Source organism: Ovis canadensis, chromosome 1 (assembly GCF_042477335.2).
Source record: "Ovis canadensis isolate MfBH-ARS-UI-01 breed Bighorn chromosome 1, ARS-UI_OviCan_v2, whole genome shotgun sequence".
NCBI classification, from domain to species: Eukaryota; Metazoa; Chordata; class Mammalia; order Artiodactyla; family Bovidae; genus Ovis; species Ovis canadensis.
The window spans coordinates 87496386-87566751 of NC_091245.1; the positions used below are offsets into that span (position 1 = coordinate 87496386).

The 70366-nt window shown below is 47.7% G+C and overlaps 2 protein-coding genes across 8 annotated transcripts; one reads left to right on the plus strand and one right to left on the minus strand.

Moving 5' to 3' along the window:
* Positions 1-320: 320 nt before the first annotated feature.
* GNAT2 (G protein subunit alpha transducin 2) lies at positions 321-8991 on the minus strand. Its single transcript, XM_069573680.1, has 8 exons — positions 8874-8991; positions 7135-7177; positions 6699-6840; positions 5594-5751; positions 3491-3619; positions 3129-3258; positions 1155-1308; positions 321-511 (listed from the first exon to the last, which is right to left on the minus strand). Exons 1-8 carry the CDS (start codon positions 8989-8991, stop codon positions 321-323), a joined length of 1065 nt encoding a protein of 354 aa, XP_069429781.1.
* Positions 8992-15910: 6919 nt separating this feature from the next.
* On the plus strand, positions 15911-27850 carry AMPD2 (adenosine monophosphate deaminase 2). 7 transcript variants are annotated; one of them, XM_069573683.1, is made up of 19 exons: positions 19971-20031; positions 20117-20177; positions 21207-21337; positions 21563-21693; positions 22185-22253; positions 22343-22454; positions 22692-22878; positions 23095-23236; positions 23364-23453; positions 23705-23834; positions 23974-24168; positions 24255-24386; positions 24553-24716; positions 24953-25079; positions 25168-25331; positions 25616-25736; positions 26005-26178; positions 26359-26469; positions 26794-27850. In XM_069573683.1, exons 3-19 carry the CDS (start codon positions 21308-21310, stop codon positions 27001-27003), a joined length of 2289 nt encoding a protein of 762 aa, XP_069429784.1. In that variant the 5' UTR covers positions 19971-20031; positions 20117-20177; positions 21207-21307; the 3' UTR covers positions 27004-27850. The 7 variants fall into 7 exon arrangements, 5 of the variants coding, with proteins under 5 accessions (XP_069429783.1, XP_069429786.1, XP_069429782.1 ...); XM_069573682.1 differs by lacking the exons at positions 19971-20031; positions 20117-20177 and adding an exon at positions 15911-16403; XM_069573681.1 differs by lacking the exons at positions 19971-20031; positions 20117-20177 and adding an exon at positions 17152-17345.
* Positions 27851-70366: the final 42516 nt, after the last annotated feature.

A 70366-nucleotide genomic window follows, 5' to 3' on the forward strand; every position in this document is an offset into this window, starting at 1 on the left:
AAGTAGTAGAGAAGTTACCTTCATTTTATAGATGAGGGACTCAAGGCTCAGACAAATGAAATATTTACATTTTTGCATCAATAGTAAGTTGCAGAGCCAATAATGGATCCTGGGTCTTCTGATTTCCTGGTCTTGCATTCTTTAAACTGTGCTAGCTATCTCGCTTTTAAAAGAACAAATGAGACAGTTGCAATCATACATACTCCATCTCCAAGGGAGAATGGATTCATTCTTTTCATAATATATTGACCTTAATTTTCTGCTTAAAATTAATGAAATTCGGAGCCTGTTTGTAGAACATACTTGAGGAATGGTGAGAACTAGAAGAGTCCGCAGTCCTTGAGATTTTCTTTGATGATAATATCTGTAACTGCATCAAATACAAATTTGACATTCTGTGTATCTGTAGCACAGGTCATGTGACTGTAGATTTCTTTGACATCTTTTCTCATGTTGAGGTCAAGGAATTGACTCTTGATATAATTTCCTGCATCCTCATAAGAGTTGTTCCCTGGTTTTCCAGAAAAATAGTGAAGAAGGGGGATAAATTAGGCCTTCTTAGTTGCTCACTTACTTTTTAAGTGACTGATTTGATCCTCAAAATGTGTTAGACAGTTGTGGTTGGGGGTTTAGTTTTGGAGGGTGGGTCGTCTCCTCTCTTGCACTCCAGTGTTTCACACTTGAGCAAAGGAATTGAGGAGAGGGAGTCTCTGTCTCTTTAGACACCTTTGATTTCTGGCAGGTATCATTTGAATAATCAGTGGCTCATCTGTATTTAATGTCTGCTCTATTCTAGAGATAGCTGAATTTAAACCTCTAACTGAATACTCAAGTTTCTCAGGTTAGACATCCAAATGTCTCTTGGACATCATAAAACTCATAAGACAATATTAAAGAGATAAGGGATCATCAACTCAGCAAAGCAAAGGAGTTGCACTTACTACTCCACATGGGTTTGGGTGAACTCCGGGAGTTGGTGATGGACAGGGATGCCTGGCATGCTGTGATTCATGGGGTCGCAAAGAGTTGGACACGACTGAGCGACTGAACTGAACTGAAAGACAAGTTCCTTAGAATAGGAACTTCTTGGTATAGGAAATGAGGCAATGCCTATCATTACTATGAAAGAATTGTCTCTAGCCTTTGACACTTACCATCATACTCTGGAAAGCAAATGCTGAGATGGACTTTCTTGATTTTTTCCTCAAAGAGATCCTTCTTGTTGAGAAAGAGGACAATGGAAGTGGCCGCAAAGAACTTGTGGTTACATATGCTGTTGAACAGGTGCAGTGACTCATGCATACGATTCTATTGAGAGGAAATCATGAGAAATATCAGATTGGGCTTATGGCATACCTGTTTGCTTCTTGTTGTTGCTCCCCTTGAAGAGACCTGTGTTCCAAATGTAAAAGGAAAGATAAGGAACAGCTTATCTCTGTTGAGTGTGGTAGAGTAGATCCAAAGAGATCTGACTTCCTTCTGATCTTTATATCAGCTGTATGATTTGGAGGAAATTAGTGAGCTTTTCTGAGTCTCTGTTTCCCTATTTCATAGGATTGTTATGAAAGTTAAATGAGACCGTGTGTTTGTAGTGTCCATGATGGTGATGATGTTTAGTCACTAAGTCACGTCTGACTCTTTGCAACCCGATTGATTGTAGGTAGCCCTGCACGCTCCTCTGTCCATGGGATTTCCCAGGTAAGAATACTGGAGTGGGTTGCCATTTCCTTTGCTAGGTGTCCATAATAGTAGCTGGCATATAGGTGTACAATAAATGTTTTGGAAATCTTTGGCAGCCAGGGCACAGGTAAGGACTCTGATGTCCTTAAAGGCTGCTGATTCAGGGTTGAAACTGGGTGCCAGTTAACATGTGTCCATTTCCATCTCCAGGACGATTTTGATAGGTTTCTGCTGGACAGTCCTAGATCTCAGTTTGGGTAGGAACATAAAAGGGATTATTTGGCCCTAGTGCCAAATGGTAAGTGCTAAAAAATTTTCAGTGCCACACCACAAGCACTTCTGCCTTGTTTCCTTTTCTGATTGCCCCTTGGAATGAGTGAGAAGTAGTGCTATAATCTGCGGAGTCCAGAGGTTACCCAGTGCCCCCAAAGCAGCCTTTTTTTAGGGAGCAGGCCTTTAGGGTCTTGGAATGTGCTCTTAGCTGACTTGGGCTCAGTCTTTTCACCTGTAAAACAAATTTAATTTGTAACCTTTGCTCATTGCTAACACTCCTACAGAATCCTTTAAGACCTTGTAAACTTTCAGGTTAAGGACAGAAGAGTTCTTGGAAAATGAATGGCTCTGTAAGACATTTTCGCTAGAGGATATTCAGAGTGCTGAAATGTGAACCTGAGGCACTAAGGAGAAGGCAGAAGAACTGGAGCAGGGGGTCGGAGGACAGGAGCTTTGTCTTCTGGCAGTTAACTGTGGGCCTCCATTTGTGGAGCAGATGTTTATGTGAATTTCGGGCTTTCCATGCCTTTGACATCCTCTGTCTAAAACTCGGATGCTACCTGGATGGGCTGACAGTATCCTACAGAGCTTCTGTCTTGTAAAACTCTACAGGCTCAGGAGAACCACCCTCAGGTAGTTCTCCAGCTGCCAATTTAAGTGGCATGTGAGAAACCTGGTTTGCCAGTCTTGCTGTAGTTCTGTTGACACTTGAGTATATATTTAGGCTTCAAGTGAGTTTACTAGTCCAACCCTTCTATCAGGCTGCATAAAGATGCGCATCATTCATTGTTCTGCTCTGTCATTTTCATCTCCTTTACTTCCAGAGGCAGCCTGGGAGAGTACTAAGTAACTCTTGTGCTTTGCGAAGTTAATGATCACTTATCTCTGTAATACTCAGTTTCTTTGATGGACTTTTTGATGTCCCAAGTAGTACTTGGATGTCCCATCTGAGACCAAGCTCTCAGTAAATCTGGAGCTCTAAAGTGCTAACCTAGAACCTGCAGAAGAAGAAGTATTTCTAGAATTATTTGCCTGAGACATTGATTGCTAAAAGACTGCTGACTATTAGTGTTAGCAGAGATCACCCAGGTTGGGCCATTGGAGTGACACAAAGCTTAGAGGAAGGGTCATGGGGGATCTGTTTATCAAAGCTGCTCGGTGCAGAAGTCACTCACCACTTCGTCATCTTCCACCAGCACCATATCATAGGCACTGAGGGCTGCACAGAAAATGATGCAGGTGACTCCCTCAAAGCAGTGGATCCACTTCTTTCTCTCTGATCTCTGCCCTCCCACATCAAACATCCTGAGAGAAAAAAACACCTGTTCTCAAACGTATACCCACCGTATGACCCACATGCACTTGGTGTTTACCCCAGAGAGTTGGCCATCTTGGGGCCAGTTAGCAGTAAGATGGGAAGTGGAGAGGAAAGCGGGGGAGGAGGAGTAGTTCACACTGGGCTTTAGGGAAGGCCAAGAAGCATTCCTACGCCCCCTTTCGGGGTATCTGACGTGTTCCGAGGGAACAATGTACTCACCTGAAGTTTAAGTCCTTGACAGAAAACTTAGTCTCAATGATGCCTGTGGTTTTGACTCTAGATCGTAGCACATCTTGCTCATTAGGGAGGTAGTCAGGGGCTGTAATTCGGTCTAATTGATTCAGGTAGCTGGAGAAAAGGGATTGGCAATTTAATTGATATTAAATTTTCCACAGCTGAAGTCAAGAAGGGTGAAGGGTGTTACCCAAAGGCATATAACTGTAATATGGTGATAGAGCCAGCACGAGAATCTGTATTGTTAAATCTAGGAGTGTTTACTTCAAACCCTCTTCATATATCCTTACAAAAGGAAGATAGGTTGTCAGATAACTTTTCCTCATGTTTCATCTGACTACAAAGTTTTCTAGACTCTTGAATGAGACTTGGTGGTTTAAATCAAGGGTCTCCAACCTCTGGGATCTAATGCCTGATGATCTGAGGTGGAGCTGGTGTAATAATTATAGAAATAAAGTACACAATAAATGTAATGTACTTGAATCATCCTGAAACCATCTTCCCCCAGTGCCCTGGGTCCATGGAAAAATTATCTCCCATGAAACTGGTCCTTGGGAGCTGCTGGTTTAAATGGGTGTCAAAAGTTCTATCAGGAAGCAGGAGTAGATTAAAAGGGATTTCAGAAACATATGAGACATGAACCAGTGCAATGCATAGACATTGTATATCAAGTTGAAGGAAAAACATTTGCAATAACTGAAGAAAGTTGAATGAACATTGACTTGGATAGTTGATGACATTAAGGACTTAATAAATATTTAGGTGTGATAATGATGTGACTATTTTTTTTAGGAGTATGTTTTTAGAGATACGTAATGAAATTTTAGGATGAAATGGTATATCTGAGTTTACTTCTAAGTAATCCAATGGGGAATGGATATAAAATGAAACGAGTCGGCATCAGTTGGTGACTGCTGAAGCCAAGTGATTGATTGTATTCTTTAGTATATGTTTGACAGTTACCATTAAAAGTTTAAAAAAAAAGGCAGATACGAAGTGAGATGACAGAGAAAAAAGTAAAGGACTTTTTTTTTTTATATGGCAGGGCTTTTCACATTTAAGTTCTCATGTAACCTCATAAACCTTCAGGTTTCATATCCCATTTTACAGATGAAGGGAAGATCCAGAAAAGTTAAATGACTGGTCCAGGACAAGAGGCATTGTGAGTGTATTATAAAAAACCTTCAACTCTGTGGTCAGATAGACCTAGATTTAAATCCTAGCCTCTGCCATTTATCTATGTGACTTTGGATAAGTTACTTCTCTGAACCTCAGTTTTTTCCTTTATAAATGGGACTGATAAAAACTACTGTCTACCATGAAGACATATTGTGCAGATTAAATGAGATGTACCTAATGCACTGAGCAGTGTCTAGGCCTGAGTGAGGGCTGCAGGGACAGTAAATGATAACTTTATTATTAGACCAGGTGATAGAACAGTGGCTAAATCGGGTCTTTTTGATGCTGAAGCTTATGCCTGTCTGTGAGACTGTGCTGTCTGAGTAGGATTGATACTCTCTCTAGCTTATATTTTGGAAAGCAGCTTTGCAAAGTTGGTGCTCTCTAACCCCTGACCTTTGGTTTGCCGTGGCAGTTTGGGTCCTTTGGCACCTTGACATAGGATACTAGGGGTGAAGAAGAGTTCAGGTTAGTGACTTAGGTAGAGCCTGTGTTGCACTGAAAGGGCCATCATGAATCATGCCTCCTAAAGGAGTATGTGGCAGAACTGTAGGGCTGTATTAGTATTCATGATTCTGAAAGAAGAGGCTCTGTGTTTGACTTAAGGCGGGGACTGAGGGCTGTTAACAGAGCATCTCTGTTTTGGATTTTGAGTCTTAAGCTTTGTAGGCTGCAGTGGACCAATGTTAGAGCAATAAATACAGAGTGAAGGGAACTGGGGCAGAGGTCTCAAAGGCATTAAATTCAGAGCATAGTAAAACACTGTTCAAAGCCTAACAAGACAGGTAGGTATACAGGCTGAATTCAGTCCTTAGTTCTCCATTTTTCAGGGCCAGAAAATTTCAACTGGCTGAGATTTCTCCCAGAATGTTGCTGACACCTCACCCCACCCTGCCCCCAGAGTCTTACTAAGATGCTGAGTCATTGAGCTGGTACTCTGCAGCTCTGTCAAAGCAGGCTTGCACCCCACCATCCTTCCACAACTTCCTGATAACCTCCACTAGCTCAGGAGGCATGGTGCCCTCTTCAATGGAGTCAGCCAGATTGTTGAGCTGCCGCCCATCATCCTGGAAGGCAGAAACCAGGATCAGAATTACATGGGAGTAATGACTTTCCAGGAGGCTTTTGGGAATTCTGAAAGGAAAGCATTTTGCATTCTGTCAAAGCCTCAGGTGGAGACGGTGTTTGACAAAGATTCTAAATAAACAAACTGATTACTTTCTGAGGGTGCTTCTGTGGTGTGGACCGTGGCAGTACACCCAGCCCTGGGATGTCTGGTGGATAGCAGAGATCCCAGGGGCTTCCTCTGAGGTGTTTTCATCTTCCATCCTTAGTCCGAATGTGAGGGTCCTGCCAGGAAATGTGGGTCCTCTTCTACAGGGAGATTGGTTTAAAGACCAGACTGGCCATGAATTGGACAAGATGGTGGACAGGAGCTCACCCTCCTTGTTTCTTCAATGATTCAAATCTAGGAAAAGGATAATACTGGAACTAGGGATTTAGCTTATGAAAGTTCCACACTCAAGGCACAGAACCTGAGGGGAGCAATTTACATGGTAAAATAAGACAAAAAGGCAGAGGAAGCTGAGAGCAGATTTTTTAATGAACACTTAACTAAGGTAAGAACTGCATGCTTTGCTAGGACTGAAGTAAAGATTTGAAGCTCAGCAAATGAGCTTCTCCAGTGGCTCAGATGGTAAAGAATCTGCCTGCCAATGCAGGAAACTGAGGTTTGATCCCTGGGTTGGGAAGATCTGGAGAAGGGAATGGCAACCCACTACAGTATTCTTGCCTGGAAAATCCCATGGAGAGAGAAGCCTGGTGGGCTATAGTCCATGGGGTTGCAAAGAGTTGGTCACGACTGAGGGACTAACACTTTGACGTTTTTCAAGTGGGATTTTTGTGACATGAACCTTTTACTGATGCATGTTTCCTCATAGCTTATTGGCCACTGTTCTGTTTCTTCTCCTCAGCCTTTCCTTCCACTCTTAACCATATACCATTAACCACGTACCACACAGCTCGCTTCAGCATAGTCAATGCCCAGTGTGGGCATGGCCCGGATGATAGCCAAGATGGATTGCAGCACATTGCCATAGATGATGGCCTTGTACTCCAGGCATTCTTCTGGCGAGTAGCCATCCTGATGAATGATCCTGCAAGGAGAAGACACCCAGGCATTAGTTGGACCTGAATTACCAGACCTAAGGGATTGTGAATCGGGGAGGATTTAAAGGATTATAAGAACCCAATCTCTCTCTCAATATTGCTGTCCCAGAGTGGAGAGTGAGGGACATGGGGCATGAAGATAAGGGACATTGGGAATAAGGTCCTTAATATTCTTTATATGTGGGTTCCTAAAGGCTAACGAGCCCTTTATCCTCGGCCTCTACTGACTCCACTGACTTCTTCACCCTACCTCAGTCCTGTGGGGCTTTGTTCCTACTCACTTCATCTGTTTGACGATAGTGCTCTTTCCTGACTCCCCAGCACCTGCAGGGAGAAATGCTTATGCTTCAGACTTCCACCAGTTCTCCCCAACCCTCCAGTAGTGGCCTGTGAGAAGTCTAAGCCACTCCTTACTTGGGAGCCTTTTTAGGGGAGAACATACAGGGATGCTGACTACCTCCGTGTGTACCAGCCTTGAGCTCAGGCCATTTGATCTGGAATTGGAGGAGAGTTTCTTAGCGTCTGCGTTGTTGACATTTTGAGTGGATGAGTTTTCTGTGGAGGGCTGTCCCGTGCCCCTACCAATACCCACTAGAGCCCACTAGCATTCCACTCCTGCAGTTGTAACCACCAGAAATGCTCTCGACATTTCCAGATGTCTTGCGGTGGGGGGGGGCAGGTGTGCAAAACCTTGTTGAGAACCACTGATAGATTCAGGGAAATTCCTTCAACACAGTTCTGCTCTGCCTGTTTTTACTCAGGAGTGATCTTGGAGCAGGATTGTGGAGAACTCAATCACTTCACTGAAACACTTTATTATCTTGCTGTTTCCCTTACTGATTAAAATGTTCTTATGTCCTCATTCACACTTTACTCTCCCTCCATCAAAAACTTGCATACCCTTGAACCCATTCCCCCAGTCTATACTATCCCTGATGCCTTAATACCCGCCCTGCCCCCACCCCCATCCCCACTCCACCACTTATCCTGTGCTTGGTTCCTCTAAGCTTCTTATCCTGAATGTAGAAGAAAGCTGCTTAGGCTTAAAAGCTCACTCAGTGGCCTTGCTGTCTCTTTTCCCTTGGTAGCCTCCTGGGCTCCTTGAGTCTGCTTAGAGAGGTGTGCTTTTCTCTGTGTCCTTAGAGCTGTGCCACAGATCAGCTGAGGAAAAGGAGATGCCTTAGCTTCGGGCTCTAGTTCCCAGGCACCTCATGGGCTTGGAGACCCAGCCAACCAGTCTTCTGCTATAAAGATCTTAGCTGCTCCAGCTTGCCTACCTCTGTACTACCACTGGGGTTTTTTCTAGGCCAGGTTTCCCAAACTCTATTGTCTTAGTTCTGTTTACAGCCACGATCAGTTTCTGACTGACTGAGGTGCTTTTCTTTTTTCAGCACAAACCTGTGATCTGCTTAGGAGCTCATCAAGCTGATGAGCCTCCCATCTGGCAGGGGCTTTAGAGGCAGCCACTGACTAGAAAGCCAGGAAAGGACTTCTGTAAAGACTCCATTCCTTCCCACTCAGGGCTCCCCACTTCTGACGTTTTTAAAGATTTCTTTTTTTACTGAAAGCAAGGAGAAGGAACTGGTAAAAATCATATTCCTGAGTCTAGATGACACTGACTATATGGTAGGATTTCTCTATCCTCTTGAGTTCATTGACTCAAGAGTTCTGTGACTGCAGACTTGGTTAAGTGTCTTTGAGCCCAGAGTTCATGGTAAGTTGCTAAGCTGTTAGGTGTTAGGTTTGGTAGATTTGGAGATGGGTGGGTCCACCCTGGCCCTTGTACTGTTCCTGGTTCAAGGAAGAGCAAAATGATTCCAGAGTAACTTTGGTAGAACATCTTGGGGTAGCTGTGCTCAGTCCTAGAGCTCCTGATCCCCTAGCCTGAGACTGCATGGGGGAAGGACAAATAACCTTCCATCCCTCCTCCCCACATGGCAGGCTAGAACCCACCTACCATCCAGGATAAGCGGGAAGGAGCAGTACCTTCTCCTCTGGCTCATCGTCCCATCTCGCTCACCCAGCAATAGCAGCTTGACGGTCTTGGCTTCCTTGTCAGCATCCTCCTGCAGCTTCTTCTCTAGCTCTTTGGACCTCTTGGCCAGTTCTTTGTCCTCAGCACTGGCTCCACTCCCCATCTTTCATCCGTCTCCTCCTCGGCGGCTTCCTTCAGCCCTTAAGATTCTCCTCCAGGGTTTCCTATCCGAGAGATGGGAAGATAAGGAAAAATAAATTGGGATCGAGTATCAGTTTCTTAGTCCTAAAAAGCCAGTCTGTAGGGAGCTGGGTGAAAGAGCAGGTGCTATGTTCTTGCACCCTGCCTGTCTTGCCTGAGACTATCCCAGCCGCAGACCTACTTAAGTCTAAGGATTGTAGCCTTTATATCTAGCTGTGTGATGGGCTAAACCAATTAAGAGCTCAGTGTGACAAAGGGCAAAGACTCAAGTGTTTCTGTAACTAGGGAAATTATGTGCTGGATTCTGACACAGGAGGTTAGGATGCAGATACTGGAAATCTGGAGTAAGATAATGGTTGGCTTCATACTTTGGAGGGGCTGATCTCCTAAAAGGCTCTTCCAGATACACTTGCATACAGCTAGAGATTAGAGGTGCAGAGGAAGCTCTCCCCATGTTGTGACTCCAGAGTTCATGGTTTCAAGGCATCAAAGCACTGCTCCCATCAGAGCAGGCCGGTTCTTGGCAAGGAATCTTTGTTTAGGGTTTGCCCTTCTTTGAAAAGATTAGAAATGTTCCCTCCAGCTCCTCCAGTGGCTGCTGCACTAGGAAGCTATTAGCGTTCCTTTTTGTTGGCTTGTCTCTTTTTACATCTTCCTGTTATTACCACTTAATCACTTCGTTATCATTGGTTTTACAAATGGGTTTCCCCAGACCGAATTCCTCCCCTTGGAGGTCAGGTACCAAATCTGATTCATCTTTGAATCCTTGAGATCTTGTGGTTTATTTGTGGATCCTCTGTGATGGTTTGATGGATGAAAGAAGGAAGGAAAATGAGTATATGGTAGAGAGAATGGGGATGGTGGTGGTTTAGTCGCCAAGTTGTGTCTGACTTGTGACCTCATGGACTGTAGCCTGACAGGGTCCTCTGTCCACTGGATTCTCTAGGCAAGAATATTGGAGTGGGTTGCCATTTCCTTCTCCAGGGGCTCTTCCCAACCCAGGAATTGAACCAGGGTCTCCTGCATTGCAGGCAGATTCTTTACCAACTGAGCTATGAGGGAAGCAAGCTTACTTAAATGAGTTGCTGTGGAAGCTCCTCAGAGGGACATACTGTAGAATATCGCTACCCAAAGTGTGCAAGGCCCCGCACACATCACCTGGGAGCTTCTTACAAATGCAGAATCTTAGGGCTTAGCGCAGACCTTCCAATCCAGAACTTGAATTTTAACAGGATCACAGGTGACTAAGGATACTAAAGATTGGAAAGCTCTGTCCTCGGGAGTACTAGAGAGCTGTTTTTCCCCCTCAGACTGGCTAAATCATAAGGATTACCTGAGATGTTTGTTTTCTGTATTTCATCAAATCTTAGATGGCACTGATTGGAAGATCATTCTGATTTCAGAGATGTTAATACATGTTTTGAAAAGAGTGTGTTTTTGAATCAATAAGTTCCAGTTGTTGTTGTTTAGTTGCTAAGTTGTGTCTGACTCTCTTGCGTCCCCATGGACTGTAGCCCGCCAGCTCCTCTCTCCTTGGAATTTTCCAGGCAAGAATACTGGAGTGGGTTGCCATTTCCTTTTCCAGCAGATCTTCCTGATTCCGGGATTGAACTCGCGTCTCCTGCGTTGGCGGAGAGGGTTCTTTGCCACTGAGCCACCAGGGAAGCCCTGTGTTCCGGTAGTAATACCAATCCCAGAGCCTGAGAAACCATATTCTAAGTTAACAGAGTTTGAAAAATCCTGATCTAGAACAGTGGTCTCAGCTTTTGGTGTAGATTGGAATTTACCCAGAAAGCCTTTTAAAAAATACTGATTTAATGAGTCTAGAGTGCAGTCCAGGCATGAAGAGTTTAAAAATTTCCCAGGTGATCCTAACGTACGGCCAATGTGGAGAGCCACTGACCTTGAAGGATTTAACTTGCTTATTCCTCTTAGAGTGGAATTGTGAAGCAGTGTGGCCAGGTAGACTGAGAAAGTGGGGGGTAGGATCTAGGTCTCCTTGCCTGCCAGGAACTCTAAGCCATCCTTAATCATCATCTTCCTTTCTACTGCTGCTGGCCTGCATATCTGGGTATCTGGCTAAGAAGCCCTGGGCCTTGGGCCCAGACTCAGGGCTGATGAAGAAGGCAGCCGCCAAGGTGCCTTCCACAGTGATCATCTTTTCCCAATCAGATATTGGCAAGTGCTTACTGAGGGAAAACAGGAGAGTCTTTGAAATTGTTACCAGCTTGGAATCTTGGCTATAAAGTTTCAGTAATTTTATCTCACCAGCCCTGCCTAACCTACCCACAATATCGGCAACGTATACCCCGGGCGGAGCTGTGCTGCAGCCTGCACTGTTCAGAGCAAGGGACTGCTGGGAACTGGGCTAGACAGTTTACATGGTTCATCTCAGTTAACCCATGCTAACTTCGAGGTAAGTGCTCTTGTCCCCAAATTACAGAACAGATAACTGCGACGTGAGGGTTAAGTATCAATAACTTGTTCAAGGTCAGATAGCTTAGTAAACAGACCAGGCGATCTTTCTTTCCACTGCCCCATAAAAGCAGCCACTGAAAGAATGTTGGGCAAAAAAGACAGGCAAATGCATGAGCTCAATAACAGCTGCACTTGTGTTGTTAAAGGGACCTCTGATTTGTTTCACAAGTGGGGAAAATATACTTGTTCCTTTTTCATCTGGGTTTCCCTGGTGGCTCAGATGGTAAAGAATCTGTCTGCAATGCAGGATACCTGGGTTCAATCCTCGGGTTGGGAAAACCCCCTGGAGACAAGAAATGCTACCCACTCCAGGATTCTTGCCTGAAAAATCCCATGGACAGAGGAGCCTGGGGGCTACAGTCTGTGGGGTTGCAAAGGGTCAGACATGACTGAGTGACTTAACACTTTCGCTTTCTTTCTCATCTACCACCTCTGCAAACTGCTCCTGCTTGTTTCCTAGCTTGCTGGGCTCTCAATTTCCACTACTAACCTGAGGACGGGCACTCCTGGCCCTCGCCTGACCTCTTAATTGTGTAGACCTGCTGCTGTGCATGGACCACCATGATGCCTCCTGTCTCCTGTCTTCAGCTCCTGTGCCTTTCCTGTGGCTGTTCTCCTTTATTTAGGTTTAATGTCCTGATGGAGTCAGTAAAGCATGTAGGTGCTATTCCCATTTTAGAGGTAGTGAATTGAAGCTTGGAAAGGTGATCCTCATGTTAATAAACAAGTTAGAGTCAGCCAGAGCTCAGGTGTCCTAGTTCATAGCCCTTATATCCGAAACAAAATTTTTATCTTCTTTAGCAACAGACTTTACTGTTTGAATATTCGCATAACCAAATTATTCTAAATGAAAGAAAAAAAAATCACAATTTCCACTTAAGTCCTGCTTTCTGAGTTAAGAGGAAATCTTAATATCTGTCTTATACCCAGTGGTAGGGATTGTGGGTAAAGCCTTATCACCCAGCTGGAGTTTGGGGGTGGGGCCATGAAGAAGGAGGAACTTCCTTCAGGACCTTACAGTCCAAAGGAAGAGATGGTGTAAATTCACAGAGAAACAACATAGTCAAAGGAACACTCCAGCTAGTGCTGGAGAATTCAGAGCTGTTTAAAACCTAGCCTCGACTCCTGGTAGGAAAGACAATTATACACACATCTCACTGGCAGATGGATCAATTCTATAGTAGAAGAAGGGAGGAAAATTATAAAACAAACAGACTTTCAACAGAAAAGCAGAACAACAGAAAAGGAGGATAGGCACTTGGAGGAGAGAAAGAGCATGAGAAAAAGCACGGAGGCAGGAGGTACAAAGTGTGCTTGGAGAAGACTGGCAAGTTTGGTGTGATGGGACGGGAGTAAAAGTGAAAAGTACATGGAGGGAAGGGCTGGGAGATGAAATCAAGGAAAAGTGAAGGGCCTTGAATGACAAAGGTTTGGCTAAAGCTCATTGAAGACTTACAAACAAATATGGTTGGATACTGCTGCATGTTGCCATAAACAATGCTGGGTGGCTGGGTAGGGGGCTGGCTTCTAATAGAAGCTGAGAAAAAGCTGAACAGCTTGATTCTGAAAGGGTCTAGGCATAAGGTATGGCTTGGGAAAGCGTCAGGTCCAGTGATCTCTTTGAGGCTGCCGGTGTTCTCTCCCAGGCTTACCATCTGCTGAGAGTGCTCTGGCCTCGGTAGGAGGCTGACATCACAAGTGAGCATCGGGCAAGAAGATAAGAGAAGCAGTTCTTCAGAGATGAGTGCATTGTCAGTGAGGCCTGGGGCTCAGGGAGAGCCATTCAAGAAACCATCTTGGTTACAGGCTAGGAGGTAAGGAAGCTTGTTTCAAGCTAAGGAAGATCTCAGAGGCTCAAAGGCAACATTCAGTCCCCAACATGAAAACAGCTAGAGGTTGGAGAGAATGACTCACTGCTTCATTTCCCAAACTGTTCTAGATAGACAGTGAAATCCCACCAAGATTCTTGCTGATAATGTGTAGGTGGGGAGAATGCTGCTCAACTGTAATCAGTGCAGACTTCCTAGCAGGGACAGCATATCAAAAGGCCTAGAAATAGGGAGGATTACAGGGTGAAGGGTGTGCTGCAGATAGGCTAGGGAGGGACAGGAAGGGACTAGTGAACTGGTTTGCCTTGCCACCTACGGGCTGGTTAGGTAGGTAGATCTGGATTAAGGGGGAGTCCTAAAAAGACCTGGTCCAATGCGAGATACCTCCCCATAAAACTATGTCAAAATTTGCATTGTATCAATATAGATGATTTCCCAGGTGGCGGTAGTGGTAAAGAACCCACCTGCCAATGCAGGAGATATGAGACATGGGTTTGATCCCTGGGTTGGGAAGATCCCCTGAGGAGGGGCATGGCAACCCACTCCAGTATTCTTGCCTGGAGAATTCCATGGACAGAGGAGCCTGGCGGGCTATAGTTCATGGGGTCGCAAAGAGTCGGACACAACAGAAGTGATTTAGTGCAAGCACAATATAGATGACATTCTGCATGGTTTACCTGGTCCTTGATTTTAAAATTTTTTTTTTAGATTTATCTTGTTCATTGTTGAGAGCACAGCAGCCTCAAAATTCTTAAAGGCCACCAAACCAATTTAGTCTGGAGTTAAAACACAGAAGAGTATTAAGTGGGTAGGGTATAGAGGCTATTACAGATTTTCATAGACTTCTGTTGCTTTCTATTTCCTTGATTATAAAAATAATGGATATGTATGGTAGACAGTTTTTAAAATGCAAGTAAGCATAAAGAAGAAAATAAATATAACCCATAATTCCACCACTCACAGATAATCATTTGTTAAATTTGTTGAGGTGGTTATTTTCTATGCATCTGTGTCAATTAGGACCATACTGTATTGTACAGATTTTTGCACCCATTTTTTCCACCCTAATTTTACATTGTAAACATTTTCACCTTATTAAGAATTTCTTCAGAACAATTTTTAATGGTTGTATTTCATTGTGTGCATATGACATAATTTAAACATTTTCCTGTTGTTGGGCTTTTAAGTTTCCAACCTTTCTATGTGATAAACATTGCAGTTATGAACAATTCTGTGCATATTTTTCTTGCAGCTTTTTTTTAAAGAACAAATTCCTGGAAGTGGAATTACTATGTCAAATAATATGAACCTTTTTAAGACTCTTGATTTCAGAAAAATTCTACCAGTGTTTACAACCACCAGTAGGACATGTATGTGTCCCATTTCACTAACCACACCCTTGCCTGCTTTAGGACTCTTTTCTCATTAATCTTTGCTAATTTGATGGGTTAGCATGGTTTCTCCTTGTTCTCTTTTTAGTTTTATTGATTCTGTGTGAGGTGAACCTTTCCCCCTTGTTTACAGAGACTTTTTTTTTTTTTTTTTAGTTGTCCAGGGTGAAGAGCATTAGGCAGGGATCAACGGAGGCAATACTAGATTCAGGTAGAGAATAGGGTTCAGGGTCCACAATCCAGCCTGGGCGGATGGAGGAGGAGGCAGAGTTTGGGAAGGAATTTGGCTGCAGGGACGGTGAGGACTGGGAGGAGCTAGACAAACAGCATAATACAACTGGGTTTGGGGGACAAAGGGCTCCCACAAGGTGGAGAATAGGAAAAAGACTGAGCTGCTAATATTAGGTCCTTTCCCCCACAGGTTTCCTTTAAACCTGGTGGTAGGATTCTCTGCCACTTGGGAGTAGGGGTGCTGGTTAGGGGGGGTATCTGCAGTCCCCAGAATAGCCCAGCACACCTTCTTTATAGGTGACAGGTGAACCAACTGAGAGTGTAAGGGGGATCAAGTATAAAGGGCACTGAGGCCAAGGACACAGCAATAATAGGAAACATTGAGTGTAACTAAAGCCAGGCACTTCTGTTACTTCATTTATCCTAACAGCTTATAAAGTAGGGTCTCACACTCATTTTATAGAAGAAATAGAAGAAGCACAGAGAAGTTAACAATATTCCCAAGGGCAGTCAGGAAGTAGGTGGAGTCTGGAATTGAACCCAGGCATTCTGGCTACAGAGCCTGAGCTCTTGACCAACAAGTACACAGATAAATGTGGGAATAGGAGCCAGAATTGCAGGGCACACCCTACCCAGGTACGCTTGCCTGAGTAAGAAAGACGACCTAGAATAAGAATGCGGGGAAGGGCTTCAGCTAAAAGAGAATCCTGGGACTATAATAATAGCTGTCTTTTATTGGGCACTGGCTTTTTGCCCAGCATCGTGCAAAGGTGCTTAACGTTTAATTCTCACAATAACCCCTTTGAGTGAGGTACTGCGATTACCCCATCACTTTATCGGTGAGGAAGCTGACGCACAGAAGTTACCCAAGACGTTGCCGGGCGGATGCTGAGTGGCGGCTGCCCACGTGGCGCCTGGGAGAGCGAAAATGGCGGGGGCGGGGCCGAGTAGCGGGGGCGGGCCCGGGCAGGGGCGGGGCCACGGACCTGGCTGGGCCTGGGGCTGCGGAGGAGAGCGCCGTCGCTAGGGCGGTTTTGGTGGGGTCGCACCTGTTGCGTGACTCCCTCACGGTCCAGCTACCGGAATCCGACCCCGAATACCCTGAAAGTGTGGAGAGAAGTCCAGACGAGTTCCGGGTCCCGCTTTCTGGGGAGCACGTGGTCTGCCCGCCTCCCGAGTGCCGGGCTGGGGGGTCGGGGCTCCGGGGTCTACAAGGCCAGTGCAGCGGCCCAGGTCGGCAGGGGGCCTGCCTCCAACCAGCCAGCAATTTTGAAAGACTGTCTTACTTCTCCCATCTCAGTGCCAGGGCAGGGGCCCTTGGAGCCACTTGGCAGGGTCTGGACCCTAGCCCTCCTCCCCTCCCTCGTGACCGGGTTTCCAGGCGGTGCAGACCCTGGCGAACAGACTCCCTGGTTCCCCCCAGGGCTCGAGCAGCATGGCCTCAGGTGAGTGTGTGCATGTGAAGGGGGGCAGGGTCTCTGGGACAGAGAAGTGCAGTGGCCAGTGACAATAGGGTAGGCACTGCCTTCAGACCCAGGGAAGGCCGTCGGCTCCTGGGGAGCGGCCAGGAGAGCAGAGCCTGAGTGGAAAGACAGAAGGAAACATCAGAAGCCATTGGGGTCGCTTTTCCCAGACCCCAGAGAAAGCCCCTGCCTCCTGGCCTCCCTGTCTTCTAAGAGGGCAGCTTCTGTGGACAGTGGAATTTTCCCAAGACAGGCTCCTCCCTACTGGACTGGGATTCTCAGTTTACCCCATCCTCCCAGAACTGAGCCACCTGGGGCCGGAGGTTCAGATAAGGAAAAAAGGGGATTCTGCCCCAGAGGGGCTGTGTTTTCACGGAGTCCGCTGACCCTGAGAGAAATGTGTTCTGAGCCTGGGGTACCTGCGCTGGATCCCTCTCTCTATTATCTTTTTCCTCCCAGGCTGGCTGGACCAGTTAGCCTGAACTTTGACTCTCTTGCTCCAGAGCCCTGGCTCATAGCGGGGTTAGTAGGGTGCTAGGGGCTGGCCCATCCCCCTCACCTCCACCCCCCTCAGGCCCAGCTACCATCAGTCGAGTCACTCCAGGGATTGAGAAAGGGAGGGATAAGGGGCAGGGATGGAGGCCGCCCCTTCCTGAGGTTGCCTAGACAACATCAGAAATCGTGGCCAGGGCCTCTTCCGCCTGCGGGGCCTCTGCTTCCTGCATCAGTCACTCCCGCTGGGGGCGGGGCGGAGGAAGGGGTTGGATGTGGCAGAGCCAAGCCCAGCTGGTGCAGCTCAGACTACCCCCGCGGGCTCCGCGGCAGCCTGAGCCATGGCATCTTATTCATCTGGCCCCGGCAATCCCAAGGCCAAATATCCCTTTAAGAAGCGGGCCAGCCTCCAGGTTTCCTTTGCAGTACCAGGTGAGTGTATGCCTTCTGTCCTCAGTCTGGCCCTGCTCCCCACCCTCACCTCTCACCCAGGCCACTGGTCCCCTAACGAGGGGGACTTCTCTCACACCTTCTCGGCAGTGATGCCGCTTGTCCTCTTCCCAGGGACAGCTGGCTTGGGAGGTGGTTTGGGAACGGAGGTGGGGTGCATGGTGACTGGTTTCCGTGTCAGGGATGCGGTCCTCTGTAATGAGGAGTGGACGTGGGTGTGGGTGCAGCAAGAGTGTATTTTCACACGTGTCCGTGTGTGGCTGTGCTAAGATTGTTTGCATGTGGAGTGTGTGTGGAGTGGGGGATGTGTGGGACTGACTGGTTTGCGGACTGGCCACACTGCTGGCGGCTGTGTGGTTACCAGGCAGACTCGGGCTGTCCTCCTGAGGTTAGTTTCTCTTTCCAGGATCCCAGATCTCAAACCCTGACATTAGGGCACACTTCCTGCTGTGGGCATCCAGGGGCTGAAGGCTCAGCTGTATCTATTGTTTGCAGTTTGTTCATTTCTGGTCTGTCTTGTGAGCTTCCTCCGAAGTGTGGGGTGCCCTTGGGCCGGGCCAGTGCTGGGCTCAGGCTGGGGCTGCTGCTCGCCTGTGTGTGCTCCTGCACCCTCGGGTTCGGCTCCCACTCCAGTAGACATCTCTGCACCATTTGGAGCTGGCAGCATGGTGCAGCTGTGCCCATCTTCCTGAGGGCTCCCCTGCCCAGATCTGTGTTTGCTGAGGAAATCTACCTGCTGTCTGCTGGTCTCAGGCCTGTGGCTAAGGGAAGCCCACCCCTACTTTGATGACCAGGTCAAGCCAGTATTCCGCATCCCCCCAGCAGCTGTCTGTACTCGTAGCCTGATTTTTCTTTTGCCTACCTTCTGTTTTTCTTATGCTCCTGAAGATGGTGGCCTGAGTTCTGTATTGGCCCGAGGGGCTCTGTTCTCTGTGCCCAGGTCTGTGCCCCCACAGGGTGTGTCCCCTGAGGCTAGATTTGTCCACATTTGGGTGGTCGCATGGTGGGAGCAACTGATGCTTGTAGGTCAAAGCCTTGAGTAGTCTCTGCCTACTGGGGCAGCCTTGGCAGTGAGTGAGGGGCTCTGGTCAAGCGGGTAGACGGGTTGGCAAGAATCTTGGAGTTAATGGGAATGGCTAGGGCGTAGCCCCTGTGACTTTTGGCCACCTCTCCCATGCCGTGTGTGTGTGTGTGTGTGTGTGTGTCACAGACCCTGGGAGAAAGTGACCAGTAGGCGACTGGTCCTCAGGGAGCGTGGTGGTTACTGCCTGTCTGTCACCCTTAGTGAGTCCTGGCAGACCTTTATGGTGGCCTAACAGCCTGAGGGGATGGTGCTGCTTGCTAGGACCTGTCCGGGCCACCCCAGCATTTCTGAGGAGGCCATGGGTCACCCTGCTAGGAGAGGTGGTTGAGATCAGGGCCTCTGTGTCAGTTCTGCTGACTTGATACAGACCAGTCCTGGGGGTCTGTGGCCGGCCTGTCTGGAGGGGTTAGAAAAGGGGAGGATTGGGTAGGATCAGGGTTCTTGGGGGGAATACAAAAACCTTAGGCTGTGCCTTAAACTCTGAGGGCCGAGCTAGTGTCCATCTTTCCTTCCTTTTCCTGCTCTGCTCTCTTCCAAGTTAGAGATAGTGTCCCCACCCCACCCATCCTGTTCCCTTCACGCCCTCAGTCCTGTGTGCCTCTCTGCGCTGGGACCCGAAGCTCCACCCACCCCCAGTGGGCGGGACTGGGTGTGGGAAGTGTTTGGAGGGTCCCAGGAGTTCCTAATCACAGATGATGGGGCTTTCCAGAATGCTTGCAGAGCCGTATCTCTGTGTGCCTTATGGTAGCTGTGGCTAGGCAGGGCAGGACCCCTTATCACCCCGTTGTAGGCAGACTTGAAGCCCCCGGATGGTAGAGACTCACCAGTAATTGGGAACAGAGTCACACTTAAGTCCTCCAAATTCTAGCCCTATGTCTGAACCTCTCTTCCCAGGCATTTTGTCCCTGACAATAGGCTTAGAGAAGAGTTGGAGGTCTAGGGGGCTGAGAACTGGTCTCTGGGGCAGCAGGGAAGCTCCATAAACTGGTTGCTCCCTGGACTGAGTGTCTACCCCAGCTGCCAGCCAGCACGTCCCCCCTGCAGAGGCCCTGTCTCTCCCAAGGGACCCCATAGTCAGGGGCCCAGAGGACAGTGGCGAGCAAAACAAGGCCACTGGGCAGAGGGAGCTGACAGGGGTATTGGGGTGTGGAGCCTAGAAGGGCTGCTGCCCTCTCCTGCCCTTTGGTCAGCCAGGCCCTGGATGCTATCCCCTAGGGCACTGCATTTTAAGGGGGCTTGTCCTTTCCCTGCCAGCCCGCCCTGCCCATATCAGCCTGCTCTGCTCCTCCCCCTTGGGGCCCCCACTTTGGGCTGGGCCCTGGCACTGTGGAAGTTAAGGCCCTGTTCAGTTTGAGGGTTTCTCTTATTTCTCAGCTGTGCCACTCCTTCCCTTGATTTCTGAGCTCCCCTGAGCTTCCCCAGCCCCCTGCTTGCCAGCATCCCAGGGTCTCCCCTGCACGCAGCTGCACTTGGTACAGCCCGTGCCGGCCCCTGAGCTGTCCTGGGGGACTGGCTGCAGCTCCACTCAGCAAACAGGCGGGCGAGGGGCACAGGGCTGCTGGCCGGCGCTGCCTGACTTGGCAGGTAGGACCCAGGCAGGCAGCAGGGTGTGTGTGTGGGGGGCTAGATCCTAGATCTGGGACAGATATCCCCTCTTCTTTTTTTCCAGCTGTGGGACAGGACTCAGGTTTTTGGGAAGCAGCCTGGAGACTTCAAAGCGCGCCACCTGGGTAGAGCTTCCAGTCCATCCCTGAGCCACAGTGGGGAGGGGAGAGGAGGGTGCTGAAGGGGAGCACCCCAGAGCTGGCTTGAGAGCTTCCCGTCGGGGAGGGTGGCTTGGGGAGCCCAGGGAGGGTTCTTGGGGGTGGGCTGGGAGCTCAGGCAGCCTCTCTAGACTCTTCAGCGTCAAGGTCTTTAGTGCCAGCCTCCTCTGAAAGCTGAGGAATCCTTCCCTCTGTGGAGAGAGACTCCGGCTGCCGATCCTCCCTTCCCCTGGCCCTCCCCAGGGCCTCCGGCCCAGATCCTGGGGCCTCTGAGTGGCGCAGACTGTTTGTGGCAGCTCCCTTTGGAGGGGCAGCCAGCAGTGGGAGGGGCAGGCTGAGGCCAGGCCACATCTTGGCAGCTCTGGGGTCCTGGGGGAGAGGGCAGGCCTCCCAGGAGGAGGTCAGGGTCCTGCTCCCAACCAAGTCCTCCACTTCCTCTCCTCCTCTTCCCTCGGGGGCTGGTCCCCAGGCCAGAGCCAAGTGGCAGCTGTGGCTCCCCTAGGCTCTGTAGGTCTAGGTCAGCCTGCCCTCGAGAAGCTGTCTGCTGATCCAGTGGCAGGTCTGACCCTGGACTGTCTGCCGTGGAAGCTGTGCGCTGGGCTTCGCTGGTGTAGATGAGCGCCTGGAGAGAGAGAGAGTGAGCGTGTGCTTATGTGTGCATGGACACGTGGGTGCTGCCTGTAGCAGGTACTCACCTGGAGGTTCTCTCACAGCCCGATGGAGTGGCCCCTAGTGCAGGATTCAGATTTTTATTCCTGGGGTGAATGAGTCCGTTTGTTGTAGGGGCAGACTCTTAGCCCCACCCCCGAACCTGGAATGAGTTGAGGGGTCCCGGGGCCAGACTGCAGGTGAGGTCCACAGGTGGGCTCATGCCTCAGCCTCTGAGCGGTACTGGCCTCTCTCTGGGGCTGGCCTGGGGTAATGCCGGGGCCCAGGGCTTCCAGTGCACCCAGGCCCTTCCCCGCACCCTTTGACCCTGCATCACTGTCTCCACAGAGGCTCGGGGTGGGCTGGGGGCCCCTCCGCTACAGTCTGCCCGATCCCTGCCAGGCCCTGCCCCCTGCCTCAAGCACTTCCCGCTCGACCTGCGCACGTCCATGGATGGCAAATGCAAGGAGATCGCCGAGGTATCGCTTGGCACCACCCCCTGCGTTTCCCCCACTCACCCCGTCGCTGCCTCCATGCCTGGTCCCTGCTCCCTGCACCCCTCCACCTCAAGCTGTCCCCTTACTTTATATTTGGCTCTGCCCTGATCCCTAGGTTGTCCCAGGTACCCCCAGCCCCCTGTGCCCTCCCCACATCCCTGGACCCTGACGGCTCGGCCACACTGACCCTTCCTTCCCTCCCACCAGGAGCTGTTCAGCCGCTCCCTGGCTGAAAGTGAGCTCCGCAGCGCCCCTTACGAGTTCCCGGAGGAGAGCCCCATCGAACAGCTGGAGGAGCGGAGGCAGCGCCTGGAGCGGCAGATCAGCCAGGATGTCAAGTGAGCCCCCAGCTGCAGAGCCAGGCGGCCGCGGGGCAGGGGCTCGGCCAGGCCGCTGCCGGGTGCAGGGGCGCAGCCAGGCGGCGGCTGCGGGGTTGTGGGGAGGGGACAGGGCAGTCCGCCCAGCATCCCTCTCTTTCCACCTGGGCTCTTGTGGAGCCCTGCCGTTGTTCTCGTCCAACCAGTCCTCCCCCTGGGCCGCCCCCGGGAGGTGGCCCAGAGTAGTGGTATTCAGACATAGGCTTTGGGGTCAGGCTGCTGGGCTCTGCCCGGTTCAGCCTTCTGCCCACCAGTGTGTCCTGGAACATGTTGCTTAACTTCTGGGTGTGTTTTCTCATCTCTGACGTGGGGTGAGAGCAGCCTGCGTGGCCCAGGGTTCTTCAGTCCTGTGAGGGCCACACGTGACTACACACATGGCACCTCGGACAGTGCAGGGCCCTGGCTGGGAGCACGGGCCTCTTCATGTGCCTGCCCTCTCCTCTCACCTCCAGGCTGGAGCCGGACATCCTGCTTCGGGCCAAGCAAGATTTCCTGAAGACTGACAGTGACTCAGACTTCCAGTGAGGAGGGCAGAGGGGCACGGGGGCTGTGGGGCTGGGGCCTGTCCCTCTGCTGCTTCCAGCCCCTCCCTTGTCCTCCCCACTTATAGGCTCTACAGGGAGAAAGGTGAGGGGCAGGGTGACCGGGGCCTGTGGGAGCGCGACGCGGTGCTGGAGCGGGAATTTCAGCGGGTGACCATCTCCGGAGAGGAGAAGTGTGGGGTGAGTGTCCCCGTCCTTGCATCCTGCTGGGCTCCCCAAGTCTGGGGCTATGGGGATAGAGGCTAGAGGGGCTGTTTCTCTTTCTAAAAGTTGGAGAGGCAGAGGCTCTGGTTGGGAGCTAGTCACCCTGTTGAGCATAGAATGGTCTGAGTGTTTCTAGGGTATGGGCCTCAGGAAGGAGGTGAGAGCGGGCTGGGTCTGGGACCGAGGAGAGCGTATCCACATCTCTGTCTCCAGGTGCCCTTCACAGACCTGCTGGATGCGGCCAAGAGCGTGGTGCGGGCGCTGTTCATCCGGGAGAAGTACATGGCCCTGTCGCTGCAGAGCTTCTGCCCCACCACCCGCCGGTACCTGCAGCAGCTGGCCGAGAAGCCCCTGGAGACACGCACCTACGAGCAGGGCCCCGACACCCCCGTGTCCGCTGGTGGGACCCCCCATCCCTGTCCTACTCCGTGTGCCCTGGCATCCCAGCCGCCCTGAGCTGGGTGCCCAGGAACCTCAGCCTGCCTCCTCCTTCCCAGCCTCTTGGCATGCAGGGTGGGGAGGCAGGGACAGGAGCTGTCCTGCTGGGGCCTCTGGGCCGGAAAGCAGGTGGCCTGGAAGAGCTCTGGCCCTGACTTCACCCTCCTCACCCTTGCAGATGCCCCGGTGCACCCACCAGTGCTGGAGCAGCACCCCTATGAGCACTGTGAGCCGAGCACCATGCCAGGGGACCTGGGCTTGGGTCTGCGCATGGTGCGGGGCGTGGTTCATGTGTACACCCGCAGGGAACCTGATGAGCAGTAAGAGGGCTGTAGGGTGTGCTGGGGGCCGTGGAGGGGCGGCAACTAAGAGGGATGGCATTGGCTCAGGAGGGCCCGCAGGGCCTCCTGGCTTGCTCTCCTCACCCAAGCTCCCCTTACACACCAGCTGCTCAGAGGTGGAGCTACCATATCCCGACCTGCAGGAATTTGTGGCAGATGTCAATGTGCTGATGGCTCTGATCATCAATGGCCCCATGTGAGTCCGCGCCTGTCCCAGACACTCAGCTCCTCTCCCCGCTTGGATTTTTCCAGTCTGGCCCCAGACACCTGTCACCCAGTCTCACCCTCTCATAGTCCCTAAGTCTTAGACATCCCCTGTCTTCGGCTGCTGTCCCCTTGGCAGCCCCATTCCTGACCCTCTGGCTCCCGCCCTCGACTCTGCCGCCTAGGCCCTCCCGGGTGCCTCCCTGCATGCCTGAGTCCCTGCCTGGTTCTTCTCCTGCCCAGAAAGTCATTCTGTTACCGCCGGCTCCAGTACCTGAGCTCCAAGTTCCAGATGCACGTGCTGCTCAACGAAATGAAGGAGCTGGCCGCGCAGAAGAAGGTGCCACACCGAGATTTCTACAACATCCGCAAGGTGAGCCCTCCCCACCTGACTGACCCAGCACCCGTGCCCAGCCTCCCCCTCCACGGCCTGCCCACCTCCCCAACATCCAGTTTGGAGAGTCTTCTCCCATCCCACTGTCCAGGCCCCAGCAGTCCCTGTTCCATCGCAGGTGGACACGCACATCCATGCCTCATCCTGCATGAACCAGAAGCATCTGCTGCGCTTCATCAAACGGGCAATGAAGCGGCACCTGGAGGAGATCGTGCACGTGGAGCAGGGTCGTGAGCAGACGCTACGGGAGGTCTTCGAGAGCATGAACCTCACAGCCTACGACCTGAGTGTGGACACGCTTGACGTGCACGCCGTCAGTCCATGGCACGGGGGCTGAGAGGCTGGGCTGGTGCACAGGCTGGGGTTCAGGGGTGACCTGGGCTGGCCTTTCTCCCCCAGGACAGAAACACCTTCCATCGCTTTGACAAGTTCAATGCCAAATACAACCCCATTGGGGAGTCTGTCCTCCGAGAGATCTTCATCAAGACGGACAACAGGGTTTCTGGGAAGTACTTTGCTCACATCATCAAGGTGAGGAGGAGGGCAGCCCCCCCTGACTGAGTGAGAGCCTGGGTGGCTGGGGGTTTGCAGGGTGGGTGAGAGGCGTGAAGAGGTCGGATGGAGCGTGCCTCGTAGGCACGGGGACAGGGATGGGGGAGAAGCCTGAGGGTGACAGTTGCCCACGCACGCTGCTCAGGAGGTGATGTCTGACCTGGAGGAGAGCAAATACCAGAACGCAGAGCTGAGGCTCTCCATCTACGGCCGCTCAAGGGACGAGTGGGACAAGCTAGCACGCTGGGCCGTCATGCACCGTGTACACTCCCCCAACGTGCGCTGGCTCGTGCAGGTGCCCCGCCTCTTGTGAGTGTCCCTGGGCGTGGGAGGGAACGTGGCGGGCAGAGGTCATGGGGCCAGGGCTGGCCTCCTGCCCTCTGGGATGGCTGACCCTCCCCCATCCCAGCCGAGCCCTCGGAACAGGAGGGAGCCCTGGCTCCACTCACGGTCTCTCCAGCCCCTCTCACTCAGTATGGCTCAGAAGTGCTTCTGTGGTTCTGCCCTGACCTGCGTGCGCCTGTGTACCTACATCTCACCCGCAGCGATGTGTACCGGACCAAGGGCCAGCTGGCCAACTTCCAGGAGATGCTGGAGAACATCTTCCTGCCATTGTTCGAGGCCACCATCCACCCTGCCAGCCACCCGGAGCTGCATCTCTTCCTGGAGCATGTGAGGGGGTGGCCCGGGTCTGGGTGTGGGGAGGACACTGCCTCAGGCCCGGCTGTAGCTCTGGGCCTGACCTAGCATCCTGGGCCAGGTGGATGGCTTTGACAGTGTGGATGATGAGTCGAAGCCCGAGAACCACGTCTTCAACCTGGAGAGCCCACTCCCTGAGGCTTGGGTGGAGGAGGACAACCCGCCCTACGCCTACTACCTGTACTACACCTTCGCCAACATGGCCATGCTGAACCACCTTCGCAGGTGCCTGCCCTGGGCTCCACGTCTCTACCCGCCTGGCTAGCTCTCAGTCTGCAGGCCTTGCTCCGGGCCTGCCCCGGGGCCTGCTGGGGCCACCTGACCCACCTCTTACCCTCATTCTTGGATCTGACGGGTTGTTTCTCTGCCCCTGGGGCTCTGTAGTTCAACCCTTGCAGCCAAGAACCTACCCCTGACCCTTGGTCCTCAGCCCACAGAGTCACTGGGTTGGGGTTCAGGAGCCTGGGCGCACCAGGCTTGGGACCCAACTCTGTCTTCTGGCCCCCCAGACAGAGGGGCTTCCATACGTTCGTGCTGAGGCCACACTGCGGGGAGGCGGGGCCCATCCACCACCTGGTGTCGGCCTTCATGCTGGCTGAGAACATCTCGCATGGGCTGCTTCTGCGCAAGGTCAGGCTCTGCACCCCTGCCTGCCCCATCCCAGAGGCTCCCCTCCTCCCTGCCCATCAGGCCTCTTCAGCAGCTGGTCCTCCTCACCCACCCCCAGCTGGGACCCCAGCCTCCACGCCAAGGCCCCAGTTCGGAACCTGGCTGTAACCGACCCTCTGCAACTCCTGCCCAGCCTGGACTGCCCCCAAACCTGCACTGTGGCCTGTACCCCTCAGAACCAGGTGTCCTCCCCAACCTGATAGGCCCACCCTACCTGTCGCCCACCCAGGCCCCGGTCCTACAGTACCTGTATTACCTGGCCCAGGTCGGCATCGCCATGTCCCCACTCAGCAACAACAGCCTCTTCCTCAGCTACCACCGGAACCCGCTACCCGAGTACCTGTCCCGCGGCCTCATGGTCTCGCTGTCCACGGACGACCCCCTGCAGTTCCATTTCACCAAGGTCAGCGCCGGGCAGGCAGCCAGGCAGGTGTCCTGGGGCACAAAGGCCACCTGGACTGAGGGGCCTCGGGGCTGGTGCTGCCCTCTGCTGCTGGAGCGCAGCGTGCCTACTGGTCAGCCCCTGGGAGGGGGTGGGCAGCAGGCCCCGGTGCACCTGCCTGAGGGAACCTGGCCCCTGCAGGAGCCGCTGATGGAGGAGTATAGCATCGCCACCCAGGTGTGGAAGCTCAGCTCCTGTGACATGTGTGAGCTGGCACGCAACAGCGTGCTCATGAGTGGCTTCTCCCACAAGGTAACACACCCCCTCGCCATCCCTCTCCTCCCCTGCTCTGCATTTGGGAAGGTCCCGGGGGTGCTGAGCTCGGAGGTGAAGAATCTGCGTGCAATGTAGGAGACTCGGCTTCAGTCCCTGGGTTGGGAAGATTACCTGGAGGAACAAATGGCAACCCACTCCAGTATTCTTGCCTGGGAAATCCCATGGACAGAGGAGCCTGGTGGGCTGTAGTCCATGGGGTCACACAGTCAGACATGACCAAGTCACTAACACACACAGACACATAGGGCTGCTGGCCTCTCAGAGCGGGCTGCAGCCCTGCACCTTACCCTGCCCCTCCAGGTGAAGAGCCACTGGCTGGGACCCAACTATACCAAGGAGGGCCCCGAGGGCAACGACATCCGCCGCACCAACGTGCCGGACATCCGCGTGGGCTACCGCCACGAGACCCTGTGCCAGGAGCTGGCGCTCATCACGCAGGCCGTGCAGAGCGAGATGCTGGAGACCATCCCGGAGGAGGCAGGCATCACCATGAGCCCCGGGCCTCAGTGAGCCCAGCCCCTGCAGCGCCCTTCATCTCGGCACCTTGCCCACATTCTGTCTGCAGACCCCTCCCAGCCTGGTCTGGTCTCTGCATGTGTTGTTCTTCCTTGTTCTGTCCTGCATGTTTCTACCTGTGTCTGTCCCTGTGCTGTCCCGGGGCGAGTGGAGCTGCTTTGCCCTCGTCTTGGCTCATGTGGCACCTGAGGGTCCAGGTTTGAGGTCTGCCCCACTGGAAGCTCTGTCCCAGGATCCTCTGTAGCCTGACCAGTCCTTCGAGCATCTGAGAGCTTGGGATGGTTGTGGGGGGCTGGCCCCTCTAACCCTTGGGGTCCTGCTTGGGCAAATTCAGCCTTTGACTGGAGCTTGAATTCAGACCCCCGTCTTGTTTATGTGGCCGGGGAGGCAGTCAGGTGTGGCCTGTACACATATGTTGTGGGCATGGGCTGCCTGGGATCTGTGAGCTCCAGCAGCTCCTCGGCAGGTAGGGTTGGCTGAGTCCCAGCCTTGGCTTCCTGGACTCAGGCCCTGGAGGTGCTGGACCACCGCCCCTGCCAAGTCACTGCCCAGCAGCTTTCTCTGTCCTTTTTCTGGTCTGTGTGCTCCTCTGGTGTCAGCTTCCTGTGCCTCTGTGGGAGGGGATAGCCGCCCTGTGCCATGTCCGGGGCCCGTGTAGCAGGAGGGTTCTGGATCTTCCCTGAGGATAGTAACCCCACTGCGGTCCCCAGAGTTTTGACCACACCTGGATCCCCCCTGGTCCCTTGTGTTGTGATATGGACTGAGGCCTTTGCTGTGAAATGCAGTGTTTCATACAATCCCATCTTTCCTAGTGCATGAGAAATAAAGATTATTTAAGTAATGAGGCAGGTGGAGTCTCTGTTGGGAGAGGAAGACCTGTGGTGAACGGTGGCTGAGGTTGGATCCAGGAGCATTATAAATGGAGGGACAGCAAGTTCTGAGGGGAACGAATGTTTATGCATGTGGAAACTGACAGAGGAAGCGAGGTGGGAGGAGAGGCCCACCAGGGACCCGACCGCTGTCCCTAGGCCCTCATCCAGCCCGGCCCACCCCCTCTGAAGTGGACTCTTGGATCCAGGTCTGGGGCACATCCATATCACGTCATTTTGTGGAGTAGCATCCCCTTTCCACTTTCTCCATCCTCCTCCCTCCCAGCCTCCAGGAGATGTGGGAATATGCGCTTACATGCAACCCTGAGGCCAGTGGTTCTGCAACTCCAGGAGCATCAGGCTCTTCTGGGGTGCTTGTTTAAAATGCCATTTCCAGGTCCTGCCCTCAGAGACTCTGAGTCAGTAGGTGGGAGGCGTAGTGCAGAAATCTGCATGTTCCCAGCAGATTCTCTTGCAAAGGGTTGGAGCAAGCCTGTGCCTTCTGAATGCAGAGTTAAGCAACTTGGCTTCAGTCCCATGGTTAATGCATGGTTTTGGGGAGCACCTCCTTGGGCACAGAGGTTGCTGGAGTCTTGCTCATGTAAGGAGGAGAGTGGAATGTGCCCTGGGCTGTGCAGGGTCTTGGGCTGATGATAGAGAAGCTGTTTCCTGCTGCTGCTGCTGAGTGGGGAGAAAGACGCGCTGTTCATTCTCTTCTGACTCAATTAGCCCCGGAACAGCATGAGCCTGTGTGACTGAGGGCCTGGTGAGGGAGCAGGAAGAAGGCTGGCTTTTTCCCTACTCTCCTACTCTCCGTCAGCCTGCCCCTCTCCAGCCCCATCTCTTCCTGCATCTGCACCTCTGGACAGAGGCTCCCTGATGCTGCTGCCACCTGAGGGCTATGGGCTCGCTCCTGGCCAAGACCCAGCGTCCTTCTGTCTTCAGAAGGCATCTCTAGCCAATTTGTTCTAGCCATTTATACAGTGGAGAGCAGAGCATTAGAGCTGGATGATGAGCAAGAGATTGTACAAGTCTGGCTGATTTCTGTTGGGAATGGAATGGGTTCAGGAGATGGAATGGGCCAGTGGCTGAGTCTGGGCTGGAGCCAGGGGAGCTCGGGGCCCACGCTGGGCCTAAATCTTCACACGGGAGGATCTTTAACAGGCTGATGGACCTTACTTTTCAAGGAAGTGAATGTATTTAATAACAAACTTGCTGTGTCTTCATTTGTAAGGTAAGAAAAGGATTTCTAGAAGGGTTCCTTAAAGGCAAGAGCTGCGTTAGGACAGCAAAGACTCCTTATTTACTCATTGTAAATGAGTAAATGAACTTGTCTTATCATAGAATCCTTCCTTCCGTTTTTTCGTCTCTTGTAGACTCTTCTCAGTGTTCTGAGGCGTCGCTGTAAGCATATTACCAGTTTAAAAAGTTTCTTAGCGACTCCCCCCACTATTTTTTTAAAAAACAACTTACTTGTGGAGTTTTTGTTTCTCAGAAATTTCTCTTTTAAACACTCATTGAGAGCAAATAATTTAAATCAGCCCTTAATACTTTTTCCTAACTGAAAAGAATAATTTTCATGAAAGAAATTTGGAAAATACAGAAAAATAATAAGAAAAAAGTCCACTCACCATCTACCAGTTTCAACAGATATTTGGTCAACTTCTGAGATGCATTTATATGTTTAAAACATATTTTATATTACATATTTTTTCTTTTTTAAAAGACATTAAAAATTATTTTTCATTAGAGGATAATTGCTTTACAATACTGTGTTGGCTTCTGCCCTATATCAACATGAGATCATACATGTATTATTTTGCATTTAAAATATTTTAATGTCTTTCCACATTTCATTGATATATTCTTTATAAATTTTAATTACTGTACACTGTCCCATGGTGAACCTCACCATAATTGACCATCAGGGCTCTTCTTTGTTAGGAATAACTGTGGCCTAATGTCATGGCTCGGAGAAGGCAATGGCACCCCACTCCAGCACTCTTGCCTGGAAAATCCCATGGATGGAGGAGCCTTGTGGGCTGCAGTCCATGGGGTCGCTGAGGGTCGGACACGACCGAGCGACTTCACTTTGACTTTTCACTCATGTGTTGGAGAAGGAAATGGCAACCCACTCCAGTGTTCTTGCCAGGAGAATCCCAGGGACGGGGGAGCCTGGTGGGCTGCTGTCTATGGGGTCGCACAGAGTCGGACACGCCTGAAGCAACTTAGCAGCAGCAACAGCAATGTCATGGCCAGCTACCACTGTCTGCTGTGGTGCCCGACCAGGGGTTTGAACTTTGGCTCCACTGCTTGCTGGCTGTGTGACCTTGAACAAGTTACTTCCCCGCTCTGTGCCTCCATGTCCTCACTGATTTCATAGGGATAATAACAGCAATAATAGTAATAATAGCAATCAATAATAATAATCCTCACAGGTTGGCTCTGGATTCATTGAATCTCTGGATATAAAGCACTAAGTGCTCAATAAGTATTAGATATTATTATCTCTGCATATAAGGCTTTGGGCTTCCCAAGTGGCTCTTGTGGTAAAAAAAAACCTACCTGCCAATCCCAGAGATGCAGGAGGCCTGGGTTCGATCCCTGGGTCAAGAAGATCCCCTGGAGAAGAATATGGCAACCCACTCCAGTATCCTTGCCTGAAAAGTGCTATGGTCAGAGGAGCCTGGTGGGCTACAGCCCATAGGGTCACAAGGAGTTGGACACGACTGAAGCGACTTAGCATGCAAATAAGACTTTACAGAATATTCCGAATCTCGATGCCCATGAGTAAAATGACCAGGTCCAAGGTGTCTATCATCTATCTGTCTTACTGCTTCTTGATAGAATGAATCAAAGTGTGCAAACTGCAGTTAAAATTCTTTCCCGCCCTCTACCTCTCCCACGTCTCCTGTGCAGTCCTGCCTTCTTCCCTTTCATGGGATCACCTTGAGCCCCTCCGCATGATTGGCTCGGGAGGCATGCATCTTCCCTCCTTAGGGCTTCTGCCTCTTACATGGAGAAGGGAGTGGAGTGATGGTGGATGGCAGAGGGAATTTAAAAAACTATTCTGCTCCAAAAGGCCCCAAACAGAATGCAATAAAATAGGCAAGTCAGCTTGCCTTGGCCAGTCTGCCTTTAATGGGGCCAGCCATGAGTAAAGTCTGCACTGGGGGACTGTTCCTTGTCAGTCACAAAACACTGTGGTTGGGCGGGTTGTGCCGGGACACATCACACCCTGACCTGCCCTACTTCACCTTCCCGTGCCCCATCCTGCAGGACTTGAGGGGACCAGGGCGGCCACTGGCTGCGCCCCTAGATGGGAGGGGCTGGTAAGGCTTGGTTAGGATGACAGTTATCCTAATTTCCAAACCTTTTATTAGAACGTTCACACATCAAAGCGTTGCCTCATTCGTAAATGTATTTATATGGAATTCCAATAAAGATTTAAGCATTAAATCACATTTAACCCAACATTTGGCAAATCATTCTGCTTTCAAAATGAGAATAATCTATGAAGAAAGTGTTAGTCACTCAGTTGTGTCTGACTCTTTGCAACCCCATGGACTGTAGCCCACCAGGCTCCTCTGTCCATGGAATTCTCCAGGCAAGAATACTGGAGTGGGTAGCCATTCCCTTCTCCAGAAGATCTTCCCAACCCAGGGATCGAACCCAGGTCTCCTGCATCACAGGCAGATTCTTTACCGTCTGAGCCACGAGGGAAGCCCAAGTTGCCCAAATTAGGATGCCCTGGACCATCTTGTATGGGTGGTCTTGTAGCTGGACCTGCTGGGGCAGCCTGCATGTCTGGAGATGGGGAGGAGCCAAGTGTCCTGGCTTTATGAGCAACCCTATAACCTCAGATATGCAGATGACACCACCCTTATGGCAGAAAGTGAAGAGGAGCTAAAAAGCCTCTTGATGAAAGTGAAAGAGGAGAGTGAAACAGTTGGCTTAAAGCTCAACATTCAGAAAACAAAGATCATGGCATTCGGTCCCATCACTTCATGGAAAATAGATGGGGAAACAGTGGAAACAGTGTCAGACTTTATTTTTTGGGGTTCCAAAATCACTGCAGATGGTGACTGCAGCCAAGAAATTAAAAGACGCTTACTCCTTGGAAGAAAAGCTATGACCAACCTAGACTGCACATTAAAAAGCAGAGTCATTACTTTGCTGACTAAGGTCCGTCTAGTCAAGGCTATGGTTTTTCCTGTGGTCATGTATGGATGTGAGAGTTGGACTGTGAAGAAGGCTGAGTGCTGAAGAATTGATGCTTTTAAACTGTGGTGTTGGAGAAGACTCTTGAGAGTCCCTTGGACTGCAAGGAGATCCAACCAGTCCATTCTGAGGGAGATCAACCCTGGGATTTCTTTGGAGGGAATGATGCTGAAGCTGAAGCTCCAGTACTTTGGCCACCTCATGCAAAGAGTTAACTCATTGGAAAAGACTGATGCTAGGAGAGACTGAGGGCAGGAGGAGAAGGGGACTACCAAGGATGAGATGGCTGGATGGCATCACTGACTCGATGGACATGAGTCTGAGTGAATTCCGGGAGCTGGTGATGGACAGGGAGGCCTGGCGTGCTGCAGTTCATGGGGTCGCAAAGAGTCGGACACGACTGAGCGACTGAACTGAACTGAACTGAACTGAGGGCTTCCCGGGTGGCGCTAGTGGTAAAGAACCTGCCTGCCAATGCAGGAGACGAAACATGGGTTTCATCTCTGGATCGGGAAGATCCCCTGGAGGAGGGGCACAGCAACCCACTCCACTCCACTCCAGTATTCTTGCCTGGAGAAACCTGTGGACAGAGGAGCCTGGCAGGCTACAGTCCTTAGGGTCGCAAAGAGTCGGACACGACTGAAGTGACTTAGCATGCACCCTCCTATTTAGGGGCCAGGGTGGACTTCCAAAGGCCCAGGAATGTTGGAGATTTGAAAGAAAATCTTTGGGAGCGGCAAACTATGAAAAAGACAATGTCAAAATTGCTGAATGTTTAACAACGTGCCTTCAGAAACTAACATCAACTTTAATATTTAAGTTTGGTATCCATACACATGTCATTATATTTGAAAACAATTTGTAAGTTGGATTTTTGGCAAGAGTTCCAGACTGTGCAGGATGATTGAAGAGAAATCATAGCCAATAGTAAATTGAATGAGTTACTCAGAGGCAAGTCATTTCAAAAGGAAATTCATGAACATCCTTTCACATTTCAAGCAAAGAGGGTTCTATTTAATGAGGGATGTGTGTGCAATTTCAATGTTTGTTTCAATGTTCCATCTGGAAAGGACTGAAAGCACCCCACCCCTCCCTGAGCCTTTCAGCCGGCTCAGTCTATATGCTGTCAGGGAGGTCGTTAACTTGGTGACCCCTGGTTAAAATCACTGTTTCATGGTAGATGGCTCTTTCACTTTATTGCTGTGATCTTAGGAAAATTGTATGAACGTTGAGCTTCAGTTCTCTTACCTGTAAGAGAGATACAGGTAAGATACCAAGGTCTCCTGCACTGGTTATCGTGGACATTAAATAAAGCTCTTAGCTGGGTGATCAGCACACAGAAAAGCCAGAGTGTTCATGTGAAATTTATGAAACCTTAATGCTTCCTGTCTCTATTTTTCTACCGCCCCCCTCCTTCTCCCCAGCAGACCATGGAGTCCGATTCCTGCTGATGGTTTTTGCTCACTTCCCAGAGTCAGCAAAGACATTTGCTGGGCTAGAGGCATGTACTGGGGCAGAGATGGGGGAGGGGAGCAGAAGGGCGGGAGTACGTGCTGAGGGCCTTGGTGGGTGAACATCTTGGCAGAGGTCAAGATGGAGATGGTAGTGTGGTAGTCAAAAGGCTGCTGGAGGAAGTGACCCTGCAGGCCAGATCCTCGATCTGTCACAATGTCTGGAAATGACTGCAGCACGGAAACTGACTCGCTTTGACCCAGCTCACAGGAGGCCTGCAGCAGACCAGGCAAACCGCTCACCAACTTATAACAGGGAATCCAAATACCAGCAGAGGGTTTTCTCGAAAGTCCACCTGCAATGGCTTGGTGAATAGATGGAACCAGGGTTTTGAACAGCCTCCGTTGGCCCTGGGCCCCCTTCTCCTCTGCAGCCATATGCCCCCGGGCAGAGCCATGCTAGCTCATAGTGTGCCTTTGTGTAACTAGAAAAAGATGCTCCTCCTTTGAAGAGACAGGACTCATGCTGGGGAACACAGCTTGGTGAGCAGACAGTAGGCTGGCTTTTGGTTCCTGATCACCCAGGAACTCTTGTCAGTGGATACCCTGTTGGATGGAGGTGGTAGACTGACACTGGCCCCTGGGCACCTGCAACCTGAGGGTGTGTGTACAGCCACATTGTCACCGATGCCACTGGCGCTTGCATCTGCCCTTGGAAGGTGTCACCCAGCCAGATCTGGGAGTTCCTGGCAGCATCCTACTTGAGCTTATAAGTTAAATGAAGCTGCAGTCCCCTCTGACCCATCCCTGACTTATAGCTGAACAAAGCTCAGTTTCCACAGCGCTGCCCAGGGGCCTCGGCGCTGCGGTCGGGGTACACAGACTCATGTCACGGTGCCCCTAGGGCAGTCTGCCTTGGGTGCTGGAGCCCCTGACGTGAAGAATCAGGTGGCTCTCTTCCTTCTCCTCTGCCACATATCATTGCTGTGCAGCAGGGGCCTTGCTGGGCTGCTTGAACACTGGGTCACGCACAAACCCAGGGCTGATGTTCACCCACGTGTCACCTTTGTGGGAGATAGGAAAATGTGTGCCCTTTGGGCAGTCGTAGCCCTGATAGCGTTTTGGGGTAGAGAAGAGTTTTTGCCCCCCTCCCCCGCACCGGCTCCCCTCGTCCTCACCGGCCCAGGCAACCGTACCAGGGCAAGTTCCTTGGTGAGCCGAGTGTAGACCGAATTTCAGCTTCCACTTGCCCCACTAACTGGTAGCCCTATGTGGTTTCAAACAGATCCACATGGTGGCAGTAGTGAGATCCTTGCGAGACGTGCAAGGGCTTCAGCTCCTGCCTCTGAGGCTGGGCTGGGGCACCCTCTCCAGGCACCCATATCACTGTCTCATGCAGCTGGCACCTATGGGGCCCCACCCAACTAGCCCAGTAGGCAGGCTGGCTCACATATGAATCCTCCCACTGAGATGTGGCTTAGGCTAAGGCAGGACTCTCCCAGAAGAGCTGCCCGGGGTGAGCTGGTGTGGACACTCTGGTCTCCCGTTCGAGTATCTGAATCCTTTGGCTCTGCTGCTGCAGACCCCCCTTCCGCCCCTCTTCCCTCATCACCACAGTCTTCTTTCAGGTCTACGGGCCGCATGTAGTCAGGCCGCCTGTCCTGCTAACAGTCAGCAGGTCCTGACTGGCTTTCCCGGCTGCCCAGGCCCCTCATCTGGAGCACCTCTTAGATTTAAGATGATTTCTACAGGAGTTCAGGCTTCCCCAGAGGCTCGCCTGCAATGCAGAAGACGTAGGAAAAGTGGGTTTGATCCTTGGGTCAGAAAGATCCCCTAAAGGAGGAAATGGCTACCCACTCCAGTATTCTTGCTTGGGAAATCCTTGGGACAAAGGAACCCGGTGGCCTACAGTCCATAGGGTCACAAAGAGGCAGACATGACTGATCAGCTGAGCACTGCAGGAGTTCATTTCACCTCCTCTGAGTGGATTTTCCTGTAGCCTTCAGAGCTTGAGGAAGGCCTATGTTCCTGACGCGCTCCGGCTGTACCCTGGTCCTAGTCAAGGAGACAAGGCTCTTGCTAAGAGTGCTGGCAGAGGCGGGTGTGGGCTGTGGTGGTCAGCAAGGAGGAAGCTCTGGGCTCCAAGGAGGAGGTGGGCTTTGACTGGGCCCTGCAAGGATGGGGAAAACCTGTATAGAGGAGGGAGAGGGAGGAAGGCATCCTAGGGCTGGCTGGGGGGCATCTCCCCTTCATCCTCTGGTGTGGGGTCAGTGTCCTGAAGGCCACATGGGCAGTGCCTCCCTGGGGTGGAGCCTGGAGGGGTCTCCTTGGCTCTTGGAGACAGGGACTGAGTCAGCTGGAATGGGAGATTTATTCTCAATGGGTGCTTCCCATGGGTGCTCAGCATATAGCTCTGGCAGGGAGTTTGGGGTCCTGAATTCAGCAGTCCAGGATAATGATAACAATGGCTAACACTTACTGAACACTTTCCACATGTCACTGTTTTAGGGATTTTACATGTATGATTTAATTTATCTTCAAATTGGCCCTGTGAAGTAGGCATTATTGTTTTTTTCTTAAGGCATTATTGTTATTGCCATTTACAGAGGGAAAAAGCACAGAGTAGTTAAGTAACTTTCCCAAGGTCACACAGCTAGGAAGTGGTGGACCTAGGATGCCAACCCAGGATATCTGGCTCTATCTGTTGGGTCCCACTATCTTCTTCCTTTGGCTTCTGTGGATGAAGTGGCCGAGGAGCCCATTGTGGCTAAGGTGGGGGCAGGTCCCTTAGACTGTAAGAGAAGGGTGCCCATGGCGGGCCCCAGGATGAATTTTCAGCGTAAGATGTGGTTGCAGCCCTGGAGCTGAGCAACAAACTCTACCCACTGGGATGGCAGCTGGGGGTTGCCCTGTCTCTGAAACCCAAAGTTAGAGTCAACTCTTTGTCCTCATTTTCTGTCATATACCTACCAAGACAAAGCTCCATCCCCTGGACTCCCTGTGAATGTCCCACCTATATACTTCTTCTGGCCCCTAAGTCTTTGATTTCCTTACTGCCTCCTGCCTCCTGGGGAGAATTTTTTTTTCTCCTAGGGACTACTTACCATTTGTATGGCTATGACAGATACAGTTCTAAGTGCAACCCTTATCCAAAACCTGGAGAAAACAAAATGCCTTCTACTTGCTCCTGTGAGTCAAAGAAAAACCACTGTTATTACTTGAAAACTGGGGGTCAGGAAAGGATGGCTTTTTCAATAACTGGATATGCATAAATAAACAAGGCCAACTCCACCCTCACGCTATGTATAGAAGTCAGTTCTGCATGTCTTGAAGATCTGCTTTTATACGAAAATATAGAGGAATATCTTGATGACTCTGGAGTGCAAAGATGTCTCAAACAGGAGACTAAAAGTGCTAATCATGAAGGACAAAATGATAAATGAAATTTATATTAAGAAATTCTATTTATCAAAAGCCACAGGATGAGAACATAAAATAAAGGGCTTGCATCTAGAATAAAGAACTCCCAAAAAGCAGTGATGGAAAGGTGACAATAGAAAATAAACAGAGCTCGTAGGCATTTCACAGAAGAGAACGTCTAATGACCAATAAACACATGCGGTGCTCATCTTCATTTGCCACCAGGGAGTCTGAACTAGGACCTCAGATTGCTACCACTGCACACCTGCCAAACTGGCTCCAAAGGAAAAAGCCTGGTGGCGCACCAAGGGTTGATGAGGGTGTGGAGCCGCTGGAACTGTCCCGTGTTATTGGCGGGAGTGTCAGTGGGTGTGGATACAGGAAGCTGTCTGGTGGTATCTGGCAAAGCAGGACAGGCACGCCCTGTGACCGGGAACCCCACTCCTTGGTAGGCTGTCATAGCAGCACCATCCAGGTAGCTCAGCAAGCAGTCCCCTCACTGCCGGTCAACTGCAGAATAAAGAAATGGAGGCGGCTGAGCTACACAAAGGGATGCCAGACAGTGGGGGAAACGAGCAGACCACAGCCACACACAGACACACAGGAACACCGCACGGGCAGTGCTGCGGAAGAAACCGGACACCTGTGCTGAGGGACTCCAGGTACCCAGACCTCAAACCAGGCCAAACCACGCCGTGGTATTAAGAGTCAGGCCAGCGGTAACCCCTGAGGGGTAGTACAGACTTTTAGGGCTGTTTGGGGGTATAAGTGATGTCCTATTTTTAACTCCATGCTGTTATCCAGAGTCCAGATTTTGTGAAACTACATCGAACTGTATACTTGTAACTTGTGTACTTTTCCTATACATATTTAATACATATAGGAAATAAGAATAAGTTAAAAACCAGAGTCATGGGGAAGGGTGGGACTAACCCACAGACTTGCCCTGGGAAACCCTGGGGTCCGAGTCAGGGCGTTCTCACGCACAGGACCAGGTAGAGGCCTGCAAAGGAGACTTGGTCTCTGTGGTCGGGTCCCTGGTATTAAGGTGGGGGACACAGTGATGGCCCTTCAACCCAGAGGAGATTTGCCTCAAACTGGGGCTCACCTCGATGCAGGGGACAGAGGAGATTCGGAGGCTTCTTGCAGAGTCAGGGTTGGCTTTGGCATTGGGGGTGCTACAGGGGAGGCATTGTGGGCCAGTGGAGTGACAAATGGGCAAAAAATCTGTTTTCCTGCCTCCAGGCTGCAGGCTTTGTGTTTGCCAGCCTTACCTACCCTGTCCACAAACAGCCAGGCTATTCTTTTTTTAAAATTGATTTAAAATTAATTCACATAAAAAAACAACAACAACAAAAAAAAAACAACCTCAGGACTTCACCAGTGTTCCAGTGGTTAAGAGTCTGCGCTTCCCATGCAGGGGGCACAGCTTTGATCCCTGGTTGGGGATCCCACATGCTGTGGAGGAGGAAAAAAGTTAACGTTGTATCTGATGAAAATAAAAAAAATCATAACAATTAAAAAAATCAGTCTCAGTGTAACTTCACAACCACAAGGATAGCTATAATTAAAAGGAAGAAATAGGAAATAAGTGGAGAGGGTGAAACCCTCATACATTGCTGGTGGCGATTTAAAATGGTGCAGCCATTGTGGAAAACAATTTGGTGGTTTCCCAAAAAGTAAGTCACAGGATTACCATCAGACCCAGCAACTGCAGTCCTACCTACATATTTGAGAGAATTGAAAAGTGGTATTTAAATAAATACATGAGCATTTATGTTCATAGCCGCACTGTTCATGATAACCTAAAAGTAAAAATAGCCCAAAGATACAGCAACAGAAGAAGGGATAAACAAAAGGGGTATATCCATGCAGTGGAATATTATCCAGCCATAAAAATAAATATCCATCCTCCAAAATAAAGTAAATGAATACATTTTAAAAAGAAGAAATGGAGTACTGAGCCATGTGACAAGAGGGATGAGCCTTGAAAACACTGTGCTAAGTGAGAGAAGGCAGACACAATAGGCTATCTACTGCGTGACTCCATTTATACGAAATATCCAGGACAGGTGAATCCATAGAGACAGCCTGGGGCTGAGGAAGAGGGACAATGGAGAGCAGCTGCATAAGAGGTATGGGGCTTGCTTTGGGGCTGATAAAAACCTTGGAACTAGATAGAGGTGGCAGTTTCACAATATTTTAAATGTACTTAATTGCCATTGAATTGCTGACCTAAAATGTTAAATTTTATGGTAGGTGAATTTCACCTCAATGTAAAACAAATGTGAGAAGAAATGACCAGTCTCAGTTTTCTTATTGGCAAAAGAGGCTAAAATATGACTTACTTCATGGGAGGTGGTAAGGAATAAAACAGTGCGTACAAAGTGGCTCCTGTTCAGCTCTTCAATAAAAGGTGCCTGTTGCTCTCTGAATGCCACTTCCTAAGGTTGCATCAGGGATGCCCCAGTCTCCCTGCTGGCTCCCAGGAGCTGTGGCTTACCTCCCTGGGCAAAAATCCCGAAGAGCTCTAGGTGTGAGATGGTACCTAATGGGCTATTGTTCTCATGTGGATGAAGACATGCCCCTTGCCAGAGTAGTGGAGCCACGGCAGAACAAGCGAATGTTCTGTGGGAGGTCTGGAGGGGCTGAAACTGGGCATTCCCAGGGCAAGAGGTAAGGGGTGGCTTTTCCCCTGCCTGGGACCTGAAAATTTGACCACCAGGAGATGGACCAAATATCAATGTATACATCCACATACCTGGGCTTCCTGGTGGCTCAGTGGTACAAAAATCCACCTGCAATTCAGGAGATGTGGGTTCGATCCCTGGGTCAGGAAGTTCCCCTGGAGGAGGGCAAGACAACCCACTCCAGTATTCTTGGGTGGAGAATCCCCATGGACAGAGAGAGGGTCCTGGTGGGCTACGGTCCATAGGGTCGCAAGAGAGTCAGACAAGACTGAAGTGACTGAGCACTCCCGTGTCCATATACCTAATCTTGCCTTGCTGTGTTTGAAATTCTTCATACTTATGTGGATTGCCTGTGTGCACATGATAACCTTGATTTTCTCCTGTTAATCCGCCTAAGGCCTGCCAGAAGAACTGAGAGGGGAAAGAGGGGAAGACCCTCCTCCCCCCTGGTCAGGCACCCCTCTTGGCTCCTCTCCTCTCCTTTCTTGCATGCACCCTGAATAGAGTAGAGGTCACTGTGTGTTTGGCAGGGAGGGAGGTGGGCTTGGAGTGGAGGTCAGGCCCTGCCCACGCCTACCCCTCCATCCACCCCATCCAGCTATGGCACTTCTGGCTTTGCCCCTGACTCCAGGGCCTGGCCAGTGCTGAGGCAGGACCAGTGTGGGAAGGCTCAGACCCAGCAACTGGTGGGCTGGAGTTGGTCTCCTTGCTGGAGGTTCAGGGATGTGGGGATGTGAGGGGTTTCCGACCCCTCTGTGTCCTGAAGCCACAGCCTTCCCTTCTCTCCCAGCCACTTCTGCGTGAGTCTGCATCACCTCTGCTTCATGTTTCATTGGTTAGTTCTCAAGCCAGGCTTAGTTAACCTGTCCCAGATTGCCCACTGAGACCACAGCTCTCATTGCCCCTCCTCTGGGGGCATCCCCAACTCCTGATGCTCTACCAAGGGCAGAACTCCCTGAACGAGACCACCACCACTATTACATCATCACTACTTAGCGATTCCTGCTTCTCCCACCTCAGCTCAGGCCTTCTGAAGGCACACAAGGCCCAGTTCCAGTCTGCTGGAGCCACGCCTACAACCTGCTTTGTGCTCCCGCCAGAGCACTCATTGTCACCGTTGACCGAAAGGAAAACGCATAAGGCTGGAGTTGTGAGTGTAAGTTTAATTTAGCATCTGACTGAGGACTGTGGCTCAGGAGACATTTGCTCAGTAAATGAGTACTCAGCTCTGAGTAAACCGCCAGGTTTTTGTGATTTTTAGCTAGAGACAATGTGCAGTCAGGCGTACATCTGGGTGAAAGATTAACGCTAGTCACAGAGGACACATATCTCAAGTTAAGGATTGTAGTGTTTCCCTATGCATGAAAGGGTACAAGAATCTGGAGTCATTAAAATTCCTCCTGAGATGTGCATCTGACCGTGGGCCTGCTTGTCCACAGTGCAGAACAGCCTGTCGGTCAGTGCAGTGGGTTAATCCTCGTAGAAATGGGTGATGAGCAATGCTCTCTGCTTACTTATAGTTTCTCCCCTTTTGGTCATAAATTCTACCCAGGTTTGAGAGACATTTCCTGACCAATTTGTCCCATGGTGCTAGGAAGGCTCATTCCTAGGTCAAATGAGGATTTTGTTGGCAGGCCACTTGATGTGTTATGGTTGGACCGGGCCCTTCCAACGGCAGCCATAAAGGTCTCTGCACCATTTATCTCGCTGTTATGGTCTAGGACATGATTCTGCCTTGCTGCTTCTTCCCATACCAAGAGTTACAGTATGACAACAATTTTAATGTTATATAGAACTATATATTTGATTGATGATTTCAAGTAGCTTAGTAATCATTGTTTTTGTCAGAGGCTCGCTTACACATTGGGAAATACAAGAAACTATAATCTTGGGTTTTCCTGGTGGCTCAGTGATAAAGAATCCATCTGCCAGTGCAGGGAGCACGGGTTCAATTCCTGGTCTGGGAAGATCCCGCGTGCCATGAGACAACTAAACCTGTGCACCAAACTACTGAGCCAGTGCTCTAGAGCCTGTGAGCTGCAGCTACTCAAGCCTGCATGCCCCAGGGCCTGGGCTCCACAACAGAGAAGCCACCGCAATGAGAAGCCTGCAGAAACAACATCTTGTAAAATAGAATATAAGTCTTAAACATTAATAAGGTTATACGTGAAAATTTAAGTCAAGAACTCCCATTAGGTGCAGCCTAGTATAGCCCTGGTTACCTGACCCAGTCTCGTCTATACCAACTACTATCTTTAAGGCTAATTATATATTGATACGGTTCATAAGGTGGGGCTTGCTAGGTAGCTCACCTGGTAAAGAATCGGCCTGCAGCGCAGGAGACCCCAATTCAATCCCTGGGTCGGGAAGTTCCTCTGGAGAAGAGATAGGCTACCCAACCCAGTATTCTTGAGTTTCCCTGGTGGCTCAGAGAATAAAGAATCTACCTGCAATGCTGGAGACCTGGGTTTGATCCCTGGGTTGGGAAGATCCCCTGGAGAAGGGCATGGCAACTCATTCTAGTCTTCTTGCCTGGAGAATCCCCATGGACACAGGAGCCTGGTGGGCTACAGTCCATGGGGTCACAAAGAGTTGGACATGACTGACTAAGCACATTGTTCATAAGGTGCCCAGTCCAATTTCCTACTATTATTAAGCTGATATATGTATTAAACTTAGTATGATTTAAGGAAACCTTCAGCCCTATGTAACTGATTCTTGTTGATATTAACTTTCTGTTAACAGTTTTAGGAAACCATCAGGTCCTCCTCTGGAGTTCAGTAATTTCCAACCCCGTTCAGTGTTTGGTCTAAAAGTTATCAGAAACCTCTACTTGTCAAGTTCTTTCTATGAATTGTCTTGAAGACAAAGCATTTTGTAAGAGCATCAAAGTAAAACAGTAACTGTTTCTAAATGTCAAAACAAAAAGGCATGGTTAAAGATTGGATTACAATGTGATTGACAAAGAAATTTGGTTATTTCTATGACATATGACATTTTAACATAATAGCTAGAACTGTGATTGATAACATTATGCCAGAGCATATGCAAGTTTCATATAATTCTAGAGCATTTATATTAGTAACATTTATCCATAAAATATAAATTAAGAAGGTTTATTATCACTCATTTGACAGTGCTTCCCATGTAATTTAATATATCAAATAAGCCTTGTTTAATATCTTTCTTCAAGATGTTTCAGAGTCCTGCTAAAATGTTTCAAAGTTAGTTAGAGGTTAAAAGGGCTTCATTTAGAATTTGATTTGAGAAAGTTTGTCAAAGATATCAAAAGATTTTACAACACTTGGCCAAATAGGATCACGGGTCACTGTTAAACAATGCTTATTCACTTAACCAAAGTGACAATAAAGATTTCAAAGGCAAATACAGAAAGTTACAACAGGTTACTTAAAAGATGGAGAAACTGTACAGTCTGTTATCAAAAGCAGATTGATATTCCAAGAAATCTTTGTCTCTCTTAACAGAGAGAAAGCCAGTTTCTAGATTTGCACTATCTTACTTTTAATATAAAAAAGTCATTCATTCAATTAAATTTATCCTCACCTTAGCCAGTCCTGACCATGCACAAAACTCTTTTCTCAGGGTTTCTTCCACAAACTTTTTACAACTTTTTTACCTTCAGATTTTGTCCTATGTTTTCCCTTTCTCTCTCTTAACTCTTTTTAACCTTTTTTTTAAGGATAAAATTACTTTTTTCCCTTAACAAACACATTTTCATTCCTTGCTTACCAAGATGTTTTTCCTTACTAATTTTAGTAGTTTTCATCACACACATTGATTGGAATTCTTAACCTTTAAAAATCTTAATTTCTAGTGAAAACTAAGAAGTAAACAATTGTAAATTTACTTTCACATTTGTTGTTAGTGGCTAAAGTTGTGTCTGACTCCTTTGCAACCCCATAGACTGTGGCCTGTCAGGCTTCTCTGTCCATGAGATTTCCCCGAGAAGAATAATGGAGTGGGTTGCCATTTGTTTCTCCAGGGGATCTTCTCAACCCAGGGATCTAAGCCCTGTCTTTTGCATCTCTTGCACTGGCAGGCAGATTCTTTGCCTCTGAGCCACTGGGGAAGCTCTCACTCACTTTCACATTAGCAGCGTGAGATTGGCAAGCTTATGAACACATTCCACACGCATGTCCTCCAAGCATAATTTATTTCCTCATTGTGGTACAAGATGTGTGTCTGATAAACCGAAATATCTTTCTTTTTTTTTCTCTACTAAGAAGATAAAAATAGGAAAACTTACCTGTGGCAGTGAAAACATTGACCAGGGCATTCCCTGGAGAAACTATTTTTCAGTAGATATACCATAAGACATAATTATTCTCAAAAGTGAAATTGCTCAATCATATCCAACTCTTTGCAACCCCATGGACTTTTTAGCCTACCAGGCCCCTCTGTCCATGGGATTTTCCAGGCAAGAATACTGGAGTGGGTTGCAAGAATACTGGAGTGGGTTGCCATTTCCTTCTCCAGGGGCTCTTCCCGACCCGGGAATCGAACCTGGGTCTCCCAGACTGCCGGCAGATGCTTTACCATCTGAGCCACCAGGGAAGTTATTATTCTCAAAAGTTTACATCAAACTCTTATCTCACTTACATTTAGTTTACTTATGAAAATACCATCATACCAAGTTATTTTTCTTGCTGACAAATTTTGTTAGAGATAACATGAACTTATTTCACTTTCAGTAAACCTAGGTAGAATAAAGGTTTTAATACTGATAACTCTGTAGACAAGATAGGCCTATGTAAATTAAGCCAAGCAACAAACTTGTTTTTATTTACTAAGTATTAATCTTAGATCGTGCGTGCGGGCTGGCTCAGTGCCTTCAGTCATGTCTGACTCTTCTGTGACCCCATGGACTATAGCCCACCAGGCTTCTTTGTCCATGGGATTCTCCAGGTAAGAATACTGGAGTGGGGTTGCCATTCCTTCCTTCAGGGGGTCTTCCCAACCCAGGGATAAAAATGGCATCTTTTATGTCTCCTGCATTGGCAGGCGGGTACTTTACCACTAGCGCCACTTGGGAAGCCCCAATCCTAGGTCATATAATCTTAAAAATAATGTGTTGGTTTCTATTACATTTAGAAATAGTTAATTCACAAACATTTACTTTTAAGCCAATTAAATAGAGCTGCTTTACAAATTAAGATTGGCAATACTGTCAGAAGTTAGAAACATAACTTATCTAGAAAATATATAAGACATAATAGGTAGACACAACTAGAGATCACATAGCTTTCCTTTTTAAGGCTTTAGTTATGAATCAGGTATAAAACACAACTCACTAGTTTATAGATAATTTCTAATTTAAGCTGTGCCGGGTCTTTGCTCCTGTGCGGGCTTTTCTCTAGTTTCGGAGGACAGGGCCACTCTCCAGCTGCCCTGCACAGGCTTTTCACGGCAGTGACTTCTCTTGTGGCCGGGCATGGGTTCTAGGGTGCGCACGTTTCAGTAGTTGCAGTGGTTGGGCTTAGTAGTTGTGGCTCCCAGGCTCTAGAGCATGGCCTCAGTTGTTGTGGGGGAACAGGCTTAGTTGTTCTGAGGCATGTGGGATTTTCCTGGACCAGGAATCAAACTTGTATCTCCTGCAATGGCAGGTGGATTCTTTACCACTGAGCCACCAGGGAAGCCCACTAGTTTATGAATAACAGCTAGAATAAATTAAGTCTCTTGCCTGAGTTTCAGTTCAGTTCAGCTGCTCAGTCGTGTCCGACTCTTTGCGACCCCATGAATTGCAGCACGCCAGGCCTCCCTGTCAATCACCAACTCCTGGAGTTCACTCAGACTCACGTCCATCGAGTCGGTGATGCCATCCAGCCATCTCATCCTCTGTCATCCCCTTCTCTTCCTGCCCCCAATCCCTCCCAGCATCAGAGTCTTTTCCAATGAGTTAACTCTTTGCATGAGGTGGCCAAAGTACTGGAGTTTCAGCTTCAGCATCATTCCCTTCAAAGAAATCCCAGGGCTGATCTCCTTCAGAATGGACTGGTTGGATCTCCTTGCAGTCCAAGGGACTCTCAAGAGTCTTCTCTAACACCACAGTTCAAAAGCATCAATTCTTCAGCGCTCAGCTTTCTTCACAGTCCAACTCTCATATCCATACATGACCACTGGAAAAACCATAGCCTTGACTAGACGGGCCTTTGTTGGCAAAGGTTTTAGAGTTTAGAAAGGCCTTTTCCCCCTCAGTCTCAGGAATTGGAGATGGTCTAGATAAGAGAGCATCCTGAGAAGAATTGGAGAAACATCCACATCTCACAGACACAGGAAGATAAGTGTAATTTCCTCCCAGAAGGACTTTTGCTCCCCTAGGGTCAGAACTTGGAAATGATGTTTTTCTCAAGCTGGCTTTTTCTAGCTGCATACACAAAAAACCCATTTGGAGCCTCACCGTGACCATTTCAAGGCCAGATCTTCTTTAGTTCCCATTTAAGTAAGTAAGTCTAAGTATATTCTCTGTACATGCATAAACCCGGCTAGGGTGGTCAGGGTTTGACCATCCATCTGTCACTCCTTTTTCGTTCAATCTGAAGCCTTTGCCTCCCATTTCAAGGTGGTTTGTCAGGACAGAATTACTATGGAAAACGGTGCGGGCTGGTGTGCTGCTTTGAGCTGAAATCCTCTAGGTGTCACTCAAGAGTCATTTCTTCTCCCTCCAGCAGTCCAAAACCAGCATGGGCTCTCAGAGCCAGTCTCAACATGGTTCTCACATGGCCAATCTTAATGCGTGTGTCCCTCAGACAAGCAGTTTTTAATCCAGTGAGTGGTTTTCCCTGAGGGACCACTGCCCAGGTAGAGGACTCACCTCCACCACTTCTGTAAATTTCTCGGTTGCCTGAGAAATCTGTACCTGGCCAGGAGGAACTCTGTCCCTTATCTTCAAAGCTGAAAGCTCTCATATGATATCTTCACTTTTATTCAAATAAACTCTGTTAAAGTAGCTAATTAACAAAGAACACCAGGTCATTTTTAGCCAGGTCAGCCTCCTACCTAAAAACCCTTTCCATTGAGTGACCTTCCTTCCCAGTGTCGTTCACCTGAAAGTCCAGGTACCTCTTTCTGAACTGCTTTAAGTTCAGAGAAACTTTCTCCTCATAGTGAGGAGTTTACCAATCATGGAATAAAACTCAGGATCATCAACCAAGATATGAGATCTGAGGCCAGGAGAGACATCCAGTTATCGGGACTCGAGGAGGTGAAGGGCACAAGCAGACTTTACCGGTACCAACGCTCTGGATCCTTGTCAATTCAGGTGAAGAAGAGAAAGTTGCTCCGTGTCCCTTTGTGGTCACTAAAACAGTTAACCACAAGGAAGACCCCTAATGTAAGAGCTGTGAGTTTATGTTTTATTCAGTATCTTACTGAGGACAACAGCCCAGCAGATAGTCGTTCACTAGCTCAGAGTAATGAATCCAAAGAGGAACACAGAGAGGCCAGTTTACGTGTAATTTTTAGCTACAGGCTATCTGCACTCAATCACTGAGGAAGGCTTCCTTATCTCTCCTTGCTATTCTTTGGAACTCTGCGTTCAAATGGGTATATCTTTCTTTTTCTCCTTTGCTTTTTGCTTCTCTTCTTTTCACAGCTATTTGTAAGGCCTCCTCAGACAGCCATTTTGCTTTTTTGCATTTTTTTTCCCCTTGGGGATGGTCTTGATTCCTGTCTCCTGTGCAATGTCACAAACCTCCATCCATAGTTCATCAGGCACTCTATCTATCCAATCTAGTCCATTAAATCTATTTCTCACTTCCACTGTATAATCATTAGGGATTTGATTTAGGTCATACCTGAATGGTCTAGTGGTTTTCCCTACTTTCTTCAATTTAAGTCTGAATTTGGCAATAGGAATTCATGATCTGAACAACAATCAGCTTCCGGTCTTGTTTTTGCTGAATGTATAGAGCATCTCCATCTTTGGCTGCAAAGACTATAATCAGTCTGATCTCGGTGTTGACCATCTGGTGATGTCCATGTGTAGAGTCTTCTCTTGTGTTGTTGGAAGAGGGTGTTTGCTGTGACCAGTGTGTTCTCTTGGCAGACCTCGATTAGTCTTTGCCCTGCTTCATTCTGTACTCCAAGGCCAAATTTGCCTGTTACTCCAGGTGTTTCTTGATTTTCTACTTTTGCATTCCAGTCTCTCATAATGAAAAGAATATCTTTTTTGGGTGTTAGTTCCAGAAGGTTTTATAGGTCTTCATAGAACTGTTCGACTTCAGCTTCTTCAGCATTACTGGTTGAGGAGTAGTCTTGGATTACCGTGATATTGAATGGTTTGCCTTGGAAACCAACAGAGATCATTCTGTCATTTTTGAGACTGCACCCAAGTACTGCATTTTGAACTCTTTTGTTGACTATGATGGCTACTCCATTTCTTCTAAGGGATTCTTGCCCACAGTGGTAGATATAACAGTGATCTGAGTTAAATTCACCCATTCCAATCCATATTATTTCACTGACTCCTAAAATGTCAATATGCACTCTTGCCATCTCCTGTTTCATGCAAAAATGGGCTCAATAAAGGACAGAAATGAAAAAAAATAAATAAATAAAGGACAGAAATGGTATGGACCTAACAGAAGCAGAAGATATTCAGAAGAGGTGGCAAGAATACACAGAAGAACTGTACAAAAAAGATCTTCATGACCCAGATAATCATGATGGTGTGATCTTTCACCTAAAGCCAGACATCCTGGAATGTGAAGTCAAGTGGGCCTTGGGAAGCATCACTACGAACAAAGCTAGTGGAGGTGATGGAATTCCAGTTGAGCTATTTCAAATCCTGAAAGATGATGCTGTGAAAATGCTACACTCAATATGCCAGCAAATTTGGAAAACTCAGGAGTGGTCACAGGACTGGAAAAGGTCAGTTTTCATTCCAATCCCAAAGGAAGGCAATGCCAAAGAATGCTCAAACTGCTGCACAATTGCACTCACCTCACACACTAGCAAAGTAATGCTCAAAATTCTCCAAGCCAGGCTTCAACAATACATGAAGTGTGAACTTCCAGATGTTCAAATTGGTTTTAGAAAAAGCAGAGGAACCAGAGATCAAATTGCCAACATCTGCTGGATCATGGAAAAAGCAAGAGTTCCAGAAAAACATCTATTTCTGCTTTATTGACTATACCAAAGCCTTTGACTATGTGGATCACAATAAACTGTGGAAAATTCTGAAAGAGATGGGAATACCAGACCACCTGACCTGCCTCTTGAGAAATCTGTATGCAGGTCAGGAAGCAACGATAAGAACTGAACATGGAACTACAGACTGGTTCCAAATAGGAAAAGGAGTATATCAAGGCTGTATATTGTCACCCTGCTTATTTAACTTATATGCAGAGCACATCATGAGAAATGCTGGCTGGAAGAAGCACAAGCTGGAATCAAGATTGCCAGGAGAAATACCAATAACCTCAGATATACAGATAACACCACCCTTAAGGCAGAAAGTGAAGAACTAAAGAGCCTCTTGATGAAAGTGAAAGAGGAGAGTGAAAAAGTTGGCTTAAAGCTCAACATTCAGAAAACAAAGATCATGGCACCTGGTCCCGTCACTTCATGGCAAATAGAAGGAGAAACAGTGGAAACAGTGACAGACTTTATTTTTGGGGGCTCCAAAATCACTGCAGATGGAGATTGCAGTCATGAAATTAAAAATGCTTGCTCCTTGGGAGAAAAGTTATAACGAACCTAGGCAGCATATTAAAAAGCAGAGACATTACTTTACCAACAAAGGTCTGTCTAGTCAAGGCTATGGTTTTTCCAGTAGTCATGTATGGATGTGAGATTTGGACTATAAAGAAAGCTGAGCACTGAAAAATTGATAGTTTTGAACTGTGGTGTTTGAGAAGACTCTTGAGAGTCCCTTGGACTGCAAGGAGATCCAACCAGTCTATCCTAAAGGAGACCATTCCTGAATATTCATTGGAAGGACTAGTGTTGAAGCTGAAGCTCCAATACTTTGGTCACCTAATGCAAAGAGTTGACTCATATGAAAAGACCTTCATGCTGGAAAGATTGAAGGCAAGAGGAGAAGGCAGAGGATGAGATGATTGGATGGCATCACTGATTCAATAGACCTGAGTTTGAGTAAACTCCAGGAGTTGCTGATGGACAGGGAGGCCTGGGGTGCTGCAGTCCATGGGGTTGCAATGAGTCGGACACGACTGAGTGACTGAAATGAACTGATTGATGTGCAGTCAAGCATGCATCTTGGCAAAACATTACTGCTAGTCACGCAAAATAGATAGCTCAAGTTGCTAATTTAAGTGCTTTTCTATGTATGGGAAGGTAAGAAAATCTGAGGTCATCAAAATTCTTCCTGAGATTAATAAATTAATATTAATACATCTAAGAGGCCTGCTTGTCCCAACGCACAGCGTCCTGTTATCATAGTCATTTCTTCTGTCTGGAGTGCAGAGTGCTGTCAGTCAGCAACGGCTGCGGGTTAATCCTTGCAGAACTGGGTGATGAGCAATCTGTCTAATTGTTTCCACCTGACACAGTCACATCCTTTCTCTGACACTTTCTTTGTATTTAGAAGTTCACTAATCTTATCATTGTGTGCAAAAGCCCATAGGTTAGATACAATGAGTCTTCTGCAGCCCAGCGAGGTTTTTGTGCTCCCCACCCACCGCCTGCCCCCTACCTTCCCCCCCCCCACCCCATTCACTGTTTTGAATCTTTCCAGCACATTCTTTCTGGCTTATTATGATCTCCCTTGGGTGTATCAGTTACCTTGTTCACACCACTCAAAGTATTTATAAGATCTACTAACTTTCACACATTCTGGCCTTGTGAAGTTGCATTTTTGCCGATACAAAAGACATAAAGCATTCTAAGAAACACCCACTATGTTTGGTGTGTGAGGGCCCTTTGCTTACTGCCAAGTTTGTCTAGCATCAGCTCCCACGGTGTTTGGAAACACTCTTGAGTTGTTGTTGCATCTTCCGGTCCTGTGGTTTCAGTTTACAGCCTTTGTGGGCAGGGTGGTATCTTGGGTAGAAGTAGGCCTTGGGGTGATCTGGACTAAGCCAAGTATATTTCAGTGACTTACTAGCTAAGTGTCCTCGGGTAAGTTAGTTAATTTCTCTGAGACGTAGTTTCCTCATCCACAGAATGGTAGAAGAAATATGTAATTTAAAGAGATGTTTGATGGCTATCCATTTTAAATATAGCAGCGTGTACATGTCCATTCCAAACTTCTTTCAAATGGATAGCATAGGACCTCTATCTAGCACAGGAAGCTCTGCTCAATGTTACATGGCTGCCGGGATAGGAGGAGAGTTTGGGGGAGAATGGGTACCTGCACGTGTATGGCCGAGTCCCTTTCCTGTTCATGTGAAACTACACAGCGTTGGTAATCGGCTACTATAGCTGTTCAGTCACTAAGTTGTGTCCGACTTGTGGCGATCCCATGAACTGCATCACGCTAGGCTTCCCTGTCCTTCACTAGCTCCTGAAGTTTGCCCAAACTCACGTCCATTGAGTCAGTGATCCAACCATCTCATGCACTGTCACCCCTTCTCCTCTTGTCCTCAGTCTTTGCCAGCACCAGGGTCTTTTCCAATGAATTGGCTCTTTGCATCAGGTGGCGAAAGTATTGGAGTTTCAGCTTCAGCATTAGTTCTTCCACTGAATATTCGGGATTGATTTCCTTTACGATTGACTGGCTTGATCTTGCTGTCCAAGGGACTCTTAAGAGTCTTCTCCAGTCCTACAATTCAAAAGCATCAATTCTTCAGCGCTCAGCCTCCCTCATGGTCCATCTCTCACGTCCATGCATGACTACTACCAAAACCATAGCTATGACTATATGCACCCTTGTCAGCAAAGTGATGCTGCTGCTTTTTAACACACTGTCTAGGTTTGTTATAGTTTTTCTCCCAGGGAGAATGTGTCTTTTAATTTTGTGGCTGCAGTCATAGTCTGCACTTATTTTGGATCCCAAGAAAATAAAAGCTGTCACTACTTTCACTTTTTACCCTTTTATTTGCCATGAAGTGATGGGACTGGATGCCATGATCTTAGTTTTTTGAGCGTTGAGTTTTAAGCCAGCTTTTTCACTCTTTTCTTTCACCCTCATCAAGAAACTCTTTAGTTCCTCTTCACTTTCTGCCATTAGAGTGATATCATCTGCATATCTGAGGTTGTTGATTTTTTTCCCCAAAGTCTTTATTCCAGCTTGTGAGTCATCCACCCCAGCATTTTGCATGATGTACTCTACATATAATTTAAATAAGCAGAGTGACAATATACAGCCTTGACATGCTCCTTTTCCAATTTTGAACCAGTCCATTGTTCCACATCCAGTTTTAACTGTTACTTCTCGTCTTGCATATAGGCTTCTTAGGAGACTAGAATTGGACATGGAACAACTGACTGGTTCCAAATAGGAAAAGGAGTCTGTCAAGGCTGTATATTGTCACCCTGCTTATTTAACTTATATGCAGAGTACATCATGAGAAACGCTGGACTGGAGGAAACACAAGCTGGAATCAAGATTGCCGGGAGAAATATCAATAACCTCAGATATGCAGATGACACCACTCTTATGGTAGAAAGTGAAGAGGAGCTAAAAAGCCTCTTGATGAAAGTGAAAGTGGAGAGTGAAAAAGTTGACCTAAAGCTCAACATTCAGAAAATGAAGATCATGGCATCTGGTCCCATCACTTCATGGAAAATAGATGGGGAAACAGTGGAAACATTGGCTGACTTTATTTTTTGGGGCTCCAAAATCACTGCAGATGGTGACTGCAGCCATGAAATTAAAAGACGCTTCCTCCTTGGAAGAAAAGTTATGACCAACTTAGACAGCATATTCAAAAGCAGAGACATTACTTTGCCGACTAAGGTCCATCTAGTCAAGGCTATGGTTTTTCCTGTGGTCATGTATGGATGTGAGAGGTGGACTGTGAAGAAGGCTGAGTGCCGAAGAATTGATGCTTTTGAACTGTGGTGTTGGAGAAGACTCTTGAGAGTCCCTTGGACTGCAAGGAGATCCAACCAGTCCATTCTGAAGGAGATCAGCCCTGGGATTTCTTTGGAAGGAATGATGCTAAAGCTGAAACTCCAGTATTTTGGCCACCTCATGCGAAGAGTTGACTCATTGGAAAAGACTCTGATGCTGGGAGGGATTGGGGGCAGGAGGAGAAGGGGATGACAGAGGATGAGATGGCTGGATGGCATCACTGACTCGATGGACATGAGTCTGAGCGAACTCCAGGAGATGGTGATGGACAGGGAGGCCTGGCGTGCTGCAATTCATGGGGTCGCAAAGAATTGGACATGACTGAGCAACTGAATTGAACTGAACTTTTTAGGAGACAGGTAAGGTGGTCTGATACTCCCATCTCTTTGAGAATTTTCCACAGTTTGTTGTGGTCCACGCAGTCAAAGCCTTTAGCATAGTCCCAATGAAGCAGGAATAGATTTTTTTTTGCTGCTGCTAAGTCGCTTCAGTCATGTCCGACTCTGTGCGACCCCATAGAAGCCAGCCCACCAGGCTCCCACGTCCCTGGGATTCTCCAGGCAAGAACACTAGAGTGGGTTGCCATTTCCTTCTCCAATGCATGAAAGTGAAAAGTGAAAGTGAAGTCGCTCAGTTGTGTCCAACCCTCAGCGACCCCATGGACTGCAGCCTTCTAGGCTCCTCTGTCCATGGGATTTTCCAGGCAAGAGTACTGGAGTGGGGTGCCATTGCCTTCTCCGAGATTTTTTTTAATTCCCTTAAAAAAAGACGCAATGCCAAAGAAGGTTCAAACTACCACACAGTTGCACTCATCTCACACACTAGCAAAGTAATGCTCAAAATTCTCTAAGCGAAGCTTCAACAGTACATGAACCGTGAACTTCCAGATGTTCAAGATGGATTTAGAAAAGGCAGAGGAATCAGAGATCAAATTGCTAACATATAATGGATCATCGAAAAAGCAAGAGAGTTCCAGAAAAACATCTACTTCTGCTTTATTGACTATGCCAAAGCCTTTGACTGTGTGGATCACAACAAACTGTGAAAAATTCTTCAAGAGATGGGAATACCAGACCATCTTACCTCCCTCCTGAAAATCTGTATGCAGGTCAAAAAGCAACAGTTAGAACCAGATGTGGAACAACAGACTGGATCCAAATCGGGAAAGGAGTGTGTCAAGGTTGTATGTTGTCATCCTGCTTGTTTAACTTACATGCAGAGTACAACATGCAAAATGCCAGGCTGGATGAAGCACAAGCTGGAATCAAGATTGCTGGGAGAAATATCAATAACTTCATATATGCCGATGACACCACCCTCATGGCAGGAAGTGAAGAAGAACTAAAGAGGCTCTTGATGAAACTGAAAGAGAAGAGTGAAAAAATTGACTTAAAACTCAACATTCAGAAAACAAAGATCATGGCATCTGGTCCCATCACTTCATGATAAATAGGTGGAAAAACAGTGAAAACAGTGGCAGACTTTATTTCTCTTGGGCTCATAAATCACTGCAGATGGTGACTGCAGCCATGAAATTAAAAGACGCATGCTCCTTGGAAGAAAGCTATGACCAGCCTAGACAGCATATTAAAAAGCAGAGACATTGCTTTGCCAAGAAAGGTCCATCTAGTCAAGGCTATGGTCTTTCCAGTAGTCATGTATGGATGTGCGAGTTGGACTATAAAGAAAATTGAGTACCAAAGAATTAATGCTTTTGAACTGTGGTGTTGGAGAAGACTCTTGAGAGTCCCTTGGATGGCAAGGAGATCCAACCAGTCCATCCTAAAGGAACTCAGTCCTGAATATTCATTGGAAGGACTGAAACTGAAGCTCCAATACACTGGCCACCTGATGCAAAGAACTGAGTCATTGGAAAAGACCCTGATGCTGGGAAAGATTGAAGGTGGGAGGAGAAGGGGACAACAGAGGATGAGATGGTTGGATGGCATCACCGACTCAATGGACATGAGTTTGAGCATGCTCTGGGAGTTGGTAGTGGACAAGAAAGCTTGGCATGCTGCAAGCTGAGCACCTGAAATGAACTGAACTGAACTGCTTTTCCTATGATCCAATTGGCTATACTCAGTTGGCGATACCCCAATACAAAATAAAAAAAATTTTTTTTCAGAGAAATGTTTTGAGAATTCAGTGAGAAAGTATATGTAGTAGGTGTGATTGGCACTCAGAAAAATATTGGTTAGGGTTACTAGTCAGTTAGTAATTAGTACTAGGATTACAGGCTCCTCCTTTAAAAAGGAACATAGCTCTTTACTAAACACTTTGCCAAGAAGTTGTTGTTCCCCCAGACATCCTGGAGCAGAGGCTGGGGAAAGGGTTATTTCAGGGAGCAGGGATGAGGGGCTGCCCCGTGGTGCTAGGGATCTGCAGCCTCAGACAAACAGCAGGAGAAGGGCCATTTCCAGCTTCTGCAGTTTGAGGAGCTGAGCCCTCCACCTGGGCCAGGTGAGGCAGAGGCAGGTTGTTCTGGGGAATTATGTAAAAGGACTGAAGCCAAAGGTGGGATCCAATCTCAGGGAACAGCAGAGCTTCCAGGAGCCTGGGGTGAGAACTCAGGCCCCAGCCTTAGCAGAGTCGTTGAGGCTCCACAGGCAGTGAGCCAGGCCTGGCCTGAGGATAACACACACACACACACACACACACACACACACACACACACACACACTCATGGAACTCGTGCCCTGTGCAGAGCACTGTTCAAGGTGCTGTTCACACGTGAGCAGATTCAATGCCCCAAACCACCCCCCATGAATGCATTTTGCAAAATCTGTCTATTTTGTTCACTGTGGAATTTCTCAAGAGTTCCTGCCACACAGTAGACACCTGATACACATTTGCTGAAGGAACAAACCCTGTGAGGTTTGTCAGCAGTGCTGGCATCAGGAGGAAGTCCGAGTATGCAGAGAGATGAAGTAACTTGCCCAAGATTCCCCAGCTGGTAAAGGGCCAACTCAGGATTGGAACCCAGGCCAAAGGGAGAAACTGCCTGCAAGCCTCTGATCCCCAGTCTCCCCTCTGCCTGTTTTCATAGAGTGTCTGACCAGCTTTTCTTTCCTGTGATCTGCTTACCTGGAGCTTTTTCTACCTTGCCTGTCTGTAGATGTTTGTAAATTCAGACAAATTACCTTTGGGGCACTTACTTTCACCCACACTTGCTTTCCCATTTTCACAGCATATGTCCCTATACTTCAGTAAAAGAGTTTGGAGTTTACATGTTTGCAAACTCTAGTTTTTCCTGATGATGAAGGTATTCAGAGAATTAGATCTCCAGGGTTGAAGGCTGGTGATTTGCACCAAATCAGAAAGCCTTCTGGACTGTCCAGGCATGTTCTGCACATTCAGTGAAGATGTGAGAAATGGGAGGGATGATGTCTGAACCTGCCCTACTTCCAGGCCAGCCTGGAAAGAAATCAAGAACAAGCTGGAAAGAAAGCAGCCATCTTCGAGGTGTCTGGATCTCAGCCTCAGTTCAGCAGCTCTTCTACTCCGTGCCTTTCCCACCTCTCCATCCTCTTTTCACCATTTCCCCTGCTATCTCAGCCCCAGAACTGCTCTTCCTCTGGTTCTGAAGCTGGAGGCTTCGGGCCTTGTCCTGCCCAGCCTGAGGATGTCCTCTCTGGTGTGGGACTCTCAACCCTTGCTGCCCATCAGCAGCACTTGTGGGTCTGGAATAAATATATGCAAATGCCCTGTACCACCACCCTCCCCAGACTAGAATTCAAAAGGTCTGGTGGAGGGTGGAGGGGTCTGCATTTACAGACTCTGCCCGCCGATGATTCTCATCAGGCTTTGATTGACACATTGCCCTTTGATGTTGTCAGGTTTCCTTAACTTGGGGTGATATGAAAAAGAAATGAAAGGATATATTTGAGTTACTGTGCTGTTTCTGTGAAAAGAACTATTGTGCTCAGGGGGTTTACTTAGAATATCCCCCCAACTTTATCAAAATAGATGTAACTGACATAAACTACCTTACCTGCCTCCTAAGAAATCTGTATGCAAGTCAAGAAGCAACAGTTAGAACTGGACATGGAACAACAGACTGGTTCCAAATCTGGAAAGGAGTATGTTGAGGCTGTATATTGTCACCCTCCTTATTTAACTTAATGCAGAGTACATCATGTAAAATGCTGGGTTGAATGAAGCACAAACTGGAATCAAGACTGCCGGGAGAAATAGCAATAACCTCAGATGTGCAGATGACACCACCCTCATGGAAGAAAGTGAAGAACTAAAGAGCCTCTTGATGAAAGTGAAAGAGGAGAATGAAAAAGTTGTCTTAAAGCTCAACACTGAGAAAATAAAGATCATGGCATCCGGTTCCATCACTTCATGGGAAATAGATGGGGAAACAGTGGAAACAGCCACAGACTTTATTTCTTTGGGCTCCAAAATCACTGCAGATGGTGATTGCAGCCATGAAATTAAAAGATGCATGCTCCTTGGAAGAAAACTATGACCAAACTAGACAGCATATGAAAAAGCAGAGATGTTACTTCTCCAACAAAGGTCCATCTAGTCAAAGCTATGGTTTTTCCAGTAGTCATGTATGGATGTGAGACTTGGACTATAAAGAAAGCTAAGTGCTGAAGAATTGATGCTTTTGAACTGTGGTGTTGGAGAAGACTCTTGAGAGTCCCTTGGACTGCAAGGAGATCCAACCAGTCCATCATAAAGGAGATCAGTCCTGAATATTCATTGGAAGGACTGGTGTTGAAGCTGAAACTCCAATACTTTGGCCACGTGATGGGAAGAACTGAGTCATTGGAAAAGGCCCTGATGTTGGGAAAGATTGAAGGTGGGAGGAGAAGGGGATGACAGAGGATGAGATGGTTGGATGGCATCACCAACTCGATGGACTTGAGTTTGAGCAAGCTCTGGGAGTTGGTGATGACAGGGAAGCCTGGTGTGCTGCAGTCCATGGGGTCGCGAGGAGCTGGACACGACTGAGTGACTGAACTGAACTGACATAAGCCATTGCCTAAGTATAAGGCAGACAATGTGATGAATGGATATATGTATATATTGTGAGATGATTACCACAACAAGGTCAGCTAACACAACCGTCACCTCATGTAGTTACTGTTTCCATGCAGTGTGTGTTGAGAACATCTGAGATTGACTCTGTTGGCAGTTTTCGAGTGTACAGTGCAGTAGTGTTTACTTTCACTTTCACGATGCTGTACATTGGGTCCCCAGAACTTGTTCCTCTAACAGCTGTAAGTTTGTACCCTTCGACCAACAACTCCTCACCTCCCCTACCTCCTGGCTCCTGGCAACCACCAACCTATTCTCTTTCTATGAATCTGGCATTTTTAGATTGCACGTATCAGTGAGATTATACGGTATTTGTCTGTCTTGGTTACTGTAAGTAACCTTGCAATCAACATGGGAGCATAGGTATCTCTTTGAGATAGTGATCTCATTTCCTTCGGATAAATACCCAGAAGTGGGATTGCTGAATCCTATGCTAGTTCTATTTTTAACTTGTTGAAAAGCCATCATATTGTGTTCCATAGTAGCTATGCCAGTTTACATTCCCACCAACAATATACGAGGGTTCCCTTTTCTCTATATCCTCACCAGTAATTGCTGTATCTCTTTGATGATAGCCATTTTAACAGGTGTGAGGTGATCTCTCATCGTGGTTTTGATTTGCATTTCCCTGATGATTAGTGATGTTGAGCATCTTTTCATGTACCTGTTAGTTATTTGTATACTGTCTTTGGAAAAAAAAACTGTGGGCCCCCTAATGGCTCAGATGATAAAGAATTTGCCTACAATGCAGGAGACCAGGGTTCAATCCCTGGGTCAGGAAGGTCCCCTGGAGAAAGGAATGGCAACCCACTCCAGTATTCTTGCCTGGTGAATTCCAGGGACAGAGGAACCTGGCAGGTTAAAGTCCTTGGGTTTGCAAAGAGTCGTACACGACTGAGCGACTCACACTTTCACTTCAGTTTGGAAAATATGTCTATTCAGGCCCTTTGCCAGTTTATTTAAAACCTTTTATTTTGTACTGGGGCATAGCTGATTAACAAATAATGTGTGGTGAACATTTTGCCCATTAAATTTTTTTTTTTTTTTTTGCTATTGAGCTGTATGAGTTCACTATATTTTGGATGTTAACTTCTTATCAGATATATCGCTTGAAAATGCTTTCTCCCATTCTGTGGGTTGCATTTTCATTTTGTTGATTGTTTCTTTTGCTGTGCAGAACTACTTGGGTTATTGTAACTTGTATGTTCTCATTCTGATTATACTGAAGTAACGCTTCATTTTCACACTGATCGGTGAGTAGCAGGAGCCTCTTTGACCCAAGTGCTAGATCACATATACTCTCTCTGCTAGTTGCCCCATAGCACTGCTTCCCCTGCTCCGACCCCATGTGATGACCTTGAGCCAGGCATAGCTGCTGGCATCCTTGATAGCCCTGTGTTTCCACCTCAGAGCCTAGAAGTAAAAACAGCTGGAAAGTAGTTAACCAGACTTTCCTCCAGGTGTGAGGAACATAGAAGGAATTACCATCATCGTCATCATCATTATCATCTTCACAGCTAACACTGTGTGCCAGGCAGCTCCAACTGCTTCACTACATTTCATCCTCCCAGCAACCCTCTAGGGTAGGTACTGTGGTTAACCCCGTTGAACAGATAAGGAAATCAATCTCTCAACATCGGGCAGCTAAGTAAAACTGGTGTGTCTCTAGAGGGGCTCACTTGCAGCATCCCACAGGCACAAACATTTCTGAGAGTCCCATGTAACTCCCAGAAAACTTTAAACTGGAGATGCAAATTCAGCCTCTGTGAACATGGCCCTGCAAATCTGGGATTCCGGGTCAAATTGCCTCCCTCTCCACTTCATTCTTGTCCCATTCTTCCCTTCTGGTCTAATACAATCATCTCTGACCATTAGCGAGAACAAATATCCCCTTTGGGGAAATTCTCTCAAAATGCAGGCGACATGAATTTGACCCCTGGGTCAGGAAGATCCCCTGGAGAAGGAAATGACCACCTACTCCAGTATTTTTGCCTGAAAAATCCTATGGATAGAGGAGCCTAGTGGGCTATAGTCCGTGGGGTCACAAAGAGTTTGACAGGACTGAATACGCACATACACATTGTTCACCATTACTTTTCTTAAGATTTGAGCTGGGGACTTAAGTAGACACCAAAGAGGAACATCCCAGGCTAGATCTGAGGCCCTCACCTTCTCTGGGACACAAAAACTAGCCATAAGATTAAAGCACAAGCACCCTCTAACCCCAAAGTATGGAAATAAACGAGGGCGTGCACTCCATGTTAAACAAATGATCTTTTCAGACAAAGAGGACAAACAATTTCTCATAGGAGTTCTTTTGTTTCTGGTCTTCAAAGTCTCTTTAAAATGCTTGACCAAAAGTTCATGCAGTGGAGTGATTTGCCAATTTTTGTTTACATTTTGATATTAAGCTATCAATAAAAACGTGGAAAGGGAATTAGAATAACTTGAAGAGCTAATTCTGAGTAAAGTCTTAAGGGGATTATTAGGGAGACAGTTTCTCACGTTTTGTAATTGCTTTAGCTAAAGAATATTTTGGAGAGGCAATTTTTGAGTCTGAATCATATTTAGAAGCTAGCTTCCTATTACCAATGAAAGAAAGCCGACCTGTGGAAAGCGGGGCTTTTGTTTGTTTTACTTGTAGGTGCCTCTCAAGTGAACGATTTTTCCATCTTAAAGTGCCCCCAAAGTGGCCAGTGTAATTTCAAATTGTCGCTGGTCAAGCTGTGTCAGTTAGAAAGATACACAGCCAGCAGCATTGTAGTGAGAAAGAGTGAGGGGGCAGGCGTCTGACTTGGGAGGGGGCACAGGTTCAGATGGAAAAGCCCGCATGAGAACTGTGGTGTGACCATCCATAAGAACGTTCAGTGTGACCTGCATCTCTGGGGCTTGGTCAAAGACTAAGAATCACCCAGCCAGGGTCAGAAAGAGCTCCTGATGCCAGAGAGACAGAAATAAGGTGGTTTCTAAGCAGAGTGGGAAGACACAAAACATTAGTTACTAAACATAATTTTAATTTGTCTTTATCTCTTAAAATGCCAGACAATAACAGAATATGGATAATAATGCGCATGCAGTGAAATATAATGTATATTTCCTTTGACTTTCTCAAAGCGTTTACATGCTTTGAGATAAATGCTCATTAAAAAACAGCTGGTTTCTAAACTTTCCTTTCTCTTAGTGTCTCTTCTGTCTAAAAATAAGAGAAAATATTGATTACTCTAATTAAAGATAATAACTAGTGTAGATGGTTAATTGTCCTGGTTATTGTAATTGCAGAGAGATATAGGTATACGTGGAGAAGGCAATGGCAACCCACTCCAGTACTCTTGCCTGGAAACTCCCATGGACAGAGGAGCCTGGTAGGCTGCAGTCCATGGAGTCGCGAAGAGTCGGACACGACTGAGCGACTTCACTTTCACTTTTCACTTTCATGCACTGGAGAAGGAAATGGCACCCCACTCCAGCGTTCTTGCCTGGAGAATCCCAAGGACGGAGGAACCTGGTGGGCTGCCGTCTACGGGGTCGCACAGAGTCAGACACGACTGAAGTGACTTAGCGGCATAGGTATACGTACAGAATAAGAGGTGATTTTCTGCTTAATTAGAAAAATTATTACAATTTATTCAAATGATAAATTTAATATGACACATTGTTTAATTTAATATACTGAGAAGTTAATTATATTTTAAAGCTATAGTTAAAAATTTTAGATTATCATCTGTTTCATTTGCCTAAATCCATACAAAGAAAGAGAAGTTAACAGATTATTTACTATAATCTGTTACAAAAATAATTTACCAAAGCAGTAAAATTAGAATTTGGATATTTCATGTAAAATGACTAAATAATTTTATGCCCAGAATAGCAAAGTTTCCTTTTAAAAAAACAAAACAAAACAAAACCATTCTCATAAATTTCAATGATTTTCTCATACTTTGAAATAAAATTGTTAGAAATTCTCCTGGTTAGCCCTTACGTAATTTTGTCTGTTTCTATTTTAAAATGCTATCACAGACCTAAATTCACCCTTAAAATATAGACCAGCCCAGCAATTCAATCAGCTCCAAAGACTAAAATAATTGCCCTCATCTGAGTCTGCCAACTGATAAAATGTGAAAGAATAAGCATGTGTACTGATAGTAGGTGTGCTTTGGGAGTAGTCTGTAAATTTGGAATTCCTCAGAAATGAAGAGTTTTCTAATTTTGAAAAAAACATATAAAAACATATAAAAACATAGCATCACCAGCTTAATGGACATGAACTTGAACAAACTCCGGGGAGATGGTGGAGGTCAGGGAAGCCTGGTGTGCTGCAGTCCATGGGATCGCAAAGTGTCAAACATGACTTAGTGACTGAACAACAGCAACATAAAAATTGGACAAGTTAAAAAAAAGAGCTTTTAGCTGATTTGCTATTACCTAAAGAAATAGCTATAATAAGAGCAGAACCGTTCAAAGCACCAAGACCCACAATCTCCTGGTAATGCTTTAGCTGGCCATTCTTCTCCATAAGCAGTGGTAACCAAGACAATGGCTCCGGTAATTGTGTAGAAGAGAGAGATCCTGGAGGAATTCAAAGAGGCTGTTCTTTGTTTTAACAGTTATTTATTTATTTGACTGCGCCAGGTCTTAGCTGTGGGATCTTTAGTTGTGGCATGTGAATTCTTAATTGTGGCATGTGGGATCTAGCTCCCTGACCAGGGGTTGAACCTGGGTCCCCTTAATTGGGAGTTCAGAGTTTTAGCCATTGGACCATAAGGGAAGTCCCAAAGAGGCTATTCTTAACTGTTGGAGACAAATCCCTAACTTGGAGAAGTGGAAATTGGAAAAATTGAGATGTGGGGAAAGTTACGTAAAGATAACTTTTGGTGCTCTCAGAATGGCTGACTGATAACACCAAACAATTTAAAATGGAGCTGAGCAAACATACTTCCTGATATTACTTACAGTAGCATACACACTGCCAACAGTACTAAAGGTACAGCTGGTGCGGTAACTTTAAAGATATTGACAAGGACCGAAGTCTGATTCTCCAAATGGCTTTGTACAAATGCCCCTTGCAGTGGATTATAAATACCATGTTCTAGTTATTTTCTGGTTTCTTCTCAGAGTAGGTTAAAGCTTTCCTTTATCAGAGAGCTGTGGCTCTAATTGTTGTTAAAAAAAATACTTGTTTACTTGATTTTGTTTTCTGGCCTAGAGAATTTCTACCTATCTCTCTAATAATGATACTCTCTTATTTCACTGGTACCATTATTAAGGGATGCTAGAATGTTTGCCTTTTACCCCTCAGATCTTACTGTTTTTTTATCATCCACTGTCTTTAAGAACACTAGAGAACTAATGGAATTCTAAGTACTAAAATTAACAAGCTCCTTTGAATGTCCATGGCCTAAAATATTGCCATTGACTTTAAGGTGTATGAGATCAATCTCTTCTGGGACTCACAGTTTATCTCCTTATGAATTAATTAAAGTCTAGTCCATGCCTTTGAAAATTTCATGCTCAGTCTAAGTTCTATCCTATAGCAATGATATATGATCAAGCACGGGGAGGAATGCATACAATACCTCCAGCTTTATCATCAGCGATTACAAGCTACATTTCCAAACCACTCACTTGTCATTTAAGGCTTCCCTGGTGGCTCAGAGGGTAAAGCATCTGCCTGAAATTTGGGAGACCCGGGTTTGATCCGTGGGTTGGGAAGATCCTCTGGAGAAGGAAATGGCAACCCACTCCAGTACTCTTGCCTGGAAAATTCCATGGACAGAGGAGCCTGGTAGGCTACAGTCTATGGGGTTGCAAAGAGTCAGACAGAACTGAGCAACTTTGCTTTCTTTCTTTTATTTGTCATTTACAACAGGAGATTAAATGTTCTGGAAAAGATACCTGAGATAAGCTGCCTTGATCTTTGATAAAAAAAGGACCTATTAAGGTATTGTTGACAATTGACTCACTAACGAAACTCCAAAGTATTGATCCTTAGGTTAATATTTCCCAGTTCAAAAGGTTAAACACTTCCTTCTGACTATTCCACCAGAAATCTTAAACTGAGATTATGAGGAGATGCTGACTTCAGGAGTAGACAATTTCTGCTCAAGACTTCAGATCAAGATTATCATTCTGATACTGGGACTTTCCTGGTGGTCCAGTAGTTAAGATTCCATGCTTGCACTGCAGGGTTGTGGGTTTGATACCTGGTTGGGGAACTAAGATCCCTCATGATGTGCAGTAAAAAAAAATTTAATATTTTGATATCAATTTATCAACTTATAGCAATTAAAACACTAGGGCCTTCCCAAGTAGCTCAGTGGTAAAGAATCCCCCTGCAGTGCAGTGGATGCAGGAGACTCAGGTTCAATCCCTGGGTCAGGAAGGTTCCCCTGGAGGAGGAAATGATAACTCACGCCAGGATTCTTGCCTGAAGAATCCCATGGACAGAGGAGCCTGGTGGGCTACAGTCCATGAGGTCCCCAAAGCGTTAGACATGACTGAGTATATATATATATAGGAACAGAACTTAGAAAATTCAAAAGCTAATAGCATCAATTCTATTTAAGAGGATAATTTAATTCCTTTGTTTTCCTGAAAAGGGAAGTAGCCCTTTACCCTTCTGTTTGGAGATGTATTACAAGGACCGAAAGTCATTTAGTTTCTGACAACTGCCTATTTGACACTTGGCTGATGTTCATGTGCTGAGTCTTAAATGTGACCCCACAGCCATTGTCACTTCGTCTAGTCCAGCCATTCATCCCGCAACAGGAGAGGAAAAGAGTAACTGCAGTTTAATTAGACTGCTCCAATGTACACTATTCTCTTAGCAAAATCTTGACACTGGAGGAACTCTGGGATCCCTGGATAAACATCCTGCAGTCTGACTTTGTCTGTCTTTGGTCCAAAGATGGGGACGGGGAAAGCAGAGGGGTGGTGCTGAGAAAGAAAGGAAGCAGTCCCTGGTGTCTGGAGCTGATCTGCCGTTTAGAGCAAAGGCCTCAATGTTATTGCGAGCTGCTCTGACGCTCACAGCAGGGCCCTGCTCTCCTCTTGGACAAGTAACCCCACAGAATAACAGTCTCATAGTTACTCTGAGCTCATGATAAAATGAAACAAAACAAGACCACCCTATAATTTTACCTCATCACAGACAAAAACAAGATCACTGTGTAACCCATAAAATACCCAACCGCAGAATCCACTCCCCGCTTTCTGACAGCTTTAAATCTAGAGGTAGCCCCTGCTTCCTTGGACTTCTCCCAAATTAGCCAACCAGAACCCAAATTCTGTGATAGAACCCTCTTCCTGAGACACTCTCTGGCTTTCTGAGGGTTTTCCTTGGCTGCGAGGGTCAGTAAACCTGTCTTAAAACCGTGGCTGTGTTCCTGGTTGTCTCTGGCTGCAGTGCAGGGAAGGGACAGTGTCTGGCGATTAAAATTCTTGGCGCATCTTTCAAAACGCTTCTGTGTCTGCTGATGCAGGTTGTCTGGTGTTGCTTTCTTTTGTAACAGTTGTTCTTCTCGGGTGCCCATGTCTCTCTCTCTCCCCCACTCTGGTCTCTCCTTGTTTCCAAGAGGCATTTTCAAGAGACATAAAAAAGACATACGGAATTTTTAAAAGTGAGGTAACTGGGGGGAAAGTCGAACAAAAGGAAAAGAACTACTGCTGAGTCAGAGGCCAGATTAACAGAGAATGAACAATGTGAGACCTTGTGTTCTTTCCAGATGACAAAATTTGGCTGTAAATTTCGTAAAAGTGAAGGCAAAGGGTGAAGTACAATTTGTCATCCAATTTTGGGTCTAGAGCATTTTTAAAAAATGAACAAGCGGCTTGGGGAAAGCGCCCTTGTTCTGGTAATCACCCCTTAGGGGAACGTTTCCTGGAGGATCCTGTGAGAGTGAATGCTCTCCACAGTACTCACAAGGGAAAATTCAGTGACAGGTTTCAGGAGGCTGTTTCTGCCAACATCCTTCTAAAGAACTGGTTTAGCATCCACCAAGATGAGGACTCCTCCCCCTCCTGGCCAGGCTGTACTGGGCCTCTCATGAGCACCATGCCCAGGCATCGCAGGGCTGCCGCCACGAGGGCCGGTGCCCGCCCTGCCCTCTCCCAGGAGCTGCAGTTCTTCCATTGTCTGGATAATCCAGGCCTGACTCCATCCACTGGACTTTGTGCAGTGACTGGTCCCTGTTGTATCCAGGCCTCTGCAGGACACCCTGGGCAGCTCACAGAGGCAGAGGACTGTTGGTTTCCTTAGCAAGCATTGTGGGCAGCAGGTGACAGCCAGTCACGCGTCCCTCACTTCTTCCTGGGCTCTGAGCTACAGTGTTCACCCTCTTCTCTGAAGTAAACACTCAAAAAGAGTGGGACTGAAAACACTTTAGTTTATTGCTTTGTCAAAGTCTATAATCAGCAATCAGGGAAGGGACGCACAGGTCTCTGAGCACCTTTTCTAACAGTAGCTCACAGCCACAGGCTGCGCATCCCTTCTGCTTCCCACAGCGAAGCACCTGTCTTGTGGTGATGTCAGAGGGTCTCCAGTCCATAAAGGGGACTTTCCCCGGATTCTCCTGTAACGGCAGGCAGACGGCAAAATGCCAAAGCTCTGCTGGGTTAAAGCAGTTTTATGACAGAGTAGTGTGGTCAAGGTTAAGATGGTGAATTTTATATTAGGTGTATTTTACCTCAATTTTTTAAAAAAAGTATGGTCTAAAGACTCACTTTCTGAAAGTCTGTTTTAATCTAGCATTATCAGTATCTAAAGGAATGAATAAAGTACAGAGATAATCTAAAGAACATTATTTCTTGCAGTGGAGCATTTGATAATTGTCAAGAGGGTTTAGACTGACGTTTGGCAAAATCCTGGAGTGCAGATATCCCATGTTTCTGATGAGGATGGCATGCTCTGTGAAGCAACTATTCAATCCTGGCTCACGAGAGAATCACCCAGAGAGCTTTTAAACCTACAGATGCCACCACATTAGGAGATTCCTACTTCACTGGCCTGTAACGTTGGACCCAGTATCGTTTTAAAAGTTCTTCAGGTAATTCTTGTGCAGACAGGTTGAGAATTACTGCCTTTAAAAGTCAGAGAGATTGAGAAAAGGCTGATAAATTGAAAAAAAAAAAAGTAAGCATAGAAACTTCCCTGGTGGTCCAATGATTAAGAATCCACCTTCCAATGCAGGGGATGGAGGTTCAATTTCTGGTCAGGAAACGAAGATCCCACATGTTGTAGGGCAACTAAAGCCCCTATGTGTGCAACAACTACTGAGATCTCAAGTCCCAGCTAGAAAGAAGTCCATGCATTGTAACAGCTAAGATCTGACATAGCCAAAAACCATAAATTAATAATTTTTTGAAAGTTAAGCAGTACATACAGGGCATGTGCCTGGATTAGAGGATCAAGGATTGCCTGTGTCTCTCTGATACAGTTTCTATCTTTTAATCTTAGTCGAATCTGCTTAAATGGCAACTTCCTTTGTTTATACTGTAATTGGGTACAGCCCTTCAGAGTCTGCAGATCACTGTCACTTGATTCTCATAGCCACCTTGTGAGACAGGATGGGTTTATCATCCTTATTTTCCAGGTGAAGGAAATCGTTATTCGGCCTGAAGGCACCAATTAACCAACTAGCCACCGGGTGTGTGTGAGAGGTGAGATAGAGACACCCCACTGATGGCCCGTGTCCTATACTCTCATGACACAGCCCACTGTCACTAGCGTGGGTGAGTGTTCCCCACACCACTGTGGCCCTTGGCTGTTTGGTCCACTAAAGGAACCTGTGCAGTTCTGTGCCTGTGCTGAAGTGTTCTTTTAGGCCCTACACACAGTCTGCACAACAAAATATTAACAGAATACACAAATCTGCTCTGAGAAGCAGACTGTAACCAAAGATGTCAAAGAAGAAAAAAGCACACAGATGGAAGAAAAAAGCACACAGACTCTATTTCCTCAGTGGTCAGATGCACTGTTATATGGTCAAATAAGTTTTAGAAACCCTATGGCAACCCACTCCAGTGTGCTTGCCTGAGAACCTCATGGACAGACAAGCCTGGTGGGCTATATAACCCATGGGGTCGCACAGAGGTGGACACGACTTAGTGACTAAACAACCACCGCAACCATGTAAACAACAAAGTGTTGCTGATTGTAAGACATTTTGATTTTAGAGATGTTTGCATGTGGAAAAAATAAGTACATTTAAAATATTTTATTTATTAATATTTTTGGCTGTGCTAGGTTTTCGTTGCAGCATGCAGAAATCTGGGATCTTCAATCTCTGGTGTTGCTTGTGGAATCCTTAGTTGCGGCATGTGGGATCTAGTTCCCCAGATCAGGTAAAAACCCAGGTCGCCTGCATTGAGTCTTAGCCACTGGACCACCAGGAAAGTCCCAATGAGTGAATTTTAGAATCAATAAAATGCGTACTTCTTTTTTTTATGCTCTGTAAAGAATGTGATCCATATTCCCAGAGCCCGGAATAAAAACAAGGTTGCAGGTACTTCAAGTACCTGCATTTTATGAGTCTGATTTCCTCCGGACTCATAAAATACAGCAATTCTGGCCATCATTCCTGGGGTCTCCACAGCACCTCTGCCTCCCGACTCTGCCCTGTGGCAGCCACTTCTGTGAGGCTGCTGACAGTTCTGAGTGATGCTTTCCCTAGGCAGCCTCTGAAAACACTTTAGCTCAACTTGCCCTGGAACTTGCCCTGGAAGTCCCTGGAAGACACAACTCAGTGGACTTAGCGTTCATTTCAAACGCTACACCTGAGAAGTGGAATTCATCACTACCCCCTGCCCACCCCCACCCTTCCCCGTGAACAACTCAGAAAGAATATCATCTTGTCATCTTCGTGACTGAGGCAAGGTTTTGGATTTTCTTTATCTCAAGCCAAGATCCCTGCACTACCTTTAGACATAGGGTGTAGCTCACATCATCAAGCGTGTGTTGAAATGTATAGATGGACTTCAGGACCCAGTAGTCTCTCTCAATTTGGGAGCCCAAGGAAAGCAGCACAAACATGCTCTCAGATCGAGGGCAGCCTAAGCGTGGGAGCAGAGGGGCAGCCCCTGCCCCAGCATCGGCCATTGCCTTTGCTTTCCTCAACTGCCTCCTTGATCACGGGCTGTGGCTGCCCATAATCAGGGGTGCTTATGTGCGGGGTGAGCTGAAGAGCCGTGCTTCCTCTCTGGCCAGCGCTCTCATCCCCCTGCAGTTCCTGAAAGTGCCTACTGCGTTCTGCTTGTATCCTTCCTCCCTCTGCTCAGAATAAGGGTGCCTTCTGAGGTCCCACTCATAGCTGGTTCTTCAGACCTTCCTGGCTATTCTCTCCTGGTCCTCCAGACACTGCCACACCAGCTGGCCCTTCTCGGATCTCAAGCTCTCTACCAGCGCCATCCTGAGGAAACGCAGACAGTCCCTCATTTGTGCTGGTTCGCCTTTACGATAGTGGGAAAGCCTTCGTAAGGGTCCAGGGGAAACGGGGCCTTTTTTTTGTTTGTTTAAGATTTATTTATTGTCGGCGGCACTAGGTCTCCATTGCTTTCTCTAGTTGTGGTGAGCAGAGGCTGCTCTTCGCTGTAGCATCTAGGGCGACTCATCGCAGCGGCTCTTCTTGTTGCAGAGTGCAGGCTGTATTGTGTGGGTGTCAGGATTTCCTGGGCACACCGGCTTAGCTGCTCCGAGGCGTGTGGGATCTTCCCAGACCAGAGGTCAAACCTGAGTTCCCTGCATTGGCAGGCGGATTCTCAACCACTGAACCACCAAGGAAGCCCAGAAATGATGCTTTGAGTTTTGTCTTTTGCTCTCTTCTCGGGCTAGTGATGTGAGGTATGACACCCTCTTGTGATGCGGGGCAGTTGCCGGTCAGCAGCTCCCAGCCAGACACGTGCATAAGCAGCCTGATGCGCTTGCCACCACTTGGTAGCAGACAGCCTTTCTGGTTTTCACTTTCAGTATGATATTCCATAAATTACATACGATATTCAATACTTCATTATAAAATAGGCTTGGTGTTATTGATTTTGCCTAACAGCAGGCTAATGTAAGTGCTCTGAGAACTTTTAAGGTAGGCTGAACTGAAGTCGCTCAGTCATGTCCGACTCTTTGTGACCCCGTGGACTATAGCCCACCATGTTTCTCTGTCCATGGGATTTTCCAGGCAAGGGTAATGGAGTGGGGTGCCATTTTCTTCTCCAGAGGATCTTCCCGACCCTGGGATCGAACCCAGGTCTCCCTCATTGTAAGCAAGACGATTTTCTGTCTGAGCCACCAGGGAAGTCGGCTAGGTGTATTAAATGCATTTTCAACTTACAGTGGGTTTATGGGGACATAATCTCTCCTAAATCGAGGAATATTCACATGATGCTAACCACCTGTCTAATTTTAAGTGTTCTAGTAGCTGCCTGCAGTGCAGGAGACCTGGGTTCGATTCCTGGGTTGGGAAGATCCCCTGGAGAAGGAAATGGCAACCCACTCCAGTACCCTTGCCTGGAAAATTCCGTGGACTGAGGAGCCTGGTGGGTTACAGTCCATGGGGTCGCAAAGAGTCGGACACGACTGAGTGACTTCACTTTCCACTTCACTTTCAGTAGCCTTATTAAAAAGTTTATAAAAGTAAATTTAACAATATATTTTATTTAACCCAATAT

Excerpts from the sequence above, each read along its gene's own strand:
- GNAT2 (XM_069573680.1), bottom strand. The coding sequence starts at position 8,991 with ATGGGGAGTGGAGCCAGTGCTGAGGACAAAGAACTGGCCAAGAGGTCC. Across the intron at positions 7,178-8,873 it reads CGTCAAGCTGCTATTGCTGG|GTGCTGGGGAGTCAGGAAAG; the intron begins GTGAGCGAGATG and ends TTCTCCCTGCAG. Across the intron at positions 3,259-3,490 it reads GTCAAGGACTTAAACTTCAG|GATGTTTGATGTGGGAGGGC; the intron begins GTGAGTACATTG and ends TTTTTCTCTCAG.
- AMPD2 (XM_069573681.1), top strand. The coding sequence starts at position 17,255 with ATGGCATCTTATTCATCTGGCCCCGGCAATCCCAAGGCCAAATATCCC. Across the intron at positions 22,455-22,691 it reads CCGGAGAGGAGAAGTGTGGG|GTGCCCTTCACAGACCTGCT; the intron begins GTGAGTGTCCCC and ends CTCTGTCTCCAG. Across the intron at positions 23,237-23,363 it reads CGCAGGGAACCTGATGAGCA|CTGCTCAGAGGTGGAGCTAC; the intron begins GTAAGAGGGCTG and ends CTTACACACCAG.